The 72,089-nt window shown below is 41.4% G+C and overlaps 6 protein-coding genes and 1 long non-coding RNA gene across 10 annotated transcripts in view; 5 read left to right on the top strand and 2 right to left on the bottom strand.

Moving 5' to 3' along the window:
* The window catches only part of dus3l (dihydrouridine synthase 3-like (S. cerevisiae)), a 26,726-nt gene extending 18,482 nt beyond the window's left edge, over positions 1–8,244 (top strand). For both annotated transcript variants that reach the window (XM_049473527.1, XM_049473528.1), the window contains exons 13-15: positions 197–385; positions 1,295–1,423; positions 8,085–8,244. In XM_049473527.1, the coding sequence (XP_049329484.1) occupies positions 197–385; positions 1,295–1,423; positions 8,085–8,157 (391 nt within the window). In that variant the 3' untranslated portion in view covers positions 8,158–8,244. The remainder of the gene's footprint in view (positions 1–196; positions 386–1,294; positions 1,424–8,084) is intronic.
* Positions 395–1,345, bottom strand: LOC125794079 (uncharacterized). The gene is made up of 6 exons (XR_007433585.1): positions 1,264–1,345; positions 1,178–1,203; positions 1,092–1,141; positions 908–967; positions 676–711; positions 395–579 (listed from the first exon to the last, which is right to left on the bottom strand). It is a non-coding gene; the product is annotated as an uncharacterized LOC125794079 (long non-coding RNA).
* A 14,605-nt stretch (positions 8,245–22,849) lies between the features above and the next one.
* On the bottom strand, positions 22,850–30,825 carry LOC125794075 (coiled-coil domain-containing protein 85A-like). Of its 3 annotated transcripts, XR_007433567.1 has the most exons (3): positions 29,752–30,825; positions 27,637–27,725; positions 22,850–22,998 (listed from the first exon to the last, which is right to left on the bottom strand). XR_007433567.1 is itself a non-coding variant. In XM_049473545.1 (2 exons), exon 2 carries the CDS (start codon positions 25,128–25,130, stop codon positions 24,156–24,158), a length of 975 nt encoding a protein of 324 aa, XP_049329502.1. In that variant the 5' UTR covers positions 25,131–27,725; positions 29,752–30,811; the 3' UTR covers positions 23,291–24,155. The 3 variants fall into 3 exon arrangements, 1 of the variants encoding a protein (XP_049329502.1); XR_007433568.1 differs by lacking the exons at positions 27,637–27,725; positions 29,752–30,825 and adding an exon at positions 28,550–29,031; XM_049473545.1 differs by lacking the exon at positions 22,850–22,998 and having other exon boundaries at positions 23,291–27,725; positions 29,752–30,811.
* A 7,825-nt stretch (positions 30,826–38,650) lies between these two features.
* On the top strand, positions 38,651–42,978 carry LOC125794083 (mucin-2-like; the record flags this gene model as incomplete). The annotated part of the gene is made up of 4 exons (XM_049473552.1): positions 38,651–39,679; positions 39,836–40,035; positions 42,148–42,339; positions 42,927–42,978. Coding segments are annotated over 4 exons (1,473 nt in total), but the record flags the coding sequence as incomplete, so codon positions are not given.
* Positions 42,979–45,829: 2,851 nt separating this feature from the next.
* LOC125794084 (uncharacterized) lies at positions 45,830–48,156 on the top strand. The gene is made up of 3 exons (XM_049473553.1): positions 45,830–46,218; positions 47,398–47,506; positions 48,052–48,156. The coding sequence occupies exons 1-3, from the start codon at positions 45,830–45,832 to the stop codon at positions 48,154–48,156; spliced, it is 603 nt and encodes a 200-aa protein (XP_049329510.1).
* A 1,282-nt stretch (positions 48,157–49,438) lies between these two features.
* LOC125794085 (uncharacterized) lies at positions 49,439–50,436 on the top strand. The gene is made up of 3 exons (XM_049473554.1): positions 49,439–49,713; positions 50,047–50,244; positions 50,379–50,436. Exons 1-3 carry the CDS (start codon positions 49,451–49,453, stop codon positions 50,434–50,436), a joined length of 519 nt encoding a protein of 172 aa, XP_049329511.1. The 5' UTR covers positions 49,439–49,450.
* An 835-nt stretch (positions 50,437–51,271) lies between these two features.
* Positions 51,272–56,835, top strand: LOC125794086 (uncharacterized). Its single transcript, XM_049473555.1, has 4 exons — positions 51,272–51,551; positions 52,086–52,680; positions 56,091–56,213; positions 56,697–56,835. Exons 1-4 carry the CDS (start codon positions 51,284–51,286, stop codon positions 56,833–56,835), a joined length of 1,125 nt encoding a protein of 374 aa, XP_049329512.1. The 5' UTR covers positions 51,272–51,283.
* The last annotated feature ends 15,254 nt before the right edge of the window (positions 56,836–72,089 follow it).

Here is a 72,089-nt window from a genome sequence, read left to right on the forward strand (position 1 = left end):
AGATCCTATTTAAACCTGTAGTTACTCACACACAGAGGTGTAAAGTATATAAACACTGATGTGTTATTCGCACAAATAACACAGGAATGAACTGCATGCTGTTACTAGCGCTGTTAGTTATCTCTTATCTGACGAGACTGTGTGTGTGTGTGTGTGTGTGTGTGTGTGTGTGTGTGTGTGTGTGTGTGGTATATAGGGGTGCTCTGATAAAGCCGTGGATCTTTACGGAGATAAAGGAGAGGAGACACTGGGACATTTCCTCCGGGGAGAGACTGGACATCCTGAAGGACTTCACCCACTACGGCCTGGAGCACTGGGGCTCCGACACCCAGGGGCTGGAGAGAACCCGCACCTTCCTGCTGGAGTGGCTCTCCTTCACCTGCAGGTGGAGCTATACACCTCACACTGTACCTCACGCTGTACCTCACGCTGTACCTCACACTATACCTCACTCTATACCTCACGCTGTACCTCACACTGTACTTCACACTATACCTCACACTGTACCTCACTCTATACCTCACGCTGTACCTCACACTGTACCTCACACTATACCTCACGCTGTACCTCACACTGTACCTCACTCTGTACCTCACACTGTACCTCACTCTATGCCTCACACTGTACCTCACTCTATACCTCACGCTGTACCTCACTCTATGCCTCACACTGTACCTCACTCTATACCTCACGCTGTACCTCACACTGTACCTCACGCTATATCTCACTCTCTTTACCTCACGCTATACCTCACTCTATACCTCACACTGTACCTCACGCTATATCTCACTCTCTTTACCTCACACTATACCTCACACTATACCTCACGCTGTACCTCACTCTGTACCTCACACTGTACCTCACTCTATGCCTCACACTGTACCTCACTCTATACCTCACGCTGTACCTCACTCTATGCCTCACACTGTACCTCACTCTATACCTCACGCTGTACCTCACACTGTACCTCACGCTATATCTCACTCTCTTTACCTCACACTATACCTCACGCTATACCTCACTCTATACCTCACACTGTACCTCACGCTATATCTCACTCTCTTTACCTCACACTATACCTCACTCTATACCTCACGCTGTACCTCACTCTCTTTACCTCACACTATACCTCACACTGTACCTCACTCTATACCTCACGCTGTACCTCACGCTGTACCTCACGCTGTACCTCACTCTCTTTACCTCACACTATACCTCACACTATACCTCACGCTGTACCTCACGCTGTACCTCACGCTGTACCTCACGCTGTACCTCACGCTGTGTGTTGTAGGTATATCCCGGTGGGTCTGCTGGAGCGAGTCCCGCAGAAGATAAACGAGCGTCCTCCGTTTTACCTGGGCAGAGATTACCTGGAGACGCTGATGGCCAGTCAGCACGTAGGAGACTGGGTTAAGATCAGGTGAGAGACTGTGATAATAATAATAATAATAATAATAATAACAGATCCTGGCTGTGCCCTGAACTCCACTTCTTCAGTTCAGGGTATTTTCCGGTATTATGTTACGAGCTATAAATATTCTAAATAAAGTACTGAATGTTTATAATACTAAAACTGCTTCAGTAACTACAGCCCTTTTAAATACACTACATTAGTAATGTAGCTCGGAGGAGAGTTTTAACGCACACTGAACCGTATTTAGTGGTGAACTGGAGAAATAAGTGAATCTGTAACACCTACAATGGCTTTAATAATAACAGATAGTAAATTTATATTAAACTTGTGCAATAGAGCTTTTGAAAACTAATAGTACTTTAGCTCTGTTTTATAGTGTTTATGGAACTATTTTAAAAGTATTATTTTATTATCTTTTATTTATTCTTCAGCTGTGTTTCTGCTCATTTCTTCATATATGGTGTATATATTTTGTGGGACAAAGTAAAACCTATTCTATTCACAGCCTTAGTATTTTATATTATATGTGTATTTCTATCGTTCTATAAGTAAAATAAAATAAAAATAATGTGAAACTGTCAGAATGGTGAAAAATACCGTGATGTACATCTTTGGTCATACCCCCCAGCACGTGAGAATTTGTTTTAATTTGTATTAATTTCACACGTATGTTTGTAATGTGATTTAGTGGCACTGTGGTGTAGTGGTTAGCACATTCACCTCCCGGCACTGTGGTCGTGGGTTCGAGTCCAGTCCAAAAATATGGAGATTAGGTAAATTGGATATTCTAAATTGCCCAGATATGGACTGCGGCAGGTGGACGGTGGTTTCCGGTTGAGAGTAGGCTGTGTGTGATTGGCTGCAGCTCCTCACTGGTGTGTAGAATGTAATTGTAATCGTCTTTGAGTGACAGAAAAGCGCTTATATAAATGTAATTGTAATTAAGTAAGTAGTGACACCTAGAGGCGATGCATTGAACCTGAACGTGAGAATGTGTTGTTTCTTACGTGTTTGTAGCACCTAGCTCTACTAGTTATTACTCGTGAATTCGTGAGATCTCGTAGACCCAGTGTTTAATAGTGAATATATAGGGAATAAAACGTGGTATTTCTATGGAGCTGAAATGTGGGGGTGAAGGTCGGTATCGGATCTGCTTAGAGAGGCAGCTGCTCACCTTGATGAAATGGATCAGAGTATGTATTACTCTCTAAGAGATCTTTATTAATAATCTTTATAAATCTCATTCACTACAGTCCACGTTCAGACCGAGTTCTTGAGCGCTAGGTAAATACATGTAAAAGTGACCTGAATTAGCGTTATGCTAGCGCAGGGGTACTCGAGCTCCGGCCTGGATCCAAACCTAAATGAGGTGAACTAAGCATATACTTTACGTGATCGTAGTCCAGTCCGCACTCTAGTGCGAGTCTAAACCGTGTTTTAGACTGAAGCTCTTCTCGTGCAGAGACTTAAAATGGAACAGAAACTAGTTTTACACCTAAATAAACCTGATTTAACCAGATCTAATCCACAAATATACACCAGAAACACCACTGCTTATCTGTAGAACAGTGTAACGTTCTGGAAAAAGAGCTGTTAAATAAGCAAATCAAATCATCATATCACAGCACTAAAGTCTTAGAGATCTTATTCTCATGGATCCCAGATATATGTTTAAAGTGATATTACTGTATCATTTTGGAGTAATTTGATACCAAACTTAGCAAAAAAAAACAAAATTATTTGTTTTTGCATAAACAACATTTCAATGTCCTGTAAAACCAGCAAATCAAATTGTTCTCCAATAGCACCAAGACACATTCAAGTATTAATGACTCTTCTAACTTACTCACATCAGCTCCTCCCTCTCTCTGAGCTCGATTACCACGCCCCTTCATTATAATATAAGCACAAGGAAAAACAGAACTAAATAAATCAGGAAATAAATGAATAAAGAAATAAATCAGGAAATAAATGAATAAAGAAATAAATAAATCAGGAAATAAATGAATAAATAAATAAATAAATCAGGAAATAAATGAATAAAGAAAGAAATAAATCAGGAAATAAATGAATAAAGAAATAAATAAATGAATAAAGAAATAAATAAATCAGGAAATAAATGAATAAAGAAATAAATAAATCAGGAAATAAATGAATACAGAAATAAATAAATCAGGAAATAAATGAATAAAGAAATAAATAAATCAGGAAATAAATGAATAAAGAAATAAATAAATCAGGAAATAAATGAATAAAGAAATAAATAAATGAATAAAGAAATAAATAAATGAATAAAGAAATAAATAAATCAGGAAATAAATGAATAAAGAAATAAATAAATGAATAAAGAAATAAATAAATCAGGAAATAAATGAATAAAGAAATAAATAAATGAATAAAGAAATAAATAAATCAGGAAATAAATGAATAAAGAAATAAATAAATGAATAAAGAAATAAATAAATCAGGAAATAAATGAATAAAGAAATAAATAAATGAATAAAGAAATAAATAAATCAGGAAATAAATGAATAAAGAAATAAATAAATGAATAAAGAAATAAATAAATCAGGAAATAAATGAATAAAGAAATAAATAAATGAATAAAGAAATAAATAAATCAGGAAATAAATGAATAAAGAAATAAATCAGGAAATAAATGAATAAAGAAATAAAGAAATCAGGAAATAAATGAATAATGAAATAAATAAATGAATAAAGAAATAAATAAATCAGGAAATAAATGAATAAAGAAATAAATGAATAAAGAAATAAATAAATCAGGAAATAAATGAATAAAGAAATAAATGAATAAAGAAATAACTGAATAAAGAAATAAATAAATCAGGAAATAAATGAATAAAGAAATAAATAAATGAATAAAGAAATAAATAAATCAGGAAATAAATGAATAAAGAAATAAATAAATGAATAAAGAAATAAATAAATCAGGAAATAAATGAATAATGAAATAAATAAATGAATAAAGAAATAAATAAATCAGGAAATAAATGAATAAAGAAATAAATAAATGAATAAAGAAATAAATAAATCAGGAAATAAATGAATAAAGAAATAAATAAATGAATAAAGAAATAAATAAATCAGGAAATAAATGAATAAAGAAATAAATAAATCAGGAAATAAATGAATAAAGAAATAAATAAATGAATAAAGAAATAAATAAATCAGGAAATAAATGAATAAATAAATGAATAAATAAATAAATGGGGAAATAAATGAATAAATAAATAAATAAATGGGGAAATAAATGAATAAAGAAATAAATAAATGAATAAAGAAATAAATAAATCAGGAAATAAATGAATAAAGAAATAAATAAATCAGGAAATAAATGAATAAATAAATAAATAAATGAATAAATAAATAAATGGGGAAATAAATGAATAAATAAATAAATAAATGGGGAAATAAATGAATAAAGAAATAAATAAATCAGGAAATAAATGAATAAAGAAATAAATAAATCAGGAAATAAATGAATAAAGAAATAAAGAAATCAGGAAATAAATGAATAAAGAAATAAATAAATCAGGAAATAAATGAATAAAGAAATAAATAAATCAGGAAATAAATGAATAAAGAAATAAATCAGGAAATAAATGAATAAAGAAATAAATAAATCAGGAAATAAATGAATAAATAAATAAATAAATCAGGAAATAAATGAATAAAGAAATAAATAAATCAGGAAATAAATGAATAAAGAAATAAATAAATCAGGAAATAAATGAATAAATAAATAAATAAATCAGGAAATAAATGAATAAAGAAATAAATAAATGAATAAAGAAATAAATGAATAAAGAAATAAATAAATCAGGAAATAAATGAATAAAGAAATAAATGAATAAAGAAATAAATAAATCAGGAAATAAATGAATAAATAAATAAATAAATCAGGAAATAAATGAATGAAGAAATAAATAAATCAGGAAATAAATGAATACAGAAATAAATAAATCAGGAAATAAATGAATAAAGAAATAAATAAATGAATAAAGAAATAAATGAATAAAGAAATAAATAAATCAGGAAATAAATGAATAAAGAAATAAATAAATCAGGAAATAAATGAATAAATAAATAAATGAATAAAGAAATAAATAAATGGGGAAATAAATGAATAAAGAAATAAAGAAATCAGGAAATAAATGAATAAATAAATAAATAAATCAGGAAATAAATGAATAAAGAAATAAATAAATCAGGAAATAAATGAATAAAGAAATAAAGAAATCAGGAAATAAATGAATAAATAAATAAATAAATCAGGAAATAAATGAATAAAGAAATAAATAAATCAGGAAATAAATGAATAAATAAATAAATGAATAAAGAAATAAATAAATGGGGAAATAAATGAATAAAGAAATAAAGAAATCAGGAAATAAATGAATAAATAAATAAATCAGGAAATAAATGAATAAAGAAATAAATAAATGGGGAAATAAATGAATAAAGAAATAAATAAATGGGTAAATAAATGAATAAAGAAATAAATAAATCAGGAAATAAATGAATAAAGAAATAAATAAATCAGGAAATAAATGAATAAAGAAATGTAAGAATTCCATAAATAACAATTTATCAAGACATTTCTTGATATGTATTTATTTTTACATTTACATAATTTTTTTTGCCGTTTTTATCCACCATATTACTTTTATTGGGTGATTTTTATTAATTTAAAATGTTGTCAGTTTTGTTCCTCCTGTCAGAGAGGACTGGATAATCTGCGTCTGCTGATAATGATTGTTTGTGTAGGTTATTTTAATCTGTGTTCCTTTAACCCGATACAGAACCTGGCGCCCGCTGTGTGTGTGTGTGTGTGTGTGTGTGTTTTGTGACGTCTTGTCACAATAATTCTGAGTAACTTATCGAACAGCGTACGGACATGACCTCCAGCTCCTGCAGCTCTCTCACTTCACTTACGTTTAAAACACTTTATTAGATTAGATTTATTATCTCCTGCTCTTGCAGTGCTCTGTTGAGGTGCATTTTTCTGCGCTTAGGTTTTTGCCTGTGTGAAAACAAACCAAACCGAGGGGAAATCACTCGAATTAAACCAGATCCAGAATTTAATCCAGATCATTAGTCCAGTCCCGATCAGCTGTTCCTCCCTGTAGAAGCTGCAGCACTGGAAGTTTAGATTAGATTAGACGTTCTAGACCAGGGTTAATCTAGATTAAAACTTTATTTGGAAAAGCCAGATTATTGTTGAATAAAGCTTTGAAAACATTGAGGGCAGCCCCTTATTTTCAAGGTAGCCGAGCATTTACAGAAACAGGGATTGACATAACAGAGAAAATAAAAGCTACATTTAATTATTGTAAAATATCAGCATATAAAAAATATATAAAATAAATAATAATAATAAAATAAAAATAAATAAAAACAATTAAATTAATGATTACAATTAAGTATGGTTTAATTGACAAAAATTAAAATCAAAAGAAAAAGAAAGGAAGACTAATACAACAAAAATGGGTTAAAATTAGCTAAAACTAACTTGTAAATAAATGAACTAACAAAAATAAAAGCAATAATAATAAAAATAGTAATATAATAACTATGAGAATAATAATGATAATAAAAAAAATGAATAAAATGAAAATAAAATAAGGAAACAAAATAAAAAAAGGAAATAATAAAACTAAAAGAAGAACTAAAATGAAAGTTAAGGATAAATAAGATTAAGTAAAACAGGAACAGGCTGTCTGAAGGTGGTTAGATATTAATAGTTTAAAATGATAGAGTGAGTTTTAGAGTGTCCTGTAGTGAATTCCAGCTCACTGCTGCTAAACTGTAGCTAAAAGCAGATTTTCCCAGTTCACTAAAAACTCTTTAAACCTGGCAGCTGATCCTGATCACTGGAGCGAGTCTGATAATTACTGTTTTACACTCATTAATGAAGTGATGTATTCTGGCAAATGACCGGAGAGTGTCTCATAAATGAAAATCAACCAGTTCACTCGCTCTGCCTGTGTCATGTGACCGCACTGCACCCAACCAATCAGAGAGCTCCACCTGGAATGCGTTTAGTTTTGCAGATAAATGTACTAAATTGTTGTCAAGAAAAATAATATAGGCCTACTGTCCCCTTACAGCACACACTCCTCATCTGATAACCCAACCCACTCGTTAGCCCTCCCCCTATCACTATCACTAGTGATGCTACAACACACCAGGAGGGTGAAGAAGACCAGCACACGCCTCCTCCGATACATGTGGAGTCAGACTCCGCCTCTTTTTGAGCTGCTGCTGATGCTGTAGCTTTGCCGAGTAGCATCACAGCAGCGCTAACGCTCTGAGGAAAGCGTGTACAGCGACTCGAGTGGTTCTGATACAGCAGCTCACAGACGCAGCCTTGTGCTGATCCACATCACCCTAGTTATGAGTGATGAGGGGAAAGAGAGAGAGAGAGAGAGAGTGCCATCTACTGTACTGTACGTGCTCCCTCTGAGCGCCGGCAGCTTGATGGTAAAGCTGCATGAGCGGGATTCGAACCTGAGACCTCCTGCTCATAGTGGCAGCGCATTAGACCGCTGGACCACTCGGCGCCCGGCACTGTGTTTATCTGATTGTTTATCTGATTGTTTATCTGATTGTTTATCTGTTTGTTTGTTTGTTTGTTTATCTGCAGTGAGATGCTGCTTGGACCAGTGCCGAAAAACTTCAGCTTCCTCCCCAAACACAAAGCCAACGCCTACAAATAACAGAGCAGGAGCTGGACCTGTGTGTGTGTGTGTGAGAGAGCTGATTGGTGAATAAAGATCGACTCTTAATAAAGTTATTTAAATGTATGCTCAGATCTCAGTGTGTTTATTTTCACTCTCTGGCAGAGGGCACGGGACTGTAGTGAAAAATACAAAAGATAAGAGAGGTATATATGTATATAAATGTATGTAAAAAGGTATACATGTATAACGAGATATCCTTCTCAACACTAGCTGTGAATGTAAAAATTACAGTGCAATATATAAAAAATAAACTGCATTCACAGCACAACTGCACACAGATAGCAGTCATTAATACAGCCGTTTATTTATATACATATATAGCATATTCACTATGTCTAGCGTACCATGGTCAGAGTTTTTAAAATGCGTGTTAGTCGCTTTAACATCGCTGGCTAGTCAGTGTTACTGATAAACAGTGATTGTGTAGAGAATTATTAAGTTATATGTGAAATAGTTCCCCTGGGATTATTTAGTGTGGCTGCAAATTTAAGGGGGAAATGTAAATTCAGCTTTCTTGCTAGCCACCTTAAATGATGCAACAGACTGCAGATGCTGTATCAGTAAAGGTGGAACTAGAAACTAGCCAACTTAGACGGTGCATTATTTAAGGTGGAAATGGAAATCAAGCTAGCTGGCCAGCCACCTTAAGTGGCACAACAGACTGCAGCGGTTGCATCATTTAAGGTGGAATTGGAAATTTAACTCACTACTTACCCACCTTAAATGGTGCAACAGACAGTAGAGGATGCGTTATTTAAGGTGGAATTGGACATTTTGGACAATAATGATTTTACATTACTGCAGCACCTGTCTCTTTTCTGAAAACGTACGATAAACTCTACAGTTTATCTCCTGCAGGTTCTTCTTGAAGAGGTGAGGTAAATTCTACACGTTAGAAGTGAGATTGGGGTAAAGTCTGTTACCTGTTGTGAAATCTCTCTGAGAGCATCGTGCAGCTGTGACAGTGATCTCTCACCAGGAGGTGCACTACACAAACATTTATACAGCAGCGAGAGAAGCACTTCAGCGCCCTCTTGTGGTGTAAAGACCCGGCGTCTAATTGGACCACACCTGTAATCATTTACATATATACCTGAGAGGTTTAGAGAACATGGTTCATCTTCATGTTCAATGTTTATTTCCTCTTTACAGTTAAAGCAGTTCTGATCTGTTCCAACGTCCATGTAGACTGTTTACACACACACACACTGATACACACACACTCTCACACATAGACACATTTAACACATTTATTTAGGCCTACAATTTAAAATACAAAATTAAAAGACCCAAATCTTTTTAAATGCATACATCATCCAACAGCAGTACATGACCATGCAGCATCAGTTTTTTTATTTACATATGCCTTTATTGATACACAAAACATCTCTTTCTTCAAATATGTCGACTTCCAATTATTGCAGATATAGATCAATATCTCGCTAACCGTTTGGCTCTAGTCTTAGAGAAGCAGAGGATCTGCAGGCCTCTAACAGCCAATCGGTGTACGCGACCGAGGCTTCCTAAAATAATCACAATCAGAGAACATTTAAACTTAAACTATTAATAAACTCTACGAGCGGCTGGTATTACACAATCTGTGTACAAAAAGCTTCCTCCATTGATGAGTCAAAACAGCAGCTTCAATCAGAAACACAGATTTACCCTCCACATCTACAGTAACCACATCAGGCCTTCTGGCAGATATTTCACACAGAGCCGCTTCACCAAACACACTGTGCAACCTTTCAGAATTCACCAAACAATTTGTATGTACAGAGACTGAGGAGGGAAAAACAGATGGCAGTTCTTTACGAATTAATTCCACTATTCTCTCATGTCCTTATAAAAATTACAACCGTTCAGAATATGAGACATGGACTCGATGATCTGAGTCTGAGGGTGGTGTAGACAGTAAGCAGAATGCAGATTGGGGTACCAAATGGAGAGGTTGAGCCGTGTTGGTAGGACCTGAAGTCTGGCTTTAGTTGTGAACAGCAGAATGTCTTGAGTGTGAAATCAAGTGATCAGCTGAGGGGAGACACGCTAGCGCCCCCTGCAGTCTCAGTCCAGTCCAGTGTTTACAATGTTCAGAGTGGCGTGAAGCCAGAATAGAAGTCCGCACATTTTCAGAGGAAAAAACTCGCTGTGTGTTCTCCACTAGTGAAGTCACGCTCACACTGACACTTTGATCTTTTATAATTCTTTCATTGACCTTCACTGGCATAGAGTGTGCGTCCGTCCACTGTACACTGACTCCTGACCAGTTGCACAGATCATTCAGGTCTGGCCAGTCAGACCAAACTCCAAACCCAGCTGCGTTGGTATCCAGCTTACCAGAGCTAGGTTCAGTCTCGCTGGCATATGGGACCTTTCTCCGTTTCAGATCTAAAAAGAGAGAGGCTCTGGCCATTTCTCTGACAGTATCATCATCATTGTTAAGCATTCTTAACAGATGGGCTAGTCTTGTAGAGATGTATGTCCATTCAAAATCTGGTACCCCTAAGCCACCAACCCGCCTCTGACAGAAGATAATGTCAAAGTCAAAGTGTTTTTTTTATTGTCATTTCAGCTATATACAGAGTACACAGTGAAACGAAACAACGTTCCTCCAGGGACCATGGTGCACATAAACACAGTGTAGACAGAACAATAGTGCAACAGTACAAAAGTGCAGACAGACAATACAACACCATACGGACAAAGAATAATAAATAACAAGACAGTGTGCAAATTATGCAGTGTGCAAAAAGGACCAGTGAGGTAGTAATTACCTCTATTACACAGTGTGCAATAGAGTCCAGTGAGGTAGTAGGGTTTTTAGTGCTTTCCATTTTCTGGGGTAAGTGGGGTAAGAGTGTGTGTGCATGTACAGAAAACCATCAGTTCAGTCTCTGCAGTTGAGGAGTCTGATGGCTTGGGGGTAGAAGCTGTTGCAGAATCTGGTCGTGCTGGACCGGATGCTGCGGTACCTCCTTCCCGAAGGCAGGAGGGAGAACAGTTCGTGTGAGGGATGAGTGGGGTCATTCACAATGCTGGCTGCTTTGCGGATGCTGCGGGTGGTGTAAATGTCCGTGATGGAGGGGAGAGAGACGCCGATGATCCTCTCAGCTGTCCTCACAATACGCTGGAGGGTCTTGCGGTCAGAGACGGTGCAGGTCCCAAACCAGGCAGTGATGCAGCTGCTCAGGATGCTCTCAATGGTCCCTCTATAGAAGAGTGTGAGGATGGGTGGAGGGAGACGGGCCTTTCTCAGCTTCCGGAGGAAGTAGAGACGCTGCTGGGCTTTCTTGGCCCGTGTTGTATGTGTATTTAAGCCAAACCAGCTTCTCACAGCCTGTACAGTTCTATTGTTCAGGTCCCGTAGAACCTTCCGAGGTATATGAACATTGGCAAAGAAATGTCGCACTTTAGATAGAGCAATCTGTGTGATTGCTTCCACCTTCATCATCACAGGCAGAGGAGCATGGCTGATTCTTTCCAACCTGTCTGAATATTCAGAGATCACTTCAATCACCTGCTCTTTCCATTCTCCTGCTACATTGATTCTATGTCCCAAATATGCATATGTTTCATGCCTTGCGTATACTCTTATTGGTTTACTATTTATGGCAAATTGTGGTTTTTGATCAGATTTTGAATGATACCATCGATTTCCCCCACTTCTTCTCTCATAGAAAACTGCACATTTAGATTCCTTCACATGCAATTTAGACCACTCAAGAAAAACATCTGTCCTTCTTAGCATATCCTGTATTACACTCTCCTGACGTGAAGAGAAAACCACATCGTCTGCAAAGGCCTGGACAGGATTGGGGGAAATTACATTTAGTGGAGCACATTGATCTATCCACCGTAGCCATCGACTGATTGCCAAAATGAAATTCACTGCACTCCACGGGCAGCCTGTTTTTAAGGGTATTGAGTCTGTAAGTTGTCCTCCACAAACAACTCGAATAAAGGAATTTTCGTATACATTCTTTATCAGGTCAATAAAAACCTGGGGTAGATGTATTTCCTCCAGAGCTCTTATCATTGCATTATGAGGAAGAGTTCCAAACGCATCACGAAAATCCAAAAACACAGAGTAAAACCTTGCAGACTCATGTTTAAAGTCATCAATTCCCGTTTTGAAACAAAATACATGTTCATCCATTCCTGGTCTTTCAATAAAGGCTTTCTGCTTAGAGGACAAAATATTAGCATCCACTAGCCATGGCAGAATTCGGGACAAAATACACTTCATAAACACTTTATAGATTGATGGCAATAAGGAGATATCTCTCCAGGTTGTAGGGTCTTCAAGAATATTATCCTTCTTAGGAATTCTATAGATTATCCTCAGCCCACTCCCTATCCACTGGGGTTCCCCAGGGTTCGGTACTGGGTCCCCTTCTCTTCTCAATATACACTGCCTCTCTTGCTCAGGTTATCCACTCACATGGCTTTTCCTACCATTGCTTTGCTGATGACACCCAGCTATACCTGTCGTTCTCACCTGAAGATCACTCAATCTCTGCACGGATTTCGCAGTGTCTCTCTGACATATCCTCATGGATGAAGGAGCATCACCTTCAATTAAATCTCTCAAAGACTGAACTTCTGGTTATACCAGCAAAACCATCTTTTCAACACAACTTCTCTATAAGTATCGACTCTCTCTCTCTCTCACCCACAAAGGTTGCTAGGAACCTGGGTGTTCTGGTTGATGACCAACTCTCCTTCACGCACCATGTGGCCTCAGTTGCTCGGTCCTGCCACTTCGCGCTTTATAACATCAGGAAAATTAGACAGTTTCTGACGCATCAGGCCACCTAACTCCTGGTGCAAGCAGTCGTCATCTCACGCCTCGACTACTGCAATGCCCTGCTAACTGGCCTCCCGGCCTGCGTAGTAAAACCACTACAGATGATCCAGAATGCAGCAGCACGTCTGGTCTTCAACCAGCCAAAACGGGCACATGTCACCCCGCTGCTCATTGAGCTCCACTGGCTACCAGTTGATGCTCGCATCAAATTCAAAACTCTTACAATCGCCTACAAGGTGATGACAGAACAGGCTCCTTCCTACCTGCACTCGCTCCTGAAGGCTTACGCTACCTCCCGGCCGCTGCGCTCCTCCAATGAACGTCGCCTCGCTTTACCAAACAAACACTCACACAAAGCAATCCAGACTGTTCTCATACAGAGTTCCCCAATGGTGCAACAAACTACCTTCCACTACCAGATCAGGAGAATCTCTCGCTATCTTTAATAAACTCCTGAAGACAGAGCTCTTCAAAGAGCACTTACTCTCCTAACACCTCTAACTAACTACCTTCTACTACCAGATCAGGAGAATCTCTCACTATCTTTAATAAACTCCTGAGGACAGAGCTCTTCAAAGAGCACTTACTCTCCTAACACCTCTAACACACTAACTACTTCTAACCCCATTTCCTTCTTCCCCTCCTTCACTCCTCTATCCCTTTATTTCCCTTCAACCTCCTTTGAGGCCTAACTAAAATGGTTTATCTTAATTCCTATTACTTTTGTACTTCATTATTGTAAGTCGCTTTGGACAAAAGCATCTGCCAAATGTAATGTAATGTAATGTAATGTAATGTAATTATTGCACCCTTCCATGAGTCAGGCACTCTTCTGTTTCTAAAGCAAGTATTAAAGATGGCCAGAAGTATGTCTAACTACTGACCAGACTTCAGTACTTCATAAGTCACTCCATCATCCCCACTGGCTTTGTTATTAGGTAAATTAGCTAAAACAGCTCTTACCTCCTCCGCAGAAAAAGGAGCAGTACTAGGAGAATGGTCAGGTTCAGGCAGATGGAAAAAATCAGACCATGGAGGAGGGAGCAGTGCGATGATCACTGGGCTTTGGCATTTCTCCTTGTAATAAGACTGCACTTGTTGAACATTGTCAGGGCACGGTGGATATTCAGGGTACTCACTATTGTTCAAAATCACCTTTATAGCTTTTGTTCTCTTATGTTGCCACAGATAAGCCAGTTTATTACGACTTATTTTCTTTCTGCATGAAGTTCGTGGTCTGAGTGCAGGTTGCACAGTGTCTCTAATAAAGCACAGTTGCGCTTCAATCCACTGTAGTAGCGATACTGATGTTAATTCCAAAGGAAAGGGGGGCACTTGCGGTAGCTTCTTTAGGACCCTCGACGAGAACTTTATGAACGGCACTTTAAAAGCTCTTCCGTGGGCGCTCTCCGCCGAGAAAACACCGTTCTTAAAGTACACCCCATTCAACAAGGATATTAGCTTACACCACTTTGCTGGATTAGCAGAACTGGCAAAACTCCACCTCTGCCGCAGCCTCTCCGTGTTCAGTGTTTCTCTAAAGGATCTCTCACTTATCTGGAAGTGGTTCCACTGATGTTCAGTTAGTTTATAGTCCCTAGTGGCAAAGTCCGAGGCTTTAAACTCCGTCCCTGCTAACTCCGTCCGTGAGTGTGATCAGAAGCGTGAGTGTGATCAGAGCTGAGTGTGATCAGAAGCTGAGTGTGATCAGAAGTGTGAGTGTGATCAGAGGTGTGAGTGTGATCAGAGCTGAGTGTGATCAGAGCTGAGTGTGATCAGAAGCGTGAGTGTGATCAGAAGCGTGAGTGTGATCAGAAGTGTGAGTGTGATCAGAGGCGTGAGTGTGATCAGAGCTGAGTGTGATCAGAGTTGAGTGTGATCAGAAGTGTGAGTGTGATCAGAGGTGTGAGTGTGATCAGAGCTGAGTGTGATCAGAGTTGAGTGTGATCAGAAGTGTGAGTGTGATCAGAAGCGTGAGTGTGATCAGAAATGTGAGTGTGATCAGAAATGTGAGTGTGATCAGAGTTGAGTGTGATCAGAAATGTGAGTGTGATCAGAGTTGAGTGTGATCAGAAATGTGAGTGTGATCAGAAATGTGAGTGTGATCAGAAGCGTGAGTGTGATCAGAAATGTGAGTGTGATCAGAAGCGTGAGTGTGATCAGAAATGTGAGTGTGATCAGAAATGTGAGTGTGATCAGAAGCGTGAGTGTGATCAGAGTTGAGTGTGATCAGAAGTGTGAGTGTGATCAGAGTTGAGTGTGATCAGAAGCGTGAGTGTGATCAGAAGTGTGAGTGTGATCAGAAGTGTGATCAGAAGCGTGAGTGTGATCAGAGTTGAGTGTGATCAGAAGTGTGAGTGTGATCAGAGTTGAGTGTGATCAGAAGTGTGAGTGTGATCAGAGTTGAGTGTGATCAGAAGCGTGAGTGTGATCAGAAGTGTGAGTGTGATCAGAAGTGTGATCAGAAGCGTGAGTGTGATCAGAAATGTGAGTGTGATCAGAAATGTGAGTGTGATCAGAAATGTGAGTGTGATCAGAAGCGTGAGTGTGATCAGAGTTGAGTGTGATCAGAAGCGTGAGTGTGATCAGAAATGTGAGTGTGATCAGAGTTGAGTGTGATCAGAAGTGTGAGTGTGATCAGAAGCGTGAGTGTGATCAGAGTTGAGTGTGATCAGAAGTGTGAGTGTGATCAGAAGCATGAGTGTGATCAGAAATGTGAGTGTGATCAGAAGTGTGAGTGTGATCAGAGTTGAGTGTGATCAGAAGCGTGAGTGTGATCAGAAATGTGAGTGTGATCAGAAGCGTGAGTGTGATCAGAGTTGAGTGTGATCAGAAGCGTGAGTGTGATCAGAAATGTGAGTGTGATCAGAAGCGTGAGTGTGATCAGAAGTGTGAGTGTGATCAGAGTTGAGTGTGATCAGAAGTGTGAGTGTGATCAGAAGCATGAGTGTGATCAGAAATGTGAGTGTGATCAGAAGCGTGAGTGTGATCAGAAATGTGAGTGTGATCAGAGTTGAGTGTGATCAGAAGTGTGAGTGTGATCAGAAGCATGAGTGTGATCAGAAATGTGAGTGTGATCAGAAATGTGAGTGTGATCAGAGTTGAGTGTGATCAGAAGTGTGAGTGTGATCAGAGTTGAGTGTGATCAGAGTTGAGTGTGATCAGAAATGTGAGTGTGATCAGAGTTGAGTGTGATCAGAAGTGTGAGTGTGATCAGAGTTGAGTGTGATCAGAGTTGAGTGTGATCAGAAATGTGAGTGTGATCAGAGTTGAGTGTGATCAGAAATGTGAGTGTGATCAGAGTTGAGTGTGATCAGAGTTGAGTGTGATCAGAGTTGAGTGTGATCAGAAATGTGAGTGTGATCAGAGTTGAGTGTGATCAGAGTTGAGTGTGATCAGAGTTGAGTGTGATCAGAAATGTGAGTGTGATCAGAGTTGAGTGTGATCAGAAGTGTGAGTGTGATCAGAGTTGAGTGTGATCAGAGTTGAGTGTGATCAGAAATGTGAGTGTGATCAGAAGCGTGAGTGTGATCAGAGTTGAGTGTGATCAGAGTTGAGTGTGATCAGAAATGTGAGTGTGATCAGAGTTGAGTGTGATCAGATGTGTGAGTGTGATCAGAGTTGAGTGTGATCAGAGTTGAGTGTGATCAGAAATGTGAGTGTGATCAGAAGCGTGAGTGTGATCAGAGTTGAGTGTGATCAGAAGTGTGAGTGTGATCAGAAGCGTGAGTGTGATCAGAGTTGAGTGTGATCAGAAGTGTGAGTGTGATCAGAAGCGTGAGTGTGATCAGAAATGTGAGTGTGATCAGAAATGTGAGTGTGATCAGAGTTGAGTGTGATCAGAAGCATGAGTGTGATCAGGAATGTGAGTGTGATCAGAGTTGAGTGTGATCAGAAGCGTGAGTGTGATCAGAGTTGAGTGTGATCAGAAGCGTGAGTGTGATCAGAGTTGAGTGTGATCAGAAGTGTGAGTGTGATCAGAAGCGTGAGTGTGATCAGAGCTGAGTGTGATCAGAAGTGTGAGTGTGATCAGAAGCGTGAGTGTGATCAGAGCTGAGTGTGATCAGAAGCGTGAGTGTGATCAGAGTTGAGTGTGATCAGAAGTGTGAGTGTGATCAGAGTTGAGTGTGATCAGAAGTGTGAGTGTGATCAGAAGCGTGAGTGGGATCAGAGCTGAGTGTGATCAGAAGGTATGGAGGTGTGTGAGAACTCAGTGGTTCTGGTTCTGCTGTTTTCAATTCAATTTTATTTATATAGCTCTTTTTACAACAAAGGTTGTCACAAAGCCGCTTTACAGGAAAAACAGGTCCACGCCTCTTATGAGCAGCACCACAGAGATGCTGATTTTATGGTGACACAGTGGCAAGGAAAAACTCCCATTAAGAGGAAGAAACCTTGGAAGGAACCAAGACTCAGTCCGAGGAACCCATCCTACTCGGGTCGACCCGCTCAGTACAAACAAACAACAAACAAATAACAGAACAAAAACAGTACAGAGAATTAATGTGAACTATGGCTAATATAACAGGTACTAAATCATGAATATAAGAGTGTGATGGGCACAAACTATAGAGCTATGGCTAATACAGAAACAGATACTGAGTGTGTTAATGGTAATCAGTGCAGGGCTGCAGAGCCGGAGAACAACACAGCGGGCAGTGGAGAGCCAGGCTGGGAACATCAGGAACAGCATCTCCATACATGTAAAAGAGATAGATAGAGAAAACAGGAAGGAAAGGAAGAGAAAAAAAAGCAGAAGTTAGAAGGGTTGTGTAATAATTCAGATGAGTAGAAGGACAGGGCTGATTCCTGAAAGCTGGAACCACAGACGGACACATCCAGGAAGACCGGCCGGCCAGGCGTCTCAGCACATGTGAGAAAGACAGAGAGAGAGAACAGAGAGGGGAGGGAAGAAAAAGGGGTTAGAATGGTTTTATAAAACTCTGCTGGAGTGGGATGGGCACTGGTAGCAGCAGCTCAGGACATGGGGAGAGAAAAAGAAAGCAGATGATTAGGACAGGGTTTATATTTGCTGGATAAGCTGTAAGAGGAAGAAAATTGTAATGAGACATTACTCAAAAGCTTGAGCAAATAGAAATGTTTTGAGTCTAGATTTAAAGATTGAGAGTGTGTCTGAGTCCCGTATATTAATAGGGAGGCTATTCCAAAGTTGGGGAGCTTTATAAAAGAACGCTCTTCCTCCTGCATAGTTTTTTCTAATACGCGGGACTAATAACAGGCCAGCGTCTTGGGAGCGGAGTGAACGCGGCGGATTGTAAGGAGTTCCTGTAGATAATGCGGGGCCAGACCATTAAGGGATTTATACGTCAGGAGAAGTATTTTATAATCTATACGAAATCTAACAGGTAGCCAGTGTAGGGATGAAAGAATAGGTGTAATGTGATCGAACTTTCTAGCTCTGGTAAGCACTCTTGCGGCTGCATTCTGAACTAGCTGGAGTTTATGGAGTAATTTATGTGGACTTCCAGCCAACAACGCGTTGCAGTAGTCCAGCCTGGAGGTTATGAATGCATGTACCAGCTTCTCAGCATCTTCCAGAGAGAGTATACTGCGGATTTTAGCTATATTTCTTAAGTGGAAGAATGCAGTTTTGACTATGCTACATATGTGAGCATCAAACGAAAGAATTGGGTCAAAGATGACCCCAAGGTTTCTCACAGTTTTACCAGGTATAATTAAGTGACCGTCTATGTCTACAGTATTAACATTTATGTTTTTATCAATATTAGGACCTAATAGAAGGACCTCAGTTTTATCAGTATTAAGTAAGAGAAAGTTGTGTAATCTCTTTAATACAGTCTGTTATTTGATTTGTACAGAGCTCCTCGTTGGGTTTAGCAGATATGTAAAGTTGCGTGTCATCAGCATAGCAGTGAAAGTTAATACCATGCCTACGGATAATTTAACCCAGTGGTAGCATATAAAGAGTAAAGAGTAATGGACCCAGTATTGATCCTTGAGGGACACCATATTTTACTCTAGACTGATAAGAGCATTCGTTATTTAAGTAAACACACTGGAATCGATCTCTCAGATAAGATCTGAACCAGGTGAGGGCTGATCCTTTAATTCCTATAAGATTTTCTAACCTATCAAGTAGAATAGCGTGATCTATGGTGTCAAAGGCAGCACTCAGATCTAGCAGTACAAGGATGGCATTACTGCCCCTATCAAGAGCTGAAAGTAAATCATTAGTTACTCTAAGTAGAGCTGTTTCAGTACTATGGTTTTGTCTAAATCCAGATTGAAAAACCTCATGCATACTATTACTTTGTAGATACAAGCGCAGCTGGTTAAACACAAATTTTTCTAGGATTTTGGCTATAAAGGAAAGATTAGAAATTGGTCTATAATTAGCAATCTCGCGGGGGTCCAGATTTGGCTTTTTGATAATGGGCTTAATGACCGCCAATTTAAGAGAATTGGGTACGTAGCCCATGCTAAGAGATGAATTTACTATTTCTAGTAATGATTTTCCCACCTTTGGCAGTGCCTGTTTCAATAATTGTGTGGGTACTGGATCTAATGTACATGACGTCAATTTCGATGAGTTAATTACACCAAGTAAATCTTTTTCTGAAATCATTACTATTAATGTCGGCAGGGATAACGGAGCTAGTTTGTTTTTGACTGCCGGTGAGTTTAGCCACAGTAGTGAAAAGGAATCTAGGATTGTCTCTGTTTTTCTCAATAAGCGATGTTATACAACAGTTAGTTCCGACCTCACAATCTGATTGGTTGAGAAGTGTTGTAGCCGTGATGATATTTCGTGATAACATCACGGCCTTCTCACACTAAACCTGTATCACTCCGCCGACGCGTTGCCGAGTAACGGCGTATATACACAGTACAGTTTTGAATCATCACCTCCACCGGCACCAACAGCAGCGTTAGCTTAGCACAGGCTAGCGCTCAGCCGCGGCACACTTGCCCGCAGCGCTGACGCGTGGGAAAAAGGGAAGGAAAATCGCTCGGCTAATGCCGTCTGAGCGCCAGAACGATAACTTAACCAGCCAGGCTAGGCTAAGCTAAGTTAATGCTGAGCTAAAGCAAGCTACGCTGACTGGGAATTTTCGAAGCGCGGATAGCTTGACTCCGGTCACCTACCCACAGTCCAGCCACACCAGCAAGATAACCAACACCACCCAGCAAAACAAACTGTGCAGCGTTCACCTGAAGACGACTCCACGGAGCAGGAGAGGAGAGTATCAGCGTTATTTCACCCTCCTAACGTTACCATCTTCACTTATTCCCAAGTTTGCTTTCAAGCTAACTTTCGTGGTGTTAGTCTGCCTGAACCATACACTGTATGTAGTTAAGTTGTGGTGGAACTACTTTTTGGCGGAAGGCTCAGTCCATATTAAAGCATATTCAAACTGAATTTCTTAAAGTTCTTTGATTTATTTTCTTGATTTATTTAGTAAAAAAAGAAACTGTTGTATAAAAGCAATAGAACACTCGAGGTCGTGTGCTATCGCGAAATAAAATCACGGCTGTGATGATCTACTGTACTTGCCTTCGGCTCGTGCCTGCAACCAAATCACAGCCGTGATGTTATTTTGCGATACCACACTCCCTCTCGTGTTCTATTGCTTAAAAATATACTGGGATTTTGTTTTAATTAGGGCTTTTTTGTAGTCTGTGAGACTATGCTGCCATGCTAGCCGGAAAAATCCCAGTATTGTGTGTCGCCATTTACGTTCAAAGTTACGAGCGGTTTGTTTTAATGTACGTGTGTGGTCGTTATACCACGGTGCTAGCTGTTTTGGAGCACCACACAATGAACACATCCAGAACCAGAACAGTGAGAGTAAGAAGAACTTTTAAACTTTATTTCCATCCTTTTCCTTTAAAGTGCACCAAATAACTGTAATGGGTGGAAACGTATGTGGTGGAGGAGCTAGCAGAGAAAATACACTTAATCCTGACTTCCCTCGAGGCACACACACACAGGACACACTCCATGCGGGATAGAAGACGGGTTTAACAGTACATAAGCACCAACGCATCTTCCCATTACTGTCCAGATAGCTTAGGGTAGGTACATCAGACCGGAGGCCATGCTACAGCTAGCTCACCGTCTTCATAGATAAGCACATGTGCAGTAGTACAATACACATAAAACCACCGTTACAGATCCCCCCCCTGCAACCCCAGACAACAAGCTATAAAAAGGTCAACACAGTAGCGGCCAGTTGGGCATAGTACAAATATAAGAAAAGAAATAAAAGATACATCCATATAAAACAAAATACAAAGGCACATATGTATATTAAACAATTCTTTTATATCAACTTCTCTTTTATATAAACACTAGTTTAAACACAGAACATTACAACAATAAACATTACTTTTCTTTAAACATTACTTTTTTTCAATATAAAAACCACAAACAATACCTTCTCTTTTTTTTCACAACTCATTTAAGTTTCATTTTTTCGTTTACAGTATAGAAATAAAACATGTTCTTCAAATCACCAAAAAAGGTCTCTAAAACTTTTACAAAACAAAACATAAGCACTTAGCCAGCGCCACCTAGGTTTCAAACTAGCTATTTGTGCATCTGTTAGAACTCCAGTCAGTGGTAACTCTAGGATGAACACTAGGCCTGAGATTGTAAGTCTCAGTTTGTGGAAAGTCTGATGGGTCACTTGCGTGTATAGGACTGTCATCAGTACTACTGTCAGGGTCTTGGCCTGTAGTAAAGTCAATGTCTGCCTCAAGCATATGAGCAGTGTCTGCCCTACTCCTCAAATCATAATTTCAGGGATTATACGGGATTTGTAGCACATCTCTATAATAATAATAAATATAGCCGCAAGCGGCAATCAGCGGGTTCAAGCACGAACTGATACAATGGGGCCTACTAGAGCACAGGATGGTGATGTGTAAGAAGGTCTAATATAATTGGAAACACCCTGTCACATTAAGAGATTATTAAAAGTCTTTAACCTGTTATTAATGTTGAGCAGAGGCCATTGAACATGACTCGTGCTTTAATTCACATACAAATCTATTGCAGCTTGTGGAATATTTATTAGGTGAGTTAGAACTAGTCAAAATGCGCCTACATGTTATAGTTTTTGATCAGGAGACTTCAACCAGAATGTTCAAAAAATGGGGTTCAGATTGACCTTTTGACCTTTTCAACATAAGCTGAAGTTTTTGACCAACCAAGTTTAAATTAACCCCTAGAAGTGAATGATGTGACATGTCATGTAATCATAAAGTGAAGTGACGGAGGTGCATGGTCCAAATTGGAAAGTTGTAGGTATTGACCCAAGGAATCCATTAAAAAAAGAATTTTGAAAAATTTAAAAATTAATTTTGACTTGACCAATTGGTGCCAGTTTTGTTGTTCACCGAGATGCACTAATATTACATCTACCAAGTTTCATGTCTCTAGGCTGCAGATATGCTTTTTCAGGAGAAAAAGAATAATAATACTAATAATAATAAGAAAAAATCTGAGCAAAAACAATAGGGTTCTACACAAAAATAAAAATTTGTGAAACACTTTTGAATGGATCCCTTTAGGGGACGTGTAATTTAGGTTAATTTAGCTGGAATGTTTCTTCTAATTCTTCTGTTCTTTAGGACTTTTACTGTGTGAAATTTGGTCTTTTCAGATCCTCATTTTACATTTCAGAGTAAATTCAGTTCTTTATGTGAATAAAACTCATCTGATGTGTTCCAAGGTTCACTGATTACACACACACACACACACACACACTTACGTACGAGTCTTCTTTTAATCGTACAACAGGAACACACACACACACTCGCTGACGCACTGATACACACACACACACTCCCTGACGCACTAATACACACACACACACACACACTCATATCTCAGTATATAAATGTGTGTGTGTGTGAGTGTGTAATAAAGCGTGAGTGTGATCAGAAGGAATGGAGGTGTGTGAGAACTCACACAGAGTGGTTCTGGTTCTGCTGTTTGGGTTCTTCTGTTTTGGAGCTCCACACTATCAACACGTCCAGAACCAGAACCGTGATGGTGAGCAGAAGTTTACTCTACGTTACTCTGTTCCTTTCTTCTGTTAAACTGCTTCACCTTTAACCTGCTGATGAATTCATCTCACAACACCTTTCTGCTGGAACGTCATCTAAACATCCTGAAACAGATACATTCTTTAATGTTCCTCTGATGTTCTTCAATGTTCCTCTAATGTTCCTCTGTTGTTGCTCTGATGGTCCTCTGATTTGTCTCTGACAATCCTCTGATTTTCCTCTGATGTGTCTCTGACAATCCTCTGATGTTCCTCTGACGTTCCTTTGATGTTGCTCTGAAGTTTCTCTGATGTTCCTCTGATGTTCCACTAACATTCTTCTGTTTCTCTGATGTTCCTCTGCTGTTGCTCTGATTTTTCTGTGATGTTTCTCTGACGTTCCTCTGTTGTTGCTCTGATATTGCTTTGATGTGTCTCTGATGTTCCTCTGACGTTCCTCTGATGTGTCTTTGATGTTTTTCTAACATTCCTCTGATGTTCCTCTGATGATCCTCTGATCTGATATTGCTCTGATGATCCTCTGATGTTTCTCTGACGTTCCTCTGTTGTTGCTCTGATATTGCTTTGATGTTTCTATGATGTTCCTCTGCCGTTGCTCTGATGTGTCTCTGATGATCCTCTGCTGTTTGTCTGATGTTCATCTGGTGTTGCTCTGATGTTTCTCTGACGTTCCTCTAATGTGTCTCTGATGATCCTCTGACGTTCCTCTGATGTTACTCTGCTGTTTGTCTGATGTTCATCTGTTGTTGCTTTGATCTTCCTCTGTTGTTGCTTTGATGTTCCTCTGACATTCCTCTGATGTGTCTCTGATGTTTCTCTGATGATTCTCTAACATTCAACTGATGATCCTCTAATATTCCTCTGATGTTTCTCTGACGTTCCACTAATGTGTCTCTGATGTTCCTCTGATGTGTCTTTGATGTTTCTCTAACATTCCTCTGATGTTCCTCTGATCTGATGTTCATCTGATCTGATATTCCTCTGATGTTTCTCTGACGTTCCTCTGTTGTTGCTCTGATATTGCTTTGATGTTCCTCTGATGTTTCTCTGACGTTCCACTAATGTGTCTCTGATGTTCCTTTGACGTTCCTCTGATGTGTCTTTGATGTTCTCTAACATTCCTCTGATGTTCCTCTGTTGTTCCTCTGACGTTCCTCTGACAAGCCTCTGATTTTTCTCTGATGTTCCTTTGACGTTCCTCTGATGTGTCTCTGATGTTCCTTTGACGTTCCTCTGATGTGTCTCTGATGTTCCTTTGACGTTCCTCTGATGTGTCTCTGATGTTCCTCTGATGTGTCTCTGATGTTCTTTTGACGTTCCTCTGATGTGTCTTTGATGTTCTCTAACATTCCTCTGACGTTCTTCTGACAATCCTCTGCTGTTTGTCTGATGTTCCTCTGATTTTCCACTGTTGTTGCTCTGATGTTTCTCTGATGTTCCTCTGACGTTCCTTTGATGTTGCTCTGGAGTTTCTCTGATATTCCTCTGATGATCCAATGATCTGATGTTCCTCTGATGTTCCTCTGACGTTCCTCTGCTGTGTCTCTGATGTTTCTATGATGTTCCTCTGACGTTCCTTTGATGTTGCTCTGAAGTTTCTCTGATATTCCTCTGATGATCCAATGATCTGAAGTTTCTCTGATGTTCCTCTGATGCTCTTCTAATGTTCCACTGTTGTTCATCTGATGATGCTCTGATGTTCCTTTGATCTTCCTCTGTTGTTGCTTTGATGTTCCTCTGATGTTGCTTTGATGTTCCTCTGATGTTCCTCTGATATTCCTCTGATGTTCCTCTGATGTTCCTCTGACGTTCCTCTGTTGTTGCTCTGATATTGCTTTGGTGTTCCTCTGATATTCCTCTGAAGATCCTCTTCTGACATTTCTCTTATGTTTCTCTGATGTTCCTCTGACGTTCCTCTGATGTGTCTTTGATTTTTCTCTAAAATTCCTCTGATGTTCCGCTGTTGTTTTCCGACATTTCTCTGACATTCCTCTGATGTTCCTCTGTTGTTGCTCTGATGTTCCTCTGACGTTCCTTTGATGTTGCTCTGAAGTTTCTCTGATGTTCCTCTGATGTTCCACTAACATTCTTCTGTTTCTCTGATGTTCCTCTGCTGTTGCTCTGATTTTTCTGTGATGTTCCTCTGACTTTCCTCTGTTGTTGCTCTGATATTGCTTTGATGTGTCTCTGATGTTCCTCTGACGTTCCTCTGATGTGTCTTTGGTGTTTCTCTAACATTCCTCTGATGTTCCTCTGACAATCCTCTGATGTTTCTATGATGTAACTCTGATGTTCCTCTGATTTGTCTCTGATGATCCTCTGACAATCCTCTGATTTTCCTCTGATGTTCCTCTGATGTTCCTCTGACGTTCCTCTGATGTGTCTTTGATGTTTTTCTAACATTCCTCTGATGTTCCTCTGACATTCCTCTGATCTGATGTTCATCTGATATTGCTCTTTGATTTTTCTCTAAAATTCCTCTTTTGTTCCTCTGTTGTTTTCTGACATTCCTCTGATGTTCCTCTGATGTTCCTCTGACGTTCCTCTGACGTTCCTCTGCTGTTTCTCTGATGTTTCTATGATGTTCCTCTGCCGTTCCTCTGATGTGTCTCTGATGATCCTCTGCCGTTCCTCTGATGTGTCTCTGATGATCCTCTGACGTTTGTCTGATGTTCATCTGGTGTTGCTCTGATGGTCCTCTGACGTTCCTCTGATGTGTCTCTGATGATCCTCTGATGTTCCTCTGATGTTACTCTGCTGTTTGTCTGATGTTCATCTGTTGTTGCTTTGATCTTCCTCTGTTGTTGCTTTGATATTCCTCTGATGATCCAATGATCTGATGTTCCTCTGATGTTCCTCTGACGTTCCTCTGCTGTGTCTCTGATGTTTCTATGATGTTCCTCTGACGTTCCTTTGATGTTGCTCTGAAGTTTCTCTGATATTCCTCAGATGCTCTTCTAATGTTCTGTTGTTCATCTGATGATGCTCTGATGTTCCTTTGATGTTCCTCTGACGTTCCTCTGTTGTTGCTCTGATATTGCTTTGGTGTTCCTCTGATATTCCTCTGATGTTCCTCTGATGTTCCTCTGATGTTTCTCTGATGTTCCTCTGTTGTTGCTTATATATTCCTCTGATGTTGCTTTGGTGTTCCTCTGATGTTCCTCTGATGATCCTCTGATATTCCTCTGATGTTCCTCTGATGTTCCTCTGACGTTCCTCTTATGTTTCTCTGATGTGTCTTTGATGTTACTCTAAAATTCCTCTGATGTTCCTCTGTTGTTTTCTGACATTTCTCTGACATTCCTCTGATGTTCCTCTGTTGTTGCTCTGATGTTCCTCTGACGTTCCTCTGACGTTTCTCTTATGTTCCTCTGAGGATCCTATGATCTGATGTTCCTTTGATGTTCCTCTGATGTTCCTCTGACATTCCTCTGACGTTTCTCTGATGTTGCTTTGATGTTGCTCTGATGTCGCTTTGACGTTCCTCTGATGTTCCTCTGATGTTCCTCTGATGTTTGTCTGATGTTCCTCTAATGTTCATTAAATGTTCTTTAATGTTCCCCTGATGTTTCTCTAATGATCCTCTGATGTTCCTCTGTAGGTTCTAGGGTGAAAGGAACCTATCAACACGTCCAGAACCAGAACTGTGATGGTGAGCAGAAGTTTACTCTACGTTACTCTGTTCCTTTCTTCTGTTAAACTGCTTCACCTTTAACCTGCTGATGAATTCATCTCACAACACCTTTCTGCTGGAACGTCATCTAAACATCCTGAAACAGATACATTCTTTAATGTTCCTCTGATGTTCCTCTAATGTTCTTCTAATATTCTTTAATGTTCCTCTGATGTTTCTCTAATGTTCTTCTAATATTCTTTAATGTTCCTCTGATGTTCCTCTGACATTCCTCTGATGTTTCTCTGATGTGTCTCTGATGATCCTATGATCTAATGTTCCTCTAATGTTCTTCAAATATTCTTAAATGTTCCTATGATGAACCTCTGATGTTCCTCTGTAGGTTCTAGGGTGAAACACGTCCAGAACCAGAACCGTGATGGTGAGCAGAACTTTACTCTACGTTAATTTGTTTCTTTCTTCTATTAAACTACTTCACCTTTAACCTGCTGATGAATTCATATTCCTCTGATGTTCCTCTGCCGTTCCTCTGACGTGTCTCAGATATTCCTCTGATGTTCCTCTGATGTTCCTCTGCCGTTCCTCTGACGTGTCTCAGATATTCCTCTTATATTCCTCTGATGTTCCTCTGATGTGTCTCTGATGTTGCTTTGATGTTGCTCTGATGTCGCTCTGATGTCGCTCTGACGTTCCTCTGACATTCCTCTGACGTTTCTCTGATGTTCCTCTGATGTTCCTCTGATGTTCCTCTGATGTTGCTTTGATGTTGCTCTGATGTCGCTTTGACATTCCTCTGATGTTCCTCTGCTGTTTGTCTGATGTTCCTCTAATGTTCCTTTAATGTTCTTTAATGTTCCTTTGATGTTCCTCTAATGTTCCTTAAATGTTGTTTAATGTTCCCCTGATGTTTCTCTAATGATCCTCTGATGTTCCTCTGTAGGTTCTAGGGTGAAAGGAACCTATGAACACGTCCAGAACCAGAACCGTGATGGTGAGCAGAACTTTACTCTACGTTACTCTGTTTCTTTCTTCTGTTAAACTGCTTCACCTTAAACCTGCTGTTTAATTCATATTCCTCTGACGTTCCTCAGATGTTTCTCTAACATTCCTCTGACGTTCCTCTGATGTTTCTCTAACATTCCTCTGATGTTCCTCTGATATTCCTCTGATATGTCTCTGATGATCCTCTGAGGTTTCTCTGATGTTCCTCTGACGTTACTTTGATGTACCTCTGACGTTGCTTTGATGTTCCTCTGGCTTTCCTCTGTTGTTGCTCCGATTTTGCTTTGATGTTCCTCTGATGTGTCTCTGATGTTTCTCTGATGTTTCTCTGACGTTGCTATGATGTTGCTCTGATGTCCCTCAGATGATCCTCTGATATTCCTCTGATTTTCCTCTGACATTCCTCTGCTGTTTGTCTGATGTTCCTCTGTTGTTGCTCTGATGTTTCTCTGATGTTCCTCTGACATTTCTTTGATGTTGCTCTGAAGTTTCTCTGATGTTCCTCTAACATTGCTTTGATGTTGCTCTGATGTTCCTCTGATGTTCCTCTGTTGTTGTTGTTCTGATGTTTCTCTAATGTTCATTAAATGTTCTTTAATGTTCCCCTGATGTTTCTCTAACGTTCCTCTGATGTTGCTCTGAAGTTCCTCTGATGTTGCACTGATGTTTCTCTGATGTTCCTCTGATGTTGCTCTGAAGTTTCTCTGATGTTGTTCTAAAGTTTCTCTGATGATCCTATGATCTGATGATCCTGTGATCTGATGTTCCTTTGATGTTCCTCTAATGTTCCTTAAATGTTGTTTAATGTTCCCCTGATGTTTCTCTAATGATCCTCTGATGTTCCTCTGTAGGTTCTAGGGTGAAAGGAACCTATGAACACGTCCAGAACCAGAACCGTGATGGTGAGCAGAACTTTACTCTACGTTACTCTGTTTCTTTCTTCTGTTAAACTGCTTCACCTTTAACCTGCTGATGAATTCATCTCACAACACCTTTCTGCTGGAACGTCATCTCAACATCCTGAAACAGATACATTCTTTAATGTTCCTCTGATGTTCCTCTAATGTTCCTCTGATGTTCCTCTGCTGTTTGTCTGATGTTTCTCTAACATTCCTCTGATGATCCTCTGACATTCCTCTGATGTCCCTCTGACATTCCTCTGATGTTCCTCTGCTGTTTGTCTGATGTTTCTCTAACATTCCTCTGATGATCCTCTGACATTTCTCTGATGTTCCTCTGATGTTGCTCTGATGTCACTCTGACGTTCCTCTGATGTTCCTCTGACGTTCCTCTAATGTGTCTCTGATGTGTCTCTTATGATCCTGTGACGTTTCTATGATGTTCCTCTGATTTTCCTCTGACGTTCCTCTAATGTGTCTCTGATGTGTCTCTTATGATCCTGTGACGTTTCTATGATGTTCCTCTGATTTTCCTCTGACGTTGCTTTGATGTTGCTCAGATGTCCCTCTGACGTTCCTCTGACGTTGCTTTGATGTCCCTCTTAAGTGTCTCAGCTGTTTCTCTGATATTCCTCTGATGTTCCACTGATGTTCCTCAGATGATCCTCTGTTGTAGCTCTGATGTTCCTCTGACATTTTTTTGATGTTGTTCTGAAGTCTCTCTGATGTTCCTCTAATGTTCCACTAACATTCTTCTGTTTCTCTGATGTTCCTCAGACGATCCTCTGATGATCTTCTGATGTTTCTCTGATGTTTCTCTGATGTTCCTCTGACTTGTCTATGATGTTTCTCTAACATTCCTCTGATGTCCCTCTGATGTTTCTCTGCTGTTTGTCTGATGTTCGTCTGATGGTCCTCTGTTGTTCCTCTAATGTTCCACTAACATTCTTCTGTTTCTCTGATGTTCCTCTGATGATCCTATGATCTGATGTTCCTCAGATGTTCCTTTAATGTTCCTTAAATGTTCTTTAATGTTCCCCTGATGTTTCTCTAATGATCCTCTGATGTTCCTCTGTAGGTTCTAGGGTGAAAGGAACCTATGAACATGTCCAGAACCAGAACTGTGATGGTGAGCAGAAGTTTACTCTACGTTACTCTGTTAAACTGCTTCACCTTTAACCTGCTGATGAATTCATCTCACAACACCTTTCTGCTGGAACGTCATCTAAACATCCTGAAACAGATACATTCTTTAATGTTCCTCTGATGTTTCTCTGATGATCCTCTGACGTTCCTCTGATCTGACGTTCCTGTGTAGGTTCTAAGGTGAAAGGAGCTGCTGAGGACTCTCTCACTGATCAGACTCTGATTCACTGCGACACTGAAAGTCTGACCATCAGATTTTCTCCAGATCAGAACTCGGACCTGTACCTGATGTTCGGTAAGAGCACATTTAGAACATCTCAATGTGTGGGCGGAGCTTCTGCACTGGATTGTGGGTGTGGTAAAGGAGCAGTACTGGTCACTTGATGTTTTTTTGGTTTGGATGAGGTTTGGATTTATGGAGCATCAGGTTCTCCAGTGGATCAAACATCTGGATAGAAGTCAGATAAATTCCCTCAGTGAATTTTGTTCTTCTGTTTCTCCTGTCAGATGATCATCCTGCTGTTTCCATCAGAACCCTGCAGCTGGAGTGCAGACATGTTCAGCTGCAGCCCAGATCACTGCTCAGGATCTTCTACAGGGACTGCTTCCTCCAGCACTGGGTCAGACTGCAACGCTACAACCTTTATATCTCAGCACTTCCTCTTTACTTTCACTACAGATCAGAGAGAGGAATTCAGTGATGGAATTGTAATTGTAGGTATTTATTCCAGTATTCTCCTCTCCTCAGGTTGGACAGAAGAAGCAGTACTTGTTGAAGATGGGTTACTCCATCACAAACCCTGTTACAACTCAAACCTGTTTATCCTCTGCGTCTGGAGCACATGTGCAGCTTCCCTCAGTTTTTCCACAACATCCTGAAGCAGAGGAAGATGTCATAGAAGAACACTGGGGTTTTCCTTTTGGAACGAACTTTAATTCAGAAAGAACTTCTTCAGAACAAGAGGTTTCATCTCCATCCACTGAACAACTTCATACAGAAACAAAACCTGAAACTTCTAACACAGGAAACCCAGAACATATCTTCTTTCCTCGAGGATACGTTCAAAGTCTTTCTGAAGAATCATTAGACGAGTTGTGGGGATTTCCTTCCATCCCATTAAAACCTTATAAACCATCTGAAATAACCTCAACTACACCAACATCTACACCTTCTCCACCTCCAACGACCTCAAATACACCAACATCTACACCTTCTCCACCTCCAACAACCTCAACTACACCAACATCTGCACCTTCTCCATCTCCAACAACCTCAACTACACCAACATCTACACCTTCTCCACCTCCAACGACCTCAACTACACCAACATCTACACCTTCTCCACCTCCAACAACCTCAACTACACCAACATCTACACCTTCTCCACCTCCAACAACCTCAACTACACCAACATCTACACCTTCTCCACCTCCAACAACCTCAACCACACCAACATCTGCACCTTCTCCACCTCCAACAACCTCAACTACACCAACATCTACACCTTCTCCACCTCCAACGACCTCAACTACACCAACATCTACACCTTCTACACCTCCAACAACCTCAACTACACCAACATCTACAACTTATCCACCTCCAACAACCTCAACTACACCAACATCTACACCTTCTCCACCTCCAACAACCTCAACTACACCAACATCTACACCTTCTCCACCTCCAACGACCTCAACTACACCAACATCTACACCTTCTCCACCTCCAACAACCTCAACTACACCAACATCTACACCTTCTCCATCTCCAACAACCTCAACTACACCAACATCTACACCTTCTCCACCTCCAACAACCTCAACTACACCAACATCTACACCTTCTCCACCTCCAACGACCTCAACTACACCAACATCTACACCTTCTCCACCTCCAACGACCTCAAACACACCAACATCTACACCTTCTCCATCTCCAACAACCTCAACTACACCAACATCTACAACTTCTCCACCCTCAATGACCTCAACTACACCAACATCTACACCTTCTCCACCTCCAACGACCTCAACTACACCAACATCTACACCTTCTCCACCTCCAACAACCTCAACTACACCAACATCTACACCTTCTCCATCTCCAACAACCTCAACTACACCAACATCTACACCTTCTCCACCTCCAACAACCTCAACTACACCAACATCTACACCTTCTCCATCTCCAACAACCTCAACTACACCAACATCTACAACTTCTCCACCCTCAACGACCTCAACTACACCAACATCTACACCTTCTCCACCTCCAACGACCTCAACTACACCAACATCTACACCTTCTCCACCTCCAACAACCTCAACTACACCAACATCTACACCTTCTCCACCTCCAACAACCTCAAACACACCAACATCTACACCTTCTCCACCTCCAACAACCTCAACTACACCAACATCTACAACTTCTCCACCCTCAATGACCTCAACTACACCAACATCTACACCTTCTCCACCTCCAACGACCTCAACTACACCAACATCTACACCTTCTCCACCTCCAACAACCTCAACTACACCAACATCTACACCTTCTCCACCTCCAACAACCTCAACTACACCAACATCTACACCTTCTCCATCTCCAACAACCTCAACTACACCAACATCTACACCTTCTCCACCTCCAACAACCTCAACTACACCAACATCTACACCTTCTCCACCTCCAACAACCTCAACTACACCAACATCTACACCTTCTCCATCTCCAACAACCTCAACTACACCAACATCTACACCTTCTCCACCTCCAACAACCTCAACTACACCAACATCTACACCTTCTCCATCTCCAACAACCTCAACTACACCAACATCTACACCTTCTCCACCTCCAACGACCTCAACTACACCAACATCTACACCTTCTCCATCTCCAACAACCTCAACTACACCAACATCTACACCTTCTCCATCTCCAACAACCTCAACTACACCAACATCTACACCTATTCCATCTCCAACAACCTCAACCACAACAATATCTACACCTTCTCCATCGCCAACAACCTCAACTACACCAACATCTACACCTTCTCCATCTCCAACAACCTCAACCACACTAACATCTACACCTCCATCTCGAACAACCTCAACCACACTAACATCTACACCTCCATCTCCAACAACCTCAACTACACCAACATCTAAACCTTCTCCATCGCCAACAACCTCAACTACACCAACATCTACACCTTCTCCACCTCCAATGACCTCAACTACACCAACATCTACACCTTCTCCACCTCCAACGACCTCAACTACACCAACATCTACACCTTCTCCACCTCCAACAACCTCAACTACACCAACATCTGCACCTTCTCCACCTCCAACAACCTCAACCACACCAACATCTACACCTTCTCCACCTCCAATGACCTCAACTACACCAACATCTCCACCTTCTCCACCTCCAACAACCTCAACTACACCAACATCTACACCTTCTCCACCTCCAACAACCTCAACTACACCAACATCTACACCTTCTCCATCTCCAACAACCTCAACTACACCAACATCTACACCTTCTCCACCTCCAACGACCTCAACTACACCAACATCTACACCTTCTCCACCTCCAACAACCTCAACTACACCAACATCTACACCTTCTCCACCTCCAACAACCTCAACTACACCAACATCTACACCTTCTCCATCTCCAACAACCTCAACTACACCAACATCTACACCTTCTCCACCTCCAACAACCTCAACTACACCAACATCTACACCTTCTCCACCTCCAACAACCTCAACTACACCAACATCTACACCTTCTCCATCTCCAACAACCTCAACTACACCAACATCTACACCTTCTCCACCTCCAACAACCTCAACTACACCAACATCTACACCTTCTCCATCTCCAACAACCTCAACTACACCAACATCTACACCTTCTCCACCTCCAACGACCTCAACTACACCAACATCTACACCTTCTCCACCTCCAACAACCTCAACTACACCAACATCTACACCTTCTCCATCTCCAACAACCTCAACTACACCAACATCTACACCTATTCCATCTCCAACAACCTCAACCACAACAATATCTACACCTTCTCCATCGCCAACAACCTCAACTACACCAACATCTACACCTTCTCCATCTCCAACAACCTCAACCACACCAACATCTACACCTTCTCCATCTCCAACAACCTCAACCACACTAACATCTACACCTCCATCTCGAACAACCTCAACCACACTAACATCTACACCTCCATCTCCAACAACCTCAACTACACCAACATCTAAACCTTCTCCATCGCCAACAACCTCAACTACACCAACATCTACACCTTCTCCACCTCCAATGACCTCAACTACACCAACATCTACACCTTCTCCACCTCCAACGACCTCAACTACACCAACATCTACACCTTCTCCACCTCCAACAACCTCAACTACACCAACATCTGCACCTTCTCCACCTCCAACAACCTCAACCACACCAACATCTACACCTTCTCCACCTCCAACGACCTCAACTACACCAACATCTCCACCTTCTCCACCTCCAACAACCTCAACTACACCAACATCTACACCTTCTCCACCTCCAACAACCTCAACTACACCAACATCTACACCTTCTCCATCTCCAACAACCTCAACTACACCAACATCTACACCTTCTCCACCTCCAACAACCTCAACTACACCAACATCTACACCTTCTCCATCTCCAACAACCTCAACTACACCAACATCTACACCTTCTCCATCTCCAACAACCTCAAACACACCAACATCTACACCTTCTCCACCTCCAACAACCTCAACTACACCAACATCTACAACTTCTCCACCCTCAACGACCTCAACTACACCAACATCTACACCTTCTCCACCTCCAACGACCTCAACTACACCAACATCTACACCTTCTCCACCTCCAACAACCTCAACTACACCAACATCTACACCTTCTCCACCTCCAACAACCTCAACTACACCAACATCTACACCTTCTCCATCTCCAACAACCTCAACTACACCAACATCTACACCATCTCCACCTCCAACAACCTCAACTACACCAACATCTACACCTTCTCCACCTCCAACAACCTCAACTACACCAACATCTACACCTTCTCCACCTCCAACAACCTCAAACACACCAACATCTACACCTTCTCCACCTCCAACAACCTCAACTACACCAACATCTACAACTTCTCCACCCTCAATGACCTCAACTACACCAACATCTACACCTTCTCCACCTCCAACGACCTCAACTACACCAACATCTACACCTTCTCCACCTCCAACAACCTCAACTACACCAACATCTACACCTTCTCCACCTCCAACAACCTCAACTACACCAACATCTACACCTTCTCCATCTCCAACAACCTCAACTACACCAACATCTACACCTTCTCCACCTCCAACAACCTCAACTACACCAACATCTACACCTTCTCCACCTCCAACAACCTCAACTACACCAACATCTACACCTTCTCCATCTCCAACAACCTCAACTACACCAACATCTACACCTTCTCCACCTCCAACAACCTCAACTACACCAACATCTACACCTTCTCCATCTCCAACAACCTCAACTACACCAACATCTACACCTTCTCCACCTCCAACGACCTCAACTACACCAACATCTACACCTTCTCCATCTCCAACAACCTCAACTACACCAACATCTACACCTTCTCCATCTCCAACAACCTCAACTACACCAACATCTACACCTATTCCATCTCCAACAACCTCAACCACAACAATATCTACACCTTCTCCATCGCCAACAACCTCAACTACACCAACAGCTACACCTTCTCCATCTCCAACAACCTCAACCACACCAACATCTACACCTTCTCCATCTCCAACAACCTCAACCACACTAACATCTACACCTCCATCTCGAACAACCTCAACCACACTAACATCTACACCTCCATCTCCAACAACCTCAACTACACCAACATCTAAACCTTCTCCATCGCCAACAACCTCAACTACACCAACATCTACACCTTCTCCACCTCCAATGACCTCAACTACACCAACATCTACACCTTCTCCACCTCCAACGACCTCAACTACACCAACATCTACACCTTCTCCACCTCCAACAACCTCAACTACACCAACATCTGCACCTTCTCCACCTCCAACAACCTCAACCACACCAACATCTACACCTTCTCCATCTCCAACAACCTCAACTACACCAACATCTACACCTTCTCCACCTCCAACAACCTCAACTACACCAACATCTACACCTTCTCCATCTCCAACAACCTCAACTACACCAACATCTACACCTTCTCCATCTCCAACAACCTCAAACACACCAACATCTACACCTTCTCCACCTCCAACAACCTCAACTACACCAACATCTACAACTTCTCCACCCTCAATGACCTCAACTACACCAACATCTCCACCTTCTCCACCTCCAACGACCTCAACTACACCAACATCTACACCTTCTCCACCTCCAACAACCTCAACTACACCAACATCTACACCTTCTCCATCTCCAACAACCTCAACTACACCAACATCTACACCATCTCCACCTCCAACAACCTCAACTACACCAACATCTACACCTTCTCCACCTCCAACAACCTCAACTACACCAACATCTACACCTTCTCCATCTCCAACAACCTCAACTACACCAACATCTACACCTTCTCCACCTCCAACAACCTCAACTACACCAATATCTACACCTTCTCCACCTCCAACGACCTCAACTACACCAACATCTGCACCTTGTCCACCTCCAACAACCTCAACTACACCAACATCTACACCTTCTCCACCTCCAACAACCTCAACCACACCAACATCTACACCTTCTCCACCTCCAACAACCTCAACCACACCAACATCTACACCTTCTCCATCTCCAACAACCTCAACTACACCCACATCTACAACTTATCCACCTCCAACAACCTCAACTACACCAACATCTACACCTTCTCCACCTCCAACAACCTCAACTACACCAACATCTACACCTTCTCCACCTCCAACAACCTCAACTACACCAACATCTACACCTTCTCCACCTCCAACAACCTCAACTACACCAACATCTGCACCTTCTCCACCTCCAACAACCTCAACTACACATACATCTACACCTTCTCCACCTCCAACAACCTCAACCACACCAACATCTACACCTATTCCATCTCAAACAACCTCAAACACACCAACATCTACACCTTCTCCACCTCCAACGACCTCAACCACACCAACATCTACACCTTCTCCACCGCCAACGACCTCAACTACACCAACATCTACACCTTCTCCATCTCCAACAACCTCAACTACACCAACATCTACACCTTATCCACCTCCAACAACCTCAACTACACCAACATCTACACCTTCTCCGCCTCCAACGACCTCAACCACACCAACATCTACACCTTCTCCACCCTCAACGACCTCAACTACACCAACATCTACACCTTCTCCACCTCCAACAACCTCAACTACACCAACATCTACACCTTCTCCACCTCCAACAACCTCAACTACACCAACATCTGCACCTTCTCCACCTCCAACAACCTCAACTACACATACATCTACACCTTCTCCACCTCCAACAACCTCAACCACACCAACATCTACACCTATTCCATCTCAAACAACCTCAAACACACCAACATCTACACCTTCTCCACCTCCAACGACCTCAACCACACCAACATCTACACCTTCTCCACCGCCAACGACCTCAACTACACCAACATCTACACCTTCTCCATCTCCAACAACCTCAACTACACCAACATCTACACCTTATCCACCTCCAACAACCTCAACTACACCAACATCTACACCTTCTCCACCTCCAACAACCTCAACTACACCAACATCTACACCTTCTCCGCCTCCAACGACCTCAACCACACCAACATCTACACCTTCTCCACCCTCAACGACCTCAACTACACCAACATCTACACCTTCTCCACCTCCAACGACCTCAACTACACCAACATCTACACCTTCTCCACCTCCAACAACCTCAACTACACCAACATCTACACCTTCTCCACCTCCAACAACCTCATCTACACCAACAGCTACACCTTCTCCACCTCCAACGACCTCAACCACACCAACATCTACACCTTCTCCACCTCCAACGACCTCAAACAAACCAACATCTACACCTTCTCCACCTCCAACGACCTCAACTACACCAACATCTACACCTTCTCCACCTCCAACGACCTCAACTACACCAACATCTACACCTTCTCCACCTCCAACAACCTCAACTACACCAACATCTGCACCTTCTCCACCTCCAACGACCTCAACCACACCAACATCTACACCTTCTCCATCTCCAACAACTTCAACTACACCAACATCTACACCTTCTCCATCTCCAACAACCTCAACTACACCAACATCTACACCTTCTCCACCTCCAACAACCTCAACTACACCAACATCTGCACCTTCTCCGCCTCCATCGACCTCAACTACACCAACATCTACACCTTCTCCATCTCCAACAACCTCAACCACACCAACATCTACACCTTCACCACCTCCAGCAACCTCAACCACACCAACATCTACACCTTCTCCACCTCCAACAACCTCAACTACACCTTCTCCACCTCCAACAACCTCAACTACAACAATATCTACACCTTCTCCATCTCCATCAACCACACCAACATCTACACCTTCTCCACCTCCAACAACCTCAACTAAATCAACATCTACACCTTCTCCATCTCCAATACCCTCAACTACACCAACATCTACACCTCCATTTCCAACAACCTCAAACACACCAACATCTACACCTTCTCCACCTCCAACAACCTCAACTACACATACATCTACACCTTCTCCATCTCCAACAACCTCAACTACAACAACATCTACACCTTCTCCATCTCCAACACCCTCAACTACACCAACATCTACACCTTCTCCATCTCCGTCAACCACACCAACATCTACACCTTCTCCACCTCCAACAACCTCAACTACACCAACATCTACACCTTCTCCATCTCCAACACCCTCAACTACACCAACATCTACACCTTCTCCACCTCCAGCAACCTCAACTACACCAACATCTACACCTTCTCCACCTCCAACAACCTCAACCACACCAACATCTACACCTTCTCCATCTCCAACAACCTCAACCACACCAACATCTACACCTATTCCATCTTCAACAACATCAACCACACCAACATCTACACCTTCTCCACCTCCAACAACCTCAACTACACCAACATCTACACCTATTCCATCTCCAACAACCACAACAATATCTACAGCTTCTCCACCTCCAACAACCTCAACTACACCAACATCTACACCTTCTCCATCTCCAAAAACCTCAACCACACCAACATCTACAACTTCTCCATCTCCAACAACCTCAACCACACTAACATCTACACCTTCTCCACCTCCAACAACCTCAACTACACCAACATCTACACCTTCTCCATCTCCAACACCCTCAACAACACCAACATCTACACCTATTCCATCTCCAACAACCTCAACCACAACAATATCTACACCTTCTCCATCGCCAACAACCTCAACTACACCAACATCTACACCTTCTCCATCTCCAAAAACCTCAACCACACCAACATCTACAACTTCTCCATCTCCAACAACCTCAACCACACTAACATCTACACCTTCTCCATCTCCAACAACCTCAACTACACCAACATCTACACCTTCTCCATCTCCAACAACCTCAACTACACCAACATCTACACCTTCTCCATCTCCAACAACCTCAACCAAAACAATATCTACACCTTCTCCACCTCTAACAACCACATCAACATCTACACCTTCTCCATCTCCAACACCCTCAATTACACATACATCTACACCTTCTCCATCTCCAACAACCTCAACTACAACATCTATACCTTCTCCATCTCCAACACCCTCAACTACACCAACATCTACACCTTCTCCATCTCCATCAACCACACCAACATCTACACCTTCTCCACCTCCAACAACCTCAACTACACCAATATCTACACCTTCTCCATCTCCAACACCCTCAACAACACCAACATCTACACCTTCTCCATTTCCAACAACCTCAACCACACCAACATCTACACCTTCTCCACCTCCAACAACCTCAGCTTCACCAACATCTACACCTTCTCCATCTCCAACAACCTCAACCACACCAACATCTACACCTATTCCATCTCCAACAACAACCACACCAACATCTACACCTTCTCCATCTCCAACAACCTCAACTACACCTTCTCCATTTCCAACAACCTCAACTACACCAACATCTACACTTTCTCCAACAACCTCAACCACACCAACATCTACACCTTCTCCATCTCCAACAACCTCAACTACACCAAGTAAAATGACCTCCACAACAGCTGCTCCAACTTCAACTAAAATGCCGACAAGTACTACAGCTCCTTCTACAAGTACAACTAGAATGACCTCCACAACAACAGGTCCACCTTCAACTACAATTTCTACAAGTACTCCATCTCCTCCTGGAAGTACAACTAGAGTGACCTCCACAACAGCTGCTCCAATTTCAACTACAATTACGACAAGTACTACAGCTGCTCCTACATCTATACCTTCTCCATCTCCAACACCCTCAACTACACCAACATCTACACCTTTTCCATCTCCATCAACCACACCAACATCTACACCTTCTCCACCTCCAACAACCTCAACTACACCAATATCTACACCTTCTCCATCTCCAACACCCTCAACAACACCAACATCTACACCTTCTCCATTTCCAACAACCTCAACCACACCAACATCTACACCTTCTCCACCTCCAACAATCTCAACAACACCTCCAACAACCTCAACTACACCAAGTAAAATGACCTCCACAACAGTTGCTCCGACCTCAACTACAAAATCTACAAGTACTACAGCTCCTCCTACAAGTACAACTAGAATGACCTACAAAACAGCTGCTCCAGCTTCTACTACAAAGTCTAAAAGTACTACAGCCTCTCCTACAAGTACAAATAGAATGACATCCACAACATCTCTAACTTCAACAAAAACTTTTACAAGTACTACAGCTCCTCCTAAAAGTACAATTAGAATGATGACAACAGCTACTCCAACTTTAACCACAACAGCTGCAAGTACTAGAGCTCCTCCTACAAGTACAAGTAGACTTCAATTCGATTCAATTCAACTGACCTCCACAGTTGCTCCAACTTCAACTACAACGTCTACAAGTACTACAGCTCCTCCTACAAGTACAACTAGAATGACCTACACAACAGCTCCAACTTCAACTACAATGTCTACAAGCACTACAGCTCCTCCTACAAGTACAAGTAAAATTACCTCCACAACAACTCCAACTTTGACTACAATGTCTACAAGTACAAAAGCACCTCCAACAAGTATAACTAGAGTGACCTCCACAACAGCTGCTCCAACTTCAACTACAATATCTACAAGTACTACAGCTTCTCCTACAAGTACAACTAGAATGACCTCCACAGCAATTGCTCCAACTTCAACTACAATGTCTACAAGTACTACTAAAATTACCTCCACAACAGCTGCTCCAACTTCAACTACAATGTCTATAAGTACTACAGCTCCTTCTACAAGTACAATTAAAATGACCTCCACAACAGCTGCTCCAACTTCAACTACGTCTACAAGTACTACAGCTCCTTCTACAAGTACAACAAAAATTACCTCCACAACAGCTTCAACTTTTACTACAATGTATACAAGTACTAAAGCACCTCCAAAGAGTACAACTAGAAAGACCTCCACAACAGCTCCAACTTCAACTACAATGTCTACAAGTACTACAAATGCTCCTACAAGTACAACTAGAATGACCTCCACAGCAGCCCCAACTTCAACTGCAATGTCTACAACTACTACACCTCCTCCTACAGGTACAACTAAAATGACATCTGCAACAGCTGCAACTTCAACTGCAATGTCTACGAGTACTACAGCTTCTTCTACAAGTACAACTAAAATGACCTCCACATTAGCGCCAACTTCTACTACAATGCCTGCAAGTACTACAACTGCTCCTACAATTACAACTAAAATTACCTCCAGAACAGCTTCAACTTTTACTACAATGTCTACAAGTAGTAAAGCACGTCCAACAAGTACAACTAGAGTGACCTCCACAACAGCTGCTCCAACTTCAACTACAATATCTACAAGTACTACAGCTTCTCCTACAAGTACAACTAGAATGACCTCCACAACAATTGCTCCAACTTCAACTACAATATCTACAAGTACTACAGCTTCTCCTACAAGTACAACTAGAGTGACCTCCACAACACCTGCTCCAACTTCAACTACAATATCTACAAGTACTACAGCTTCTCCTACAAGTACAACTAGAATGACCTCCACAACAATTGCTCCAACTTCAACTACAACGTCTACAAGTACTACAACTGCTCCTACAAGTTCAACTAGTATGACCTCCACAACAGCTCCAACTTCAACTACAATGTCGACAAGTACTACAGCTCCTCCTACAAGTACAACTAAAATGACTTCCACAACAGCTGCTCCAACTTCAACTACAATGGCTGCAAGTACTACAACTGCTCCTACAAGTACAACTAACATGACATCTGCAACAGGTGCAACTTCAACTACAATGTCTACAAGTACTACAGCTTCTTCTACAAGTACAACTAGCAAGACCTCCACAACAGCTCCAACTTCAACTACAAGGTTTACAAGTACTACAGCTCCTCCAACAAGTACAACTAGAATGACCTCCACAAGAGCTCCAACTTCAACTACAACATCTACAAGTACTAGAGCTCCTCCTACCAGTATAATGAGAATGATCTCCACAACAGCTCCAACTTCAACAACAACTTCTAAATTTACTACAGCTCCTCCAACAAGTACAACTAGAATGACCTCTACAACAGCTGCTATAACTTCAACTACAACGTCTACAAGTACTACAGCTCCTCCTACAACTACAACTAGATTGATCTCCACAACAGCTCCAATTTCAACTCTAACTTCTGAAAGTACTACAACTCCTCTTACAAGTGCAGCTAAAATAACCTCCACAACAGCTTCAACTACAACGTCTACAAGTACTACAGCTCCTCCTACAAGTACAAGTAGAAAGGCTTCCACAACAGCTGCAACTTCAACTGCAATGTCTACAAGTACTACAGCTCCTCCTACAAGTACAACTAAAATAACCTCCACAACGGCTCCAACTTCAACTACAACTTCTGCCAGATCTACAGCTCCTCCTACAAGTACAACTAGAATGACCTCCACAACAGCTGCTCCGACTCCAACCACAATGCCTTCAAGTACTACAGCTGCTCCTACAAGTACAACTAGAATGACCTCCACAGCAATTGCACCAACTTCAACTACAACGTCTACAAGTACTACAACTGCTCCTACAAGTACAACTAGAAAGACCTCCACAACAGCTCCAACTTCAACTACAATGTCTACAAGTACTAAAGCACCTCCAAAGAGTACAACTAGAGTGACCTCCACAACAGCTGCTCCAACTTTAACTACAATATCTACAAGTACTACAGCTTCTCCTACAAGTGCAACTAGAATGACCTCCACAACAGCTGCTCCAACTTCAACTACAATGTCTATAAGTACTACAGCTCCTTCTACAAGTACAATTAAAATTACCTCCACAACAGCTGCTCCAACTTCAACTACGTCTACAAGTACTACAGCTCCTTCTACAAGTACAACAAAAATTACCTCCACAACAGCTTCAACTTTTACTACAATGTCTACAAGTACTAAAGCACCTCCAAAGAGTACAACTAGAAAGACCTCCACAACAGCTCCAACTTCAACTACAATGTCTACAAGTACTACAAATGCTCCTACAAGTACAACTAGAATGACCTCCACAGCAGCCCCAACTTCAACTGCAATGTCTACGAGTACTACAGCTTCTTCTACAAGTACAACTAAAATGACCTCCACATTAGCGCCAACTTCTACTACAATGCCTGCAAGTACTACAACTGCTCCTACAATTACAACTAAAATTACCTCCAGAACAGCTTCAACTTTTACTACAATGTCTACAAGTAGTAAAGCACGTCCAACAAGTACAACTAGAGTGACCTCCACAACAGCTGCTCCAACTTCAACTACAATATCTACAAGTACTACAGCTTCTCCTACAAGTACAACTAGAATGACCTCCACAACAATTGCTCCAACTTCAACTACAATATCTACAAGTACTACAGCTTCTCCTACAAGTACAACTAGAGTGACCTCCACAACACCTGCTCCAACTTCAACTACAATATCTACAAGTACTACAGCTTCTCCTACAAGTACAACTAGAATGACCTCCACAACAATTGCTCCAACTTCAACTACAACGTCTACAAGTACTACAACTGCTCCTACAAGTTCAACTAGTATGACCTCCACAACAGCTCCAACTTCAACTACAATGTCTACAAGTACTACAGCTCCTCCTACAAGTACAACTAAAATGACTTCCACAACAGCTGCTCCAACTTCAACTACAATGGCTGCAAGTACTACAACTGCTCCTACAAGTACAACTAACATGACATCTGCAACAGGTGCAACTTCAACTACAATGTCTACAAGTACTACAGCTTCTTCTACAAGTACAACTAGCAAGACCTCCACAACAGCTCCAACTTCAACTACAAGGTCTACAAGTACTACAGCTCCTCCAACAAGTACAACTAGAATGATCTCCACAACAGCTCCAACTTCAACAACAACTTCTAAATTTACTACAGCTCCTCCAACAAGTACAACTAGAATGACCTCTACAACAGCTCCAATTTCAACTACAACTTCTGAAAGTACTACAACTCCTCTTACAAGTGCAGCTAAAATAACCTCCACAACAGCTTCAACTACAACGTCTACAAGTACTACAGCTCCTCCTACAAGTACAAGTAGAAAGGCTTCCACAACAGCTGCAACTTCAACTGCAATGTCTACAAGTACTACAGCTCCTCCTACAAGTACAACTAAAATAACCTCCACAACGGCTCCAACTTCAACTACAACTTCTGCCAGATCTACAGCTCCTCCTACAAGTACAACTAGAATGACCTCCACAACAGCTGCTCCGACTCCAACCACAATGCCTTCAAGTACTACAGCTGCTCCTACAAGTACAACTAGAATGACCTCCACAGCAATTGCACCAACTTCAACTACAACGTCTACAAGTACTACAACTGCTCCTACAAGTACAACTAGAAAGACCTCCACAACAGCTCCAACTTCAACTACAATGTCTACAAGTACTAAAGCACCTCCAAAGAGTACAACTAGAGTGACCTCCACAACAGCTGCTCCAACTTTAACTACAATATCTACAAGTACTACAGCTTCTCCTACAAGTGCAACTAGAATGACCTCCACAGCAATTGCTCCAACTTCAACTACAACGTCTACCAGTACTACAAATACTCCTACAAGTACAACTAGAATGACCTCCACAACAGCTGCTCCAACTTCAACTGCAATGTCTACAAGTGCTACACCTCCTCCTACAAGTACAACTAAAATGACATCCGCAACAGCTGCAACTCCAACTGCAATGTCTACGAGTACAACAGCTTCTTCTACAAGTATAACTAAAATGACCTCCACAACAGCTGCTCCAACTTCAACTGCAATGTCTACAAGTGCTACACCTTCTCCTACAAGTACAACTAAAATGACATCCGCAACAGCTGCAACTTCAACTGCAATGTCTACGAGTACTACAGCTTCTTCTACAAGTACAACTAAAATGACCTCCACAACAGCTGCTCCAACTTCAACTACAACGTCTACAAGTACTACAACTGCTCCTAAAAGTACAACTAAAATGACCTCCACAACAGCTGCTCCAACTTCAACTATGTCTACAAGTACTACAGCTCCTTCTACAAGTACATCTAAAATTACCTCCACAACAGCTTCAACGTTTACTACAATGTCTACAAGTACTAAAGCACCTCCAACAAGTACAACTAGAGTGACCTCCACAACAGCTGTTCCAACTTCAACTACAATATCTACAAGTACTACAGCTTCTCCAACAAGTACAAGTAGAATGACCTCCACAGCAATTGCCCCAACTTCAACTACAACGTCTACAAGTACTACAACTGCTCCTACAAGTACAACTAGAAAGACCTCCACAACAGCTCCAACTTCAACTACAATGTCTACAAGTACTACAGCTCCTCCAACAATTACAACTAGAGTGACCTCCACAACAGCTGCTCCAACTTCAACTACAACGTCTACAAGTACTACAACTGCTCCTACAAGTACTACTAAAATTACCTCCACAACAGCTGCTCCAACTTCAACTACAATGTCTACAAGTACTACACCTCCTCCTACAAGTACAACTAAAATGACATCTGCAACAGCTGCAACTTCAACTGCAATGTCTACGAGTACTACAGCTTCTTCTACAAGTACAACTAAAATGACCTCCACATTAGCGCCAACTTCTACTACAATGCCTGCAAGTACTACTACTGCTCCTACAATTACAACTAAAATTACCTCCAGAACAGCTTCAACTTTTACTACAATGTCTAAAAGTAGTAAAGCACGTCCAACAAGTACAACTAGAATGACCTCCACAACAGCTGCTCCAACTTCAACTACAATATCTACAAGTACTACAGCTTCTCCTACAAGTACAACTAGAATGACCTCCACAACAATTGCTCCAACTTCAACTACAATATCTACAAGTACTACAGCTTCTCCTACAAGTACAACTAGAATGACCTCCACAACAGCTGCTCCAACTTCAACTACAATATCTACAAGTACTACAGCTTCTCCTACAAGTATAACTAGAATGACCTCCACAACAATTGCTCCAACTTCAACTACAATATCTACAAGTACTACAGCTTCTCCTACAAGTACAACTAGAGTGACCTCCACAACACCTGCTCCAACTTCAACTGCAATATCTACAAGTACTACAGCTTCTCCTAAAAGTACAACTAGAATGACCTCCACAACAATTGCTCCAACTTCAACTACAACGTCTACAAGTACTACAACTGCTCCTACAAGTTCAACTAGTATGACGTACACAACAGCTCCAACTTCAACTACAATGTCTACAAGTACTACAGCTCCTCCTACAAGTACAACTAAAATGACTTCCACAACAGCTGCTCCAACTTCAACTACAACGGCTGCAAGTACTACAACTGCTCCTACAAGTACAACTAACATGACATCTGCAACAGTTGCAACTTCAACTACAACATCTACAAGTACTACAGCTCCTCCTACCAGTATAATCAGAATGATCTCCACAACAGCTCCAACTTCAACTACAACTTCTAAATTCACTACAGCTTTTCTTACAAGTACAACTAGAATGACCTCTACAACAGCTGCTATAACTTCAACTGCAACGTCTACAAGTACTACAGCTCCTCCTACAACTACAACTAGATTGATCTCCACAACAGCTCCAATTTCAACTACAACTTCTGAAAGTAGTACAACTCCTCTTACAAGTGCAGCTAAAATAACCTCCACAACAGCTTCAACTACAACGTCTACAAGTACTACAGCTCCTCCTACAAGTACAAGTAGAAAGGCTTCCACAACAGCTCCAACTTCAACTGCAATGTCTACAAGTACTACAGCTCCTCCTACAAGTACAACGAGAATGACCTCCACAAGAGCTCCAACTTCAACTACAACTTCTGCAAGCACTACAACTCCTCTTACAACTATAACTAAAATAACCTCCACAACGGCTCCAACTTCAACTACAACTTCTGCCAGATCTACGGCTCCTCCTACAAGTACAACTAGAATGACCTCCACAACAGCTGCTCCGACTCCAACCACAATGCCTTCAAGTACTACAGCTGCTCCTACAAGTACAACTAGAATGACCTCCACAACAACTCCTTCAACTACAATGTCTACAAGTACAAAAGCACCTCCAACAAGTACAAATAGAGTGACCTCCACAACAGCTGCTCCAACTTCAACTACAATATCTACAAGTACTACAGCTTCTCCTACAAGTACAACTAGAATGACCTCCACAGCAATTGCTCCAACTTCAAGTACAATGTCTACAAGTACTACAACTGCCCCTACAAGTACAACTAGAATGACCTCCAAAACAGCTCCAACTTCAACTACAACGTCTACAAGTACTACAACTGCTCCTACAAGTACTACAAAGATGACATCCGCAACAGCTGCAACTTCAACTGCAATGTCTTCAAGTACTACAGCTCCTCCTACAACTACAACTAGATTGACCTCCACAACAGCTCCAACTTCAACTACAACTTCTGCAAGTACTACAGCCCCGCCTACAAGTACAATTAGAATGTCCTACACAACAGCTGCTCCAACTTCAACTACAACGTCTACAAGTACTACAGCTCCTCCTACAAGTACAACTAGAATGACCTCCACAACAACTCCTTCAACTACAATGTCTACAAGTACTACAACTGCTGCTACAAGTACAACTAGAATGACCTCCACAACAACTCCAACTTTAACTACAATATCTACAAGTACTACAGCTTCTCCTACAAGTGCAACTAGAATGACCTCCACAGCAATTGCTCCTACTTCAACTACAACGTCTACCAGTACTACAAATACTCCTACAAGTACAACTAGAATGACCTCCACAAAAGCTGCTCCAACTTCAACTGCAATGTCTACAAGTGCTACACCTCCTCCTACAAGTACAACTAAAATGACATCCACAACAGCTGCAACTTCAACTGCAATGTCTATGAGTACTACAGCTTCTTCTACAAGTATAACTAAAATGACCTCCACAACAGCTGCTTCAACTTCAACTGCAATGTCTACAAGTGCTACACCTTCTCCTACAAGTACAACTAAAATGACATCCACAACAGCTGCAACTTCAACTGCAATGTCTATGAGTACTACAGCTTCTTCTACAAGTACAACTAAAATGACCTCCACAACAGCTGCTCCAACTTCAACTACAACGTCTACAAGTACTACAACTGCTCCTAAAAGTACAACTAAAATGACCTCCACAACAGCTGCTCCAACTTCAACTATGTCTACAAGTACTACAGCTCCTCCTACAAGTACAACGAGAATGACCTCCACAAGAGCTCCAACTTCAACTACAACTTCTGCAAGCACTACAACTCCTCTTACAACTATAACTAAAATAACCTCCACAACGGCTCCAACTTCAACTACAACTTCTGCCAGATCTACGGCTCCTCCTACAAGTACAACTAGAATGACCTCCACAACAGCTGCTCCGACTCCAACCACAATGCCTTCAAGTACTACAGCTGCTCCTACAAGTACAACTAGAATGACCTCCACAACAACTCCTTCAACTACAATGTCTACAAGTACAAAAGCACCTCCAACAAGTACAAATAGAGTGACCTCCACAACAGCTGCTCCAACTTCAACTACAATATCTACAAGTACTACAGCTTCTCCTACAAGTACAACTAGAATGACCTCCACAGCAATTGCTCCAACTTCAAGTACAATGTCTACAAGTACTACAACTGCCCCTACAAGTACAACTAGAATGACCTCCAAAACAGCTCCAACTTCAACTACAACGTCTACAAGTACTACAACTGCTCCTACAAGTACTACAAAGATGACATCCGCAACAGCTGCAACTTCAACTGCAATGTCTTCAAGTACTACAGCTCCTCCTACAACTACAACTAGATTGACCTCCACAACAGCTCCAACTTCAACTACAACTTCTGCAAGTACTACAGCCCCGCCTACAAGTACAATTAGAATGTCCTACACAACAGCTGCTCCAACTTCAACTACAACGTCTACAAGTACTACAGCTCCTCCTACAAGTACAACTAGAATGACCTCCACAACAACTCCTTCAACTACAATGTCTACAAGTACTACAACTGCTGCTACAAGTACAACTAGAATGACCTCCACAACAACTCCAACTTTAACTACAATATCTACAAGTACTACAGCTTCTCCTACAAGTGCAACTAGAATGACCTCCACAGCAATTGCTCCTACTTCAACTACAACGTCTACCAGTACTACAAATACTCCTACAAGTACAACTAGAATGACCTCCACAAAAGCTGCTCCAACTTCAACTGCAATGTCTACAAGTGCTACACCTCCTCCTACAAGTACAACTAAAATGACATCCACAACAGCTGCAACTTCAACTGCAATGTCTATGAGTACTACAGCTTCTTCTACAAGTATAACTAAAATGACCTCCACAACAGCTGCTTCAACTTCAACTGCAATGTCTACAAGTGCTACACCTTCTCCTACAAGTACAACTAAAATGACATCCACAACAGCTGCAACTTCAACTGCAATGTCTATGAGTACTACAGCTTCTTCTACAAGTACAACTAAAATGACCTCCACAACAGCTGCTCCAACTTCAACTACAACGTCTACAAGTACTACAACTGCTCCTAAAAGTACAACTAAAATGACCTCCACAACAGCTGCTCCAACTTCAACTATGTCTACAAGTACTACAGCTCCTTCTACAAGTACATCTAAAATTACCTCCACAAGAGCTTCAACATTTACTACAATGTCTACAAGTACTAAAGCACCTCCAACAAGTACAACTAGAGTGACCTCCACAACAGCTGTTCCAACTTCAACTACAATATCTACAAGTACTACAGCTTCTCCAACAAGTACAAGTAGAATGACCTCCACCGCAATTGCCCCAACTTCAAATACAACGTCTACAAGTACTACAAATGCTCCTACAAGTACAACGAGAGTGATCTCCACAACAGCTCCAACTTCAACTACAACTTCTAAAATTACTACTGCTCCTCCTACAAGTACAACTAGAATGACCTCCACAGCAATTGCACCAACTTCAACTACAACGTCTACAAGTACTACAACTGCTCCTACAAGTACAACTAGAAAGACCTCCACAACAGCTCCAACTTCAACTACAATGTCTACAAGTACTACAGCTCCTCCAACAATTACAACTAGAGTGACCTCCACAACAGCTGCTCCAACTTCAACTACAACGTCTACAAGTACTACAACTGCTCCTACAAGTACTACTAAAATTACCTCCACAACAGCTGTTCCAACTTCAACTACAACTTCTAAAATTACTACTGCTCCTCCTACAAGTACAACTAGAATGACCTCCACAGCAATTGCACCAACTTCAACTACAACGTCTACAAGTACTACAACTGCTCCTACAAGTACAACTAGAATGACCTCCACAGCAATTGCTCCAACTTCAAGTACAACGTCTACAAGTACTACAACTGCCCCTACAAGTACAACTAGAATGACCTCCACAACAGCTCCAACTTCAACTACAACGTCTACAAGTACTACAACTGCTCCTACAAGTACTACAAAGATGACATCCGCAACAGCTGCAACTTCAACTGCAATGTCTTCAAGTACTACAGCCCCGCCTACAAGTACAATTAGAATGTCCTACACAACAGCTGCTCCAACTTCAACTACAACGTCTACAAGTACTACAGCTCCTCCTACAAGTACAACTAGAATGACCTCCACAACAACTCCTTCAACTACAATGTCTACAAGTACTACAACTGCTGCTACAAGTACAACTAGAATGACCTCCACAACAACTCCAACTTCAACTACGATGTCAACAAGTACTACAGCTCCTCCTAAAAGTACAACTAAAATGACCTCCACAAAAGCTCCAACTTCAACTACAAGGTCTACAAGTACTACAGCTCCTCCTACAACTACAACTAGATTGACCTCCACAACAGCTCCAACTTCAATTACAACTTCTGCAAGTACTACAGCTCCTCTTACAAGTACAGCTAAAATAACCTCCACAACAGCTCCAACTTCAAGTACAACGTCTACAAGTACTACAGTACCTCCTACAAGTACAAGTAGAAAGGCCTCCACAACAGCTCCAACTTCAACTGCAATGTCTACAAGTACTACAGCTCCTCTTACAAGTACAACGAGAATGACCTCCACAACAGCTCCAACTTCAACGACAACTTCTACAAGCACTACAACTCCTCCTAAAAGTACAACTAAAATGACCTCCACAAAAGCTCCAACTTCAACTACAAGGTCTACAAGTACTACAGCTCCTCCTACAACTACAACTAGATTGACCTCCACAACAGCTCCAACTTCAATTACAACTTCTGCAAGTACTACAGCTCCTCTTACAAGTACAGCTAAAATAACCTCCACAACAGCTCCAACTTCAAGTACAACGTCTACAAGTACTACAGTACCTCCTACAAGTACAAGTAGAAAGGCCTCCACAACAGCTCCAACTTCAACTGCAATGTCTACAAGTACTACAGCTCCTCCTACAAGTACAACGAGAATGACCTCCACAACAGCTCCAACTTCAACTACAACTTCTGCAAGATCTACAGCTCCTCCTACAAGTACAACTAGAATGACCTCCACAACAGCTGCTCCGACTTTAACCACGATGCCTGCAAGTACTACAGCTCCTCCTACAAGTACAACTAGAATGACCTCCACAGCAATTGCACCAACTTCAACTACAACGTCTACAAGTACTACAACTGCTCCTACAAGTACAACTAGAAAGACCTCCACAACAGCTCCAACTTCAACTACAATGTCTACAATTACAAAAGCACCTCCAAAGAGTACAACTAGAGTGACCTCCACAACAGCTGCTCCAACTTTAACTACAATATCTACAAGTACTACAGCTTCTCCTACAAGTGCAACTAGAATGACCTCCACAGCAATTGCTCCAACTTCAACTACAACGTCTACCAGTACTACAAATACTCCTACAAGTACAACTAGAATGACCTCCACAAAAGCTGCTCCAACTTCAACTGCAATGTCTACAAGTGCTACACCTCCTCCTACAAGTACAACTAAAATGACATCCGCAACAGCTGCAACTTCAACTGCAATGTCTACGAGTAAAACAGCTTCTTCTACAAGTATAACTAAAATGACCTCCACAACAGCTGCTTCAACTTCAACTGCAATGTCTACAAATGCTACACCTTCTCCTACAAGTACAACTAAAATGACATCCACAACAGCTGCAACTTCAACTGCAATGTCTATGAGTACTACAGCTTCTTCTACAAGTACAACTAAAATGACCTCCACAACAGCTGCTCCAACTTCAACTACAACGTCTACAAGTACTACAACTGCTCCTAAAAGTACAACTAAAATGACCTCCACAACAGCTGCTCCAACTTCAACTATGTCTACAAGTACTACAGCTCCTTCTACAAGTACATCTAAAATTACCTCCACAACAGCTTCAACGTTTACTACAATGTCTACAAGTACTAAAGCACCTCCAACAAGTACAACTAGAGTGACCTCCACAACAGCTGTTCCAACTTCAACTACAATATCTACAAGTACTACAGCTTCTCCAACAAGTACAAGTAGAATGACCTCCACCGCAATTGCCCCAACTTCAACTACAACGTCTACAAGTACTACAAATGCTCCTACAAGTACAACAAGAATGATCTCCACAACAGCTCCAACTTCAACTACAACTTCTAAAATTACTACTGCTCCTCCGACAAGTACAACTAGAATGACCTCCACAGCAATTGCACCAACTTCAACTACAACGTCTACAAGTACTACAACTGCTCCTACAAGTACAACTAGAAAGACCTCCACAACAGCTCCAACTTCAACTACAATGTCTACAAGTACTACAGCTCCTCCAACAATTACAACTAGAGTGACCTCCACAACAGCTGCTCCAACTTCAACTACAATGTCTATAAGTACTACAGCTCCTTCTACAAGTACAACAAAAATTACCTCCACAACAGCTTCAACTTTTACTACAATGTCTACAAGTACTAAAGCACCTCCAAAGAGTACAACTAGAAAGACCTCCACAACAGCTGCTCCAACTTCAACTACAATGTCTACAAGTACTACAAATGCTCCTAAAAGTACAACTAGAATGACCTCCACAGCAGCCCCAACTTCAACTGCAATGTCTACAACTACTACACCTCCTCCTACAAGTACAACTAAAATGACATCTGCAACAGCTGCAACTTCAACTGCAATGTCTACGAGTACTACAGCTTCTTCTAAAAGTACAACTAAAATGACCTCCACATTAGCGCCAACTTCTACTACAATGCCTGCAAGTACTACAACTGCTCCTACAATTACAACTAAAATTACCTCCAGAACAGCTTCAACTTTTACTACAATGTCTACAAGTAGTAAAGCACGTCCAACAAGTACAACTAGAGTGACCTCCACAACACCTGCTCCAACTTCAACTACAATATCTACAAGTACTACAGCTTCTCCTACAAGTACAACTAGAATGACCTCCACAACAATTGCTCCAACTTCAACTACAACGTTTACAAGTACTACAACTGCTCCTACAAGTTCAACTAGTATGACCTCCACAACAGCTCCAACTTCAACTACAATGTCTACAAGTACTACAGCTCCTCCTACAAGTACAACTAAAATGACTTCCACAACAGCTGCTCCAACTTCAACTACAATGGCTGCAAGTACTACAACTGCTCCTACAAGTACAACTAACATGACATCTGCAACAGGTGCAACTTCAACTACAATGTCTGCAAGTACTACAGCTTCTCCTACAAGTACAACTAGCAAGACCTCCACAACAGCTCCAACTTCAACTACAAGGTCTACAAGTACTACAGCTCCTCCAACAAGTACAACTAGAATGACCTCCACAAGAGCTCCAACTTCAACTACAACATCTACAAGTACTACAGCTCCTCCTACCAGTATAATCAGAATGATCTCCACAACATCTCCAACTTCAACTACAACTTCTAAATTTACTACAGCTTCTCTTACAAGTACAACTAGAATGACCTCTACAACAGCTGCTATAACTTCAACTGCAATGTCTACAAGTACTACAGCTCCTCCTACAACTACAACTAGATTGATCTCCACAACAGCTCCAATTTCAACTCTAACTTCTGAAAGTAGTACAACTCCTCTTACAAGTGCAGCTAAAATAACCTCCACAACAGCTTCAACTACAACGTCTACAAGTACTACAGCTCCTCCTACAAGTACAAGTAGAAAGGCTTCCACAACAGCTCCAACTTCAACTGCAATGTCTACAAGTACTACAGCTCCTCCTACAAGTACAACTAGAATGACCTCCACAACAGCTGCTCCGACTCCAACCACAATGCCTTCAAGTACTACAGCTGCTCCTACAAGTACAACTAGAATGTCCTCCACAACAGCTCCAACTTCAACTACAACTTCTGCAAGCACTACAACTCCTCTTACAAGTACAACTAAAATAACTTCCAGAACGGCTCCAACTTCAACTACAACTTCTGCAAGACCTACAGCTCCTCCTACAAGTACAACTAGAATGACCTCCACAACAGCTGCTCCGACTTTAACCACGATGCCTGCAAGTACTACATCTCCTCCTACAAGTACAACTAGAATGACCTCCACAGCAATTGCACCAACTTCAACTACAACGTCTACAAGTACTACAGCTCCTCCTACAACTACAACTAGAATGCCCTCCACAACAGACGCTCCACCTTCAACTACAACGTCTACAAGTACTACAGTTCCTCCTACAAGTACAACTACAATGACCTCCACAGCAGCTGCTCCAACTTCAACTACAATGTCTGCAAGTACCAGAGCTCCTCCTACAAGTACAACTAGAATGACATCCACAACAGCTGCTATAACTTCAACTACAACGTCTACAAGTACTACAGCTCCTCCTACAACTACAACTAGATTGACCTCCACAACAGCTGCTCCAACTTCAACTATAGCATCTACAAGTACTACAGCTCCTCCTACAAGTACAACTAGAATGCCCTCCACAACAGACGCTCCACCTTCAACTACAATGTCTACAAGTACTACATCTGCTCCTACAAGTCCAACTAGAATGACCTACACAACAGCTGCTCAAACTTCAACTACAACTGCAACTAATACAACTGCTCCTACAAGTACAACTAGAATGACCTACACAACATCTGCTCCAACTTCAACTTCAATGGCTACAAGTACTACAGGACCTCCAACAAGTACAACTAGAATTACCTCAACAACAGCAGCTCCAACTTCAACGTCTGCAAGTACTACAGTTCCTCCTACAAGTACAACTAGATTGACCTCCACAACAGCTCCAACTTCAACTGCAATGTCTACAAGTATTACAGATCCTCCTACAAGTACAACGAGAATGATCTCCACAACGGCTCCAACTTCAACTGCAATGTCTACAAGTACTACAGATCCTCCTACAAGTACAACTAGAAAGGCCTCCACAACATCTCCAACTTCAACTGGAATGTCTACAAGTACTACAGCTCCTCCTACAAGTACAACAAGAATGACCTCAACAAAAGCTCCAACTTCAACTACAACATCTAGAAGTACTACAGCTCCTCCTACAAGTACAACTAGAAAGGCCTCCACAACAGCTCCAACTTCAACTGCAATGTCTACAAGTACTACAGCTCCTCCTACAAGTACAACGAGAATGATCTCCACAACAGCTCCAACTTCAACTACAACATCTACAAGTACTACAGCTCCTCCTACAAGTACAACTAGAATTACTTCCACAACAGCTGCTATAACTTCAACTACAACGTCTACAAGTACTACAGCTCCTCCTACAACTACAACTAGATTGACCTCCACAACAGCTGCTCCAACTTCAACTATAGCATCTACAAGTACTACAGCTCCTCCTACAAGTACAACTAGAATGCCCTCCACAACAGACGCTCCACCTTCAAATACAATGTCTACAAGTACTACAGTTCCTCCTACAAGTACAACTACAATGACCTCCACAGCAGCTGCTCCAACTTCAACTACAATGTCTGCAAGTACCAGAGCTCCTCCTACAAGTACAACTAGAATGACATCCACAACTGCTGCTATAACTTCAATTACAACGTCTACAAGTACTACAGCTCCTCCTACAACTACAACTAGATTGACCTCCACAACAGCTGCTCCAACTTCAACTATAGCATCTACAAGTACTACAGCTCCTCCTACAAGTACAACTAGAATGCCCTCCACAACAGACGCTCCACCTTCAACTACAATGTCTACAAGTACTACATCTGCTCCTACAAGTCCAACTAGAATGACCTACACAACAGCTGCTCAAACTTCAACTACAACTGCAACTAATACAACTGCTCCTACAAGTACAACTAGAATGACCTACACAACATCTGCTCCAACTTCAACTTCAATGGCTACAAGTACTACAGGACCTCCAACAAGTACAACTAGAATTACCTCAACAACAGCAGCTCCAACTTCAACGTCTGCAAGTACTACAGTTCCTCCTACAAGTACAAGTAGAATGACCTCCACAACAGCTGCTCCAACTTCAACTACAACAACTACAAGTACTACAGTTCCTCCTAAAATTACAAGTAGAATGACCTCCACAACAGCTGCTCCAACGTCAACTACAACGTCTACAAGTACTACAGTTCCTCCTACAAGTACATCTAGAATAACCTCCACAACAGCTGCTCCAACTTCAATTACAATGTCTACAAGCACTACAGCTCCTCCTACAAGTACAACTAAAGTGACCTCCCCAACAGCTCCAACTTCAATTACAATATCTACAAGAACTACAGCTCCTCCTACAAGTACAGCTAGAATTACCTACACAACAGCTCCAACTTCAACTACAACTTCTGCAAGTACTACAGCTCCTAGTACAAGTACAACTAAAATAACCTCCACAACAGCTGCTCCAACTTCAACTACAATGTCTACAAGTACTTCAGCTCCTCCTACAAGTACAACTAAAGTGACCTCCCCAACAGCTCCAACTTCAATTACAATGTCTACAAGTACTACAGCTCCTCCTACAAGTACAGCTAGAATTACCTCCACAACAATTGCTCCAACTTACACTAAAATGTCTACAAGTACTACAGCTCCTCCTACAAGTACAACTAGAATGACCTCCACAACAGATTCAGCTTCAACTACAACGTCTAAAAGTACTAGACCTCCTCCAACACATAGACCTAGAACAACCTCCACAACAGATTCAACTTCAACTACAACGTCTAAAAGTACTAGAGCTCCTCCAACACATAGACCTAGAACAACCTCCACAACGGATTTAACTACACCGTCTAAAAGTAGTAGAGCTCCTCCAACACATAGACCTAGAACAACCTCCACAACAGATTTAACTTCAACTACAACGTCTAAAAGTACTAGAGCTCCTCCAACACATAGACCTAGAACAACCTCCACAACAGATTCAATTTCACCTACAATGCCTAAAGGTACTAGAGCTCCTCCAACACATAGACCTAGAACAACCTCCACAACAGATTCAACTACAACGTCTAAAAGTACTAGAGCTGCTCCAACACATAGACCTAGAACAACCTCCACAACAGATTCAACTTCAACTACAATGTCTAAAAGTACTAGAGCTCCTCCTACACATAGACCTAGAACAACCTCCACAACAGATTCAACTACAACGTCTAAAAGTACTAGAGCTCCTCCAACACATAGACCTAGAACAACCTCCACAACAGATTCAACTTCAACTACAACGTCTAAAATGACTAGAGCTCCTCCAACACATAGACCTAGAACAACCTCCACAACAGATTTAACTTCAACTACAACGTCTAAAAGTACTAGAGCTCCTCCAACACATGGACCTAGAACAACCTCCACAACAGATTCAATTTCAACTACAATGCCTAAAGGTACTAGAGCTCCTCCAACACATAGACCTAGAACAACCTCCACAACAGATTCAACTTCAACTACAACGTATAAAATGACTAAAGCTCCTCCAACACATAGACCTAGAACAACCTCCACAACAGATTTAACTTCAACTACAATGTCTAAAAGTACTAGAGCTCCTCCTACACATAGACCTAGAACAACCTCCACAACAGATTCAACTGCAACGTCTAAAAGTACTAGAGCTCCTCCAACACATAGACCTAGAACAACCTCCACAACGGATTTAACTTCAACTACAACGTCTAAAAGTACTAGAGCTCCTCCAACACATAGACCTAGAACAACCTCCACAACAGATTCAACTTCAACTACAATGCCTAAAGGTACTAGAGCTCCTCCAACACATAGACCTAGAACAACCTCCACAACAGATTCAACTACAACGTCTAAAAGTACTAGAGCTCCTCCAACACATAGACCTAGAACAACCTCCACAACAGATTCAACTTCAACTACAACGCCGAAAGGTACTAGAGCTCCTCCAACACATAGACCTAGAACAACCTCCACAACAGATTCAACTACAACGTCTAAAAGTACTAGAGCTCCTCCAACACATAGACCTAGAACAACCTCCACAACGGATTTAACTTCAACTATAACGTCTAAAAGTACTAGAGCTCCTCCAACACATAGACCTAGAACAACCGCCACAACAGATTCAACTACAATGTCTAAAAGTACTAGAGCTCCTCCTACACATAGACCTAGAACAACCGCCACAACAGATTCAACTACAACATCTAAAAGTACTAGAGCTCCTCCTACACATAGACCTAGAACAACCTCCACAACGGATTTAACTTCAACTACAACGTCTAAAAGTACTAGAGCTCCTCCAACACATAGACCTAGAACAACCTCCACAACAGATTCAACTTCAACTACAACGTCTAAAAGTACTAGAGCTCCTCCAACACATAGACCTAGAACAACCTCCACAACAGATTCAACTACAACGTCTAAAAGTACTAGAGCTCCTCCAACACATAGACCTAGAACAACCTCCACAACAGATTTAACTTCAACTACAACGTCTAAAAGTACTAGAGCTCCTCCAACACATAGACCTAGAACAACCTCCACAACAGATTTAACTTCAACTATAACGCCTAAAGGTACTAGAGCTCCTCCAACACATAGACCTAGAACAACCTCCACAACAGATTTAACTTCAACTATAACGCCTAAAGGTACTAGAGCTCCTCCAACACATAGACCTAGAACAACCTCCACAACAGATTTAACTTCAACTACAACGTCTAAAAGTACTAGAGCTCCTCCAACACATAGACCTAGAACAACCTCCACAACAGATTCAACTTCAACTACAACGTCTAAAAGTACTAGAGCTCCTCCAACACATAGACCTAGAACAACCTCCACAACAGATTTAACTTCAACTACAACGTCTAAAAGTACTAGAGCTCCTCCAACACATAGACCTAGAACAACCTCCACAACAGATTTAACTTCAACTATAACGCCTAAAGGTACTAGAGCTCCTCCAACACATAGACCCAGAACAACCTCCACAACAGATTCAACTTCAACTACAACGTCTAAAAGTACTAGAGCTCCTCCAACACATAGACCTAGAACAACCTCCACAACAGATTCAAGTACAACGTCTAAAAGTACTAGAGCTCCTCCAACACATAGACCTAGAACAACCTCCACAACAGATTCAACTACAACGTCTAAAAGTACTAGAGCTCCTCCAACACATAGACCTAGAACAACCTCCACAACGGATTTAACTTCAACTACAACGTCTAAAAGTACTAGAGCTCCTCCAACACATAGACCTAGAACAACCTCCACAACAGATTCAACTTCAACTACAATGTCTAAAAGTACTAGAGCTCCTCCTACACATAGACCTAGAACAACCTCCACAACAGATTCAACTACAACATCTAAAAGTACTAGAGCTCCTCCAACACATAGACCTAGACCAACCTCCACAACGGATTTAACTTCAACTACAACGTCTAAAAGTACTAAAGCTCCTCCAACACATAGACCTAGAACAACCTCCACAACAGATTCAACTTCAACTACAACGTCTAAAATGACTAGAGCTCCTCCAACACATAGACCTAGAACAACCTCCACAACAGATTTAACTTCAACTACAACGTCTAAAAGTACTAGAGCTCCTCCAACACATAGACCTAGAACAACCTCCACAACAGATTTAACTTCAACTACAACGTCTAAAAGTACTAGAGCTCCTCCAACACATAGACCTAGAACAACCTACACAACAGATTCAACTTCAACTACAATGTCTAAAAGTACTAGAGCTCCTCCAACACATAGACCCAGAACAACCTCCACAACAGATTCAACTTCAACTACAACGTCTAAAAGTACTAGAGCTCCTCCAACACATAGACCTAGAACAACCTCCACAACAGATTCAACTACAACGTCTAAAAGTACTAGAGCTCCTCCAACACATAGACCTAGAACAACCTCCACAACAGATTTAACTTCAACTACAATGTCTAAAAGTACTAGAGCTCCTCCTACACATAGACCCAGAACAACCTCCACAACAGATTCAACTTCAACTACAACGTCTAAAAGTACTAGAGCTCCTCCAACACATAGACCTAGAACAACCTCCACAACAGATTCAACTACAACGTCTAAAAGTACTAGAGCTCCTCCAACACATAGACCTAGAACAACCTCCACAACGGATTTAACTTCAACTACAACGTCTAAAAGTACTAGAGCTCCTCCAACACATAGACCTAGAACAACCTCCACAACAGATTCAACTTCAACTACAACGTCTAAAAGTACTAGAGCTCCTCCAACACATAGACCTAGAACAACCTCCACAACAGATTTAACTTCAACTACAACGTCTAAAAGTACTAGAGCTCCTCCAACACATAGACCTAGAACAACCTCCACAACAGATTTAACTTCAACTATAACGCCTAAAGGTACTAGAGCTCCTCCAACACACAGACCTAGAACAACCTCCACAACAGATTCAACTACAACATCTAAAAGTACTAGAGCTCCTCCAACACATAGACCTGGAACAACCTCCACAACAGATTCAACTTCAACTACAACGTCTAAAAGTACTAGAGCTCCTCCAACACATAGACCTAGAACAACCTCCACAACAGATTCAACTTCAACTACAACGTCTAAAAGTACTAGAGCTCCTCCAACACATAGACCTAGAACAACCTCCACAACAGATTCAACTTCAACTACAACGTCTAAAAGTACTAGAGCTCCTCCAACACATAGACCCAGAACAACCTCCACAACAGATTCAACTTCAACTACAACGTCTAAAAGTACTAGAGCTCCTCCAACACATAGACCTAGAACAACCTCCACAACAGATTCAAGTACAACGTCTAAAAGTACTAGAGCTCCTCCAACACATAGACCTAGAACAACCTCCACAACAGATTCAACTACAACGTCTAAAAGTACTAGAGCTCCTCCAACACATAGACCTAGAACAACCTCCACAACAGATTTAACTTCAACTACAACGTCTAAAAGTACTAGAGCTCCTCCAACACATAGACCTAGAACAACCTCCACAACAGATTTAACTTCAACTACAACGTCTAAAAGTACTAGAGCTCCTCCAACACATAGACCTAGAACAACCTCCACAACAGATTCAACTTCAACTACAACGTCTAAAAGTACTAGAGCTCCTCCAACACATAGACCTAGAACAACCTCCACAACAGATTCAACTTCAACTACAACGTCTAAAAGTACTAGAGCTCCTCCAACACATAGACCTAGAACAACCTCCACAACAGATTCAACTACAACGTCTAAAAGTACTAGAGCTCCTCCAACACATAGACCTAGAACAACCTCCACAACAGATTCAACTACAACGTCTAAAAGTACTAGAGCTCCTCCAACACATAGACCTAGAACAACCTCCACAACAGATTTAACTTCAACTACAACGTCTAAAAGTACTAGAGCTCCTCCAACACATAGACCTAGAACAACCTCCACAACAGATTTAACTTCAACTACAACGTCTAAAAGTACTAGAGCTCCTCCAACACATAGACCTAGAACAACCTCCACAACAGATTCAACTTCAACTACAATGTCTAAAAGTACTAGAGCTCCTCCTACACATAGACCTAGAACAACCTCCACAACAGATTCAACTACAACATCTAAAAGTACTAGAGCTCCTCCAACACATAGACCTAGAACAACCTCCACAACAGATTCAACTACAACGTCTAAAAGTACTAGAGCTCCTCCAACACATAGACCTAGAACAACCTCCACAACAGATTCAACTACAACGTCTAAAAGTACTAGAGCTCCTCCAACACATAGACCTAGAACAACCTCCACAACAGATTCAACTTCAACTACAATGTCTAAAAGTACTAGAGCTCCTCCTACACATAGACCTAGAACAACCTCCACAACAGATTCAACTACAACATCTAAAAGTACTAGAGCTCCTCCAACACATAGACCTAGAACAACCTCTACAACGGATTTAACTTCAACTACAACGTCTAAAATGACTAGAGCTCCTCCAACACATAGACCTAGAACAACCTCCACAACAGATTTAACTTCAACTACAATGTCTAAAAGTACTAGAGCTCCTCCAACACATAGACCTAGAACAACCTCCACAACAGATTTAACTTCAACTACAACGTCTAAAAGTACTAGAGCTCCTTCTACACATAGACCTAGAACAACCTCCACAACAGATTCAACTACAACATCTAAAAGTACTAGAGCTCCTCCAACACATAGACCTAGAACAACCTCCACAACAGATTTAACTTCAACTACAATGTCTAAAAGTACTAGAGCTCCTCCTACACATAGACCTAGAACAACCTCCACAACAGATTCAACTACAACATCTAAAAGTACTAGAGCTCCTCCAACACATAGACCTAGAACAACCTCCACAACAGATTTAACTTCAACTACAACGTCTAAAAGTACTAGAGCTCCTCCAACACATAGACCTAGAACAACCTCCACAACAGATTTAACTTCAACTACAACGTCTAAAAGTACTAGAGCTCCTCCAACACATAGACCTAGAACAAACTCCACAACAGATTCGACTTCAACTACAATGTCTAAAAGTACTAGAGCTCCTCCAACACATAGACCTAGAACAACCTCCACAACAGATTCAACTTCAACTACAACGTCTAAAAGTACTAGAGCTTCTCCAACACATAGACCCAGAACAACCTCCACAACAGATTCAACTTCAACTACAACGTCTAAAAGTACTAGAGCTCCTCCAACACATAGACCTAGAACAACCTCCACAACAGATTCAACTACAACGTCTAAAAGTACTAGAGCTCCTCCAACACATAGACCTAGAACAACCTCCACAACAGATTTAACTTCAACTACAACGTCTAAAAGTACTAGAGCTCCTCCAACACATAGACCCAGAACAACCTCCACAACAGATTCAACTTCAACTACAATGTCTAAAAGTACTAGAGCTCCTCTAACACATAGACCTAGAACAACCTCCACAACAGATTCAACTACAACGTCTAAAAGTACTAGAGCTCCTCCAACACAAAGACCTAGAACAACCTCCACAACAGATTTAACTTCAACTACAACGTCTAAAAGTACTAGAGCTCCTCCAACACATAGACCTAGAACAACCTCCACAACAGATTCAACTTCAACTACAATGTCTAAAAGTACTAGAGCTCCTCCTACACATAGACCTAGAACAACCTCCACAACAGATTCAACTACAACGTCTAAAAGTACTAGAGCTCCTCCAACACATAGACCTAGAACAACCTCCACAACGGATTTAACTTCAACTACAACGTCTAAAAGTACAAGAGCTCCTCCAACACATAGACCTAGAACAACCTCCACAACAGATTCAACTTCAACTACAACGCCTAAAGGTACTAGAGCTCCTCCAACACATAGACCTAGAACAACCTCCACAACTGATTTAACTTCAACTACAACGTCTAAAAGTACTAGAGCTCCTCCAACACATAGACCCAGAACAACCTCCACAACAGATTCAACTTCAACTACAACGTCTAAAAGTACTAGAGCTCCTCCAACACATAGACCTAGAACAACCTCCACAACAGATTCAACTTCAACTACAACGTCTAAAAGTACTAGAGCTCCTCCAACACATAGACCTAGAACAACCTCCACAACAGATTCAACTACAACATCTAAAAGTACTAGAGCTGCTCCAACACATAGACCTAGAACAACCTCCACAACAGATTCAACTACAACGTCTAAAAGTACTAGAGCTCCTCCAACACATAGACCTAGAACAACCTCCACAACAGATTCAACTTCAACTACAACGTCTAAAAGTACTAGAGCTCCTCCAACACATAGACCTAGAACAACCTCCACAACAGATTCAACTACAACGTCTAAAAGTACTAGAGCTCCTCCAACACATAGACCTAGAACAACCTCCACAACAGATTCAACTTCAACTACAACGTCTAAAAGTACTAGAGCTCCTCCAACACATAGACCTAGAACAACCTCCACAAGAGATTCAACTTCAACTACAACGTCTAAAAGTACTAGAGCTCCTCCAACACATAGACCTAGAACAACCTCCACAACAGATTCAACTACAACGTCTAAAAGTACTAGAGCTCCTCCAACACATAGACCTAGAACAACCTCCACAACAGATTCAACTTCAACTACAACGTCTAAAAGTACTAGAGCTCCTCCAACACATAGACCTAGAACAACCTCCACAACAGATTCAACTACAACGTCTAAAAGTACTAGAGCTCCTCCAACACATAGACCTAGAACAACCTCCACAACAGATTCAACTTCAACTACAACGTCTAAAAGTACTAGAGCTCCTCCAACACATAGACCTAGAACAACCTCCACAACAGATTCAACTACAACGTCTAAAAGTACTAGAGCTCCTCCAACACATAGACCTAGAACAACCTCCACAACAGATTCAACTTCAACTACAACGTCTAAAAGTACTAGAGCTCCTCCAACACATAGACCCAGAACAACCTCCACAACAGATTCAACTTCAACTACAACGTCTAAAAGTACTAGAGCTCCTCCAACACATAGACCTAGAACACCCTCCACAACAGATTCAACTACAACGTCTAAAAGTACTAGAGCTCCTCCAACACATAGACCTAGAACAACCTCCACAACAGATTTAACTTCAACTACAACGTCTAAAAGTACTAGAGCTCCTCCAACACATAGACCTAGAACAACCTCCACAACAGATTCAACTATAACGTCTAAAAGTACTAGAGCTCCTCCAACACATAGACCTAGAACAACCTCCACAACAGATTCAACTTCAACTACAATGTCTAAAAGTACTAGAGCTCCTCCTACACATAGACCTAGAACAACCTCCACAACAGATTCAACTAGAACATCTAAAAGTACTAGAGCTCCTGCAACACACAGACCTAGAACAACCTCTACAACGGATTTAACTTCAACTACAACGTCTAAAATGACTAGAGCTCCTCCAACACATAGACCTAGAACAACCTCCACAACAGATTTAACTTCAACTACAATGTCTAAAAGTACTAGAGCTCCTCCTACACATAGACCTAGAACAACCTCCACAACAGATTCAACTACAACATCTAAAGGTACTAGAGCTCCTCCAACACATAGACCTAGAACAACCTCCACAACAGATTTAACTTCAACTACAACGTCTAAAAGTACTAGAGCTCCTCCAACACATAGACCTAGAACAACCTCCACAACAGATTCAACCTCAACTACAACGTCTAAAAGTACTAGAGCTCCTCCAACACATAGACCTAGAACAACCTCCACAACAGATTCAACTACAACATCTAAAAGTACTAGAGCTCCTCCAACACATAGACCTAGAACAACCTCCACAACAGATTCAACTACAACGTCTAAAAGTACTAGAGCTCCTCCAACACATAGACCTAGAACAACCTCCACAACAGATTCAACCTCAACTACAACGTCTAAAAGTACTAGAGCTCCTCCAACACATAGACCTAGAACAACCTCCACAACAGATTCAACTACAACATCTAAAAGTACTAGAGCTCCTCCAACACATAGACCTAGAACAACCTCCACAACAGATTCAACTACAACGTCTAAAAGTACTAGAGCTCCTCCAACACATAGACCTAGAACAACCTCCACAACAGATTTAACTTCAACTACAACGTCTAAAAGTACTAGAGCTCCTCCAACACATAGACCTAGAACAACCTCCACAACAGATTTAACTTCAACTACAACGTCTAAAAGTACTAGAGCTCCTCCAACACATAGACCTAGAACAACCTCCACAACAGATTCAACTTCAACTACAAAGTCTAAAAGTACTAGAGCTCCTCCAACACATAGACCTAGAACAACCTCCACAACAGATTCAACTACAACATCTAAAAGTACTAGAGCTCCTCCAACACATAGACCTAGAACAACCTCCACAACAGATTCAACTACAACGTCTAAAAGTACTAGAGCTCCTCCAACACATAGACCTAGAACAACCTCCACAACAGATTCAACTTCAACTACAACGTCTAAAAGTACTAGAGCTACTCCAACACATAGACCTAGAACAACCTCCACAACGGATTTAACTTCAACTACAACGTCTAAAAGTACTAGAGCTCCTCCAACACATAGACCTAGAACAACCTCCACAACAGATTCAACTTCAACTACAACGTCTAAAAGTACTAGAGCTTCTCCAACACATAGACCCAGAACAACCTCCACAACAGATTCAACTTCAACTACAACGTCTAAAAGTACTAGAGCTCCTCCAACACATAGACCTAGAACACCCTCCACAACAGATTCAACTACAACGTCTAAAAGTACTAGAGCTCCTCCAACACATAGACCTAGAACAACCTCCACAACAGATTTAACTTCAACTACAACGTCTAAAAGTACTAGAGCTCCTCCAACACATAGACCTAGAACAACCTCCACAACAGATTCAACTACAACGTCTAAAAGTACTAGAGCTCCTCCAACACATAGACCTAGAACAACCTCCACAACAGATTCAACTTCAACTACAATGTCTAAAAGTACTAGAGCTCCTCCTACACATAGACCTAGAACAACCTCCACAACAGATTCAACTAGAACATCTAAAAGTACTAGAGCTCCTGCAACACATAGACCTAGAACAACCTCTACAACGGATTTAACTTCAACTACAACGTCTAAAAGTACTAGAGCTCCTCAAACACATAGACCTAGAACAACCTCCACAACAGATTCAACTTCAACTACAACGTCTAAAAGTACTAGAGCTTCTCCAACACATAGACCCAGAACAACCTCCACAACAGATTCAACTTCAACTACAACGTCTAAAAGTACTAGAGCTCCTCCAACACATAGACCTAGAACAACCTCCACAACAGATTCAACTACAACGTCTAAAAGTACTAGAGCTCCTCCAACACATAGACCTAGAACAACCTCCACAACAGATTTAACTTCAACTACAACGTCTAAAAGTACTAGAGCTCCTCCAACACATAGACCTAGAACAACCTCCACAACAGATTTAACTTCAACTACAATGTCTAAAAGTACTAGAGCTCCTCCTACACATAGACCTAGAACAACCTCCACAACAGATTCAACTACAACGTCTAAAATGACTAGAGCTCCTCCAACACATAGACCTAGAACAACCTCCACAACAGATTCAAATTCAACTACAATGCCTAAAAGTACTAGAGCTCCTCCTACACATAGACCTAGAACAACCTCCACAACAGATTTAACTTCAACTACAACGTCTAAAAGTACTAGGGCTCCTCCAACACATAGACCTAGAACAACCTCCACAACAGATTTAACTTCAACTACAATGTCTAAAAGTACTAGAGCTCCTCCTACACATAGACCTAGAACAACCTCCACAACAGATTCAACTACAACATCTAAAGGTACTAGAGCTCCTCCAACACATAGACCTAGAACAACCTCCACAACAGATTTAACTTCAACTACAACGTCTAAAAGTACTAGAGCTCCTCCAACACATAGACCTAGAACAACCTCCACAACAGATTCAACCTCAACTACAACGTCTAAAAGTACTAGAGCTCCTCCAACACATAGACCTAGAACAACCTCCACAACAGATTCAACTACAACATCTAAAAGTACTAGAGCTCCTCCAACACATAGACCTAGAACAACCTCCACAACAGATTCAACTACAACGTCTAAAAGTACTAGAGCTCCTCCAACACATAGACCTAGAACAACCTCCACAACAGATTCAACCTCAACTACAACGTCTAAAAGTACTAGAGCTCCTCCAACACATAGACCTAGAACAACCTCCACAACAGATTCAACTACAACATCTAAAAGTACTAGAGCTCCTCCAACACATAGACCTAGAACAACCTCCACAACAGATTCAACTACAACGTCTAAAAGTACTAGAGCTCCTCCAACACATAGACCTAGAACAACCTCCACAACAGATTTAACTTCAACTACAACGTCTAAAAGTACTAGAGCTCCTCCAACACATAGACCTAGAACAACCTCCACAACAGATTTAACTTCAACTACAACGTCTAAAAGTACTAGAGCTCCTCCAACACATAGACCTAGAACAACCTCCACAACAGATTCAACTTCAACTACAAAGTCTAAAAGTACTAGAGCTCCTCCAACACATAGACCTAGAACAACCTCCACAACAGATTCAACTACAACATCTAAAAGTACTAGAGCTCCTCCAACACATAGACCTAGAACAACCTCCACAACAGATTCAACTACAACGTCTAAAAGTACTAGAGCTCCTCCAACACATAGACCTAGAACAACCTCCACAACAGATTCAACTTCAACTACAACGTCTAAAAGTACTAGAGCTACTCCAACACATAGACCTAGAACAACCTCCACAACGGATTTAACTTCAACTACAACGTCTAAAAGTACTAGAGCTCCTCCAACACATAGACCTAGAACAACCTCCACAACAGATTCAACTTCAACTACAACGTCTAAAAGTACTAGAGCTTCTCCAACACATAGACCCAGAACAACCTCCACAACAGATTCAACTTCAACTACAACGTCTAAAAGTACTAGAGCTCCTCCAACACATAGACCTAGAACACCCTCCACAACAGATTCAACTACAACGTCTAAAAGTACTAGAGCTCCTCCAACACATAGACCTAGAACAACCTCCACAACAGATTTAACTTCAACTACAACGTCTAAAAGTACTAGAGCTCCTCCAACACATAGACCTAGAACAACCTCCACAACAGATTCAACTACAACGTCTAAAAGTACTAGAGCTCCTCCAACACATAGACCTAGAACAACCTCCACAACAGATTCAACTTCAACTACAATGTCTAAAAGTACTAGAGCTCCTCCTACACATAGACCTAGAACAACCTCCACAACAGATTCAACTAGAACATCTAAAAGTACTAGAGCTCCTGCAACACATAGACCTAGAACAACCTCTACAACGGATTTAACTTCAACTACAACGTCTAAAAGTACTAGAGCTCCTCAAACACATAGACCTAGAACAACCTCCACAACAGATTCAACTTCAACTACAACGTCTAAAAGTACTAGAGCTTCTCCAACACATAGACCCAGAACAACCTCCACAACAGATTCAACTTCAACTACAACGTCTAAAAGTACTAGAGCTCCTCCAACACATAGACCTAGAACAACCTCCACAACAGATTCAACTACAACGTCTAAAAGTACTAGAGCTCCTCCAACACATAGACCTAGAACAACCTCCACAACAGATTTAACTTCAACTACAACGTCTAAAAGTACTAGAGCTCCTCCAACACATAGACCTAGAACAACCTCCACAACAGATTTAACTTCAACTACAATGTCTAAAAGTACTAGAGCTCCTCCTACACATAGACCTAGAACAACCTCCACAACAGATTCAACTACAACGTCTAAAATGACTAGAGCTCCTCCAACACATAGACCTAGAACAACCTCCACAACAGATTCAAATTCAACTACAATGCCTAAAAGTACTAGAGCTCCTCCTACACATAGACCTAGAACAACCTCCACAACAGATTCAACTAGAACATCTAAAAGTACTAGAGCTCCTCCAACACATAGACCTAGAACAACCTCCACAACAGATTTAACTTCAACTACAACGTCTAAAAGTACTAGGGCTCCTCCAACACATAGACCTAGAACAACCTCCACAACAGATTTAACTTCAACTACAACGTCTAAAAGTACTAGAGCTCCTCCAACACATAGACCTAGAACAACCTCCACAACAGATTCAACTTCAACTACAACGTCTAAAAGTACTAGAGCTCCTCCAACACATAGACCTAGAACAACCTCCACAACAGATTCAACTACAACGTCTAAAAGTACTAGAGCTCCTCCAACACATAGACCTAGAACAACCTCCTTAACAGATTCAACTTCAACTACAACGCCTAAAGGTACTAGAGCTCCTCCAACACATAGACCTAGAACAACCTCCACAACGGATTTAACTTCAACTACAACGTCTAAAAGTACTAGAGCTCCTCCAACACATAGACCTAGAACAACCTCCACAACAGATTCAACTTCAACTACAATGTCTAAAAGTACTAGAGCTCCTCCAACACATAGACCTAGAACAACCTCCACAACAGATTCAACTTCAACTACAACGTCTAAAAGTACTAGAGCTCCTCCAACACATAGACCTAGAACAACCTCCACAACAGATTTAACTTCAACTACAACGTCTAAAAGTACTAGAGCTCCTCCTACACATAGACCTAGAACAACCTCCACAACAGATTCAACTTCAACTACAACGTCTAAAAGTACTAGAGCTCCTCCTACACATCGACCTAGAACAACCTCCACAACAGATTCAACTACAACGTCTAAAAGTACTAGAGCTCCTCCAACACATAGACCTAGAACAACCTCCACAACGGATTTAACTTCAACTACAACGTCTAAAAGTACTAGAGCTCCTCCAAGAGATATACCTAGAACAACCTCCACAACAGATTCAACTTCAACTACAATGTCTAAAAGTACTAGAGTTCCTCCAACACATAGACCTAGAACAACCTCCACAACAGATTCAACTACAACGTCTAAAAGTACTAGAGCTCCTCCAACACATAGACCTAGAACAACCTCCACAACGGATTTAACTTCAACTACAACGTCTAAAAGTACTAGAGCTCCTCAAACACATAGACCTAGAACAACCTCCACAACAGATT

This window comes from Astyanax mexicanus, unplaced genomic scaffold, assembly GCF_023375975.1.
Source record: "Astyanax mexicanus isolate ESR-SI-001 unplaced genomic scaffold, AstMex3_surface scaffold_39, whole genome shotgun sequence".
NCBI lineage: Eukaryota > Metazoa > Chordata > Actinopteri > Characiformes > Acestrorhamphidae > Astyanax > Astyanax mexicanus.

Coding starts and splice junctions, on each gene's coding strand:
- LOC125794075 (XM_049473545.1), bottom strand. CDS start 25,130: ATGTTAGTGGAACATCAGAGGAACATCAGAGAAACTTCAGAGCAACAT.
- LOC125794084 (XM_049473553.1), top strand. CDS start 45,830: ATGTCTACAAGTACTAAAGCACCTCCAACAAGTACAACTAGAGTGACC. Junction 46,219..47,397: donor GCTCCAACTTCAACTACAAT/GTCTACAAGTAC, acceptor TCCTCTTACAAG/TGCAGCTAAAATAACCTCCA. Junction 47,507..48,051: donor CAACAGCTCCAACTTCAACT/GCAATGTCTACA, acceptor AACGTCTACAAG/TACTACAACTGCTCCTACAA.
- LOC125794085 (XM_049473554.1), top strand. CDS start 49,451: ATGACCTCCAAAACAGCTCCAACTTCAACTACAACGTCTACAAGTACT. Junction 49,714..50,046: donor GCTCCAACTTCAACTACAAC/GTCTACAAGTAC, acceptor TCCTCCTACAAG/TACAACTAAAATGACATCCA. Junction 50,245..50,378: donor GCTGCAACTTCAACTGCAAT/GTCTATGAGTAC, acceptor CCTCCACAACAG/CTGCTCCAACTTCAACTATG.
- LOC125794086 (XM_049473555.1), top strand. CDS start 51,284: ATGACATCCGCAACAGCTGCAACTTCAACTGCAATGTCTTCAAGTACT. Junction 52,681..56,090: donor GCTCCAACTTCAACTACAAC/GTCTACCAGTAC, acceptor CCTCCACAACAG/CTCCAACTTCAACTGCAATG. Junction 56,214..56,696: donor TACTACAGATCCTCCTACAA/GTACAACTAGAA, acceptor CCTCCACAACAG/ACGCTCCACCTTCAAATACA.